Genomic DNA, 72,089 nt, shown 5'->3' with positions numbered 1-72,089 from the left:
CAGTTCAGTTATTAAAATGGAAAAAATGTCACTGGACAAACTGTAAAAGTGTTCTCTTGATAGGCTAATCCAACCACGTTCATACTGTTCATTTACCATTCGCTAATATTTTGAACACACATGTGAGCGATAGCTACCTTTCTTTGGGAAAAACTGAGTGACCAGTTGCCTGCCTCTCCGGTCCCTCTCAGCTTTCAGCTGCCTTTCTTTACGTTTTTGACAGCCACTCTTCATATTTAGCGATCATAGACTGTACGCACTCCACTGCTGGCTGGCTGCTGCACCGCAACACAGCAGCAAGTAGCGTTGCACTGATCAGCACACAGATTTAACGCATTGCGCTTCGACCAGAACTGGACCGTACCATTTCGCAAAAGGGGGAGGGTTAAATGACAATATGTTGAAGAACTCAAGAAATAGACAACCTTGTTCAATTAGCTCATTTTACCAGATGGAATATTGCATTGTTGTTATTTCAAAAGTCTTATTAAAATCATTAAAAGCATATTATCAGCCCCTTAACCCTTTGATGCAAAACATGGGTCAAAAGTGACCCGGCTGAGTTTTTATCTTCTATATCTTTGCAATAAATTAATTCCATCATTCAGTATTCAAGGTATTCCTCAATTAACTTGTTTTTGATCATCATACATCCTTATTTTATTTTTTCCTTTCTTACTTTTTGAATAAAAGCCCTTTTTGTATCACTACCCTTCTAATGCACAACATGGGTCAAAAACGACCTGCATTCATTTTCCAGGTTATTTCATGTACGGCTGAGTGTTTCTATGATATACTTTTGAAATAAATTCATTTTGTCATTTACTTTTCCAAATATGCAGTAAATATCTTGTTTTTGTTTAGCACAAATCATCATTTTTATTTTTCCTTTCTTAAGTTATGAACAAGCACAGCTTTTGTAATTCTACATCAAGTTTACACACATGGGTCAGAACCGACCCGCATGCATTTACTCCAGCGTTTGGTGGGAACTGTGAATTGTGCTTGTGTCAGACGTTTCACAGCTCAGCACGGCGCCCTTTGCCCATCTAATACATGGAAGTAATGTTTTTCAATTGTTCGAACATTACCTTAGAAAAAAATTGATGATGTTTAGGTTCCCTTGAGAGTGAGTAGATTACTTGTCAGAAAGTTACAAGTAATTACTATTAGCTACCGAGCTGCTGACATATTCTACTTTAGTTAGCTAATTTTATTGTAGTTGGCTTCGCTAACTACATAGTTAATAAATAAATAACTGGCCCCATTCACTGCTAAAGTAATTACTTGAAACAAATTATTATTATACTATTAAGACATTTCATTTTAAATCACACTTGGATGACCCATGTGCAGTAATATAAAAAGTATTTTTGTTCATAAAGTAGGAAAGAAAAAATTAAATTAATGATTTGTGGTAATTAAAAACACGATATTTAAAGAATACTTGGAATATTCAATCATAAAATAAATTGATTTCAAAAGATAGAGCAAAGAAAAACTCAGTCAGCATGAAATAACCTGGAAAATGAATGCGGGTTGTTTTTGACCCATGTTGTGCATTAGAAGGGGTGTGCATATGTTTTGCATCAAAGGGTTAAAGGGCCCCATGGCAGTGCTGGGTCCCTAGAATTGTTCTAACCTTTCCCCCCCTGGCGGCGCCCATGAGTATGTACACACTACAAAAGGGCACGGGCTGCCATTTACAAACTCATACAGACAAACTTAATCTCATGCTTTTATTGTTCACGAAGAACACACATTCTCAGATGAGGTCTATACCGTTTCTGGACAGTTTTATACTGTATATGCAAAAGAACGGACACTAAAAAACAACAACAACACTGCTTCAAATTCAGCATGATTCAAACCATTTACACCAGTGTCACATTTTATAGTTTTATTTCTCACGCTTTGTCAAGGCTCACCCACCAGTGAGCATAACATGAACTTGTCATGCCTACAACAGCTGAATGCGGCGATTTCCATGTTGCTCAGCAAAACGCTTCACAAATTTATCAAGATCTAATGCTTTTGTGCGCTTTGATTCAATGCTGAGTACAGCCAAACTTGATGGTCTCTTTTCTGTCATAGTTGACCGCAAATAAGTCTTTATGAGCCTGAGAGATGAAAAACTTCGTTCACAGGATGCACTGCTCACAGGCAAGACAACCGCTATTTTACACAACCTGAACAACTCAAAAAAAAAAATATCTTGGTATGGGTCCAAAAACTGAGTGAACTCAATGAGAGTGGTAGGACTCTCCTGTTCCTGTACTCTCCTCATCTGATGTAACTCATGTTTAAGAGCCTCAATATTTGAATCATAAGCTTCAGCCAATAGCAGAACAGCCTCCTCTCTCAAAAAAGTTGGACTTGATGGATTTAGTGCCTGGACACCCTGCATAATGTTACAATTCGTGTTAGAAAATCTTCTTCCTATTTCTCCAATCATGTTATCCAGAACTGGATAGTACAACCCCGATTCCAAAAAAGTTGGGACAAAGTATAAATTGTAAATAAAAACGGAATGCAATAATTTACAAATCTCAAAAACTGATATTGTATTCACAATAGAACATAGACAACATATCAAATGTCGAAAGTGAGACATTTTGAAATTTCATGCCAAATATTGTCTCATTTGAAATTTCATGACAGCAACACATCTCAAAAAAGTTGGGACAGGGGCAATAAGAGGCTGGAAAAGTTAAAGGTACAAAAAAGGAACAGCTGGAGGACCAAATTGCAACTCATTAGGTCAATTGGCAATAGGTCATTAACATGACTGGGTATAAAAAGAGCATCTTGGAGTGGCAGCGGCTCTCAGAAGTAAAGATGGGAAGAGGATCACCAATCCCCCTAATTCTGCGCCGACAAATAGTGGAGCAATATCAGAAAGGAGTTCGACAGTGTAAAATTGCAAAGAGTTTGAACATATCATCATCTACAGTGCATAATATCATCAAAAGATTCAGAGAATCTGGAAGAATCTCTGTGCGTAAGGGTCAAGGCCGGAAAACCATACTGGGTGCCCATGATCTTCGGGCCCTTAGATGGCACTGCATCACATACAGGCATGCTTCTGTATTGGAAATCACAAAATGGGCTCAGGAATATTTCCAGAGAACATTATCTGTGAACACAATTCACCGTGCCATCCGCCGTTGCCAGCTAAAACTCTGTAGTTCAAAGAAGAAGCCGTATCTAAACATGATCCAGAAGCGCAGACGTCTTCTCTGGGCCAAGGCTCATTTAAAATGGACTGTGGCAAAGTGGAAAACTGTTCTGTGGTCAGACGAATTTAAATTTAAAGTTCTTTATGGAAATCAGGGATGCCGTGTCATTCGGACTAAAGAGGAGAAGGACGACCCAAGTTGTTATCAGCGCTCAGTTCAGAAGCCTGCATCTCTGATGGTATGGGGTTGCATTAGTGCGTGTGGCATGGGCAGCTTACACATCTGGAAAGACACCATCAATGCTGAAAGGTATATCCAGGTTCTAGAGCAACATATGCTCCCATCCAGACGACGTCTCTTTCAGGGAAGACCTTGCATTTTCCAACATGACAATGCCAAACCACATACTGCATCAATTACAGCATCATGGCTGCGTAGAAGAAGGGTCCGGGTACTGAACTGGCCAGCCTGCAGTCCAGATCTTTCACCCATAGAAAACATTTGGCGCATCATAAAACGGAAGATACGACAAAAAAGACCTAAGACAGTTGAGCAACTAGAATCCTACATTAGACAAGAATGGGTTAACATTCCTATCCCTAAACTTGAGCAACTTGTCTCCTCAGTCCCCAGACGTTTACAGACTGTTGTAAAGAGAAAAGGGGATGTCTCAAAGTGGGAAACATGGCCTTGTCCCAACTTTTTTGAGATGTGTTGTTGTCATGAAATGTAAAATCACCTAATTTTTCTCTTTAAATGATACATTTTCTCAGTTTAAACATTTGATATGTCATCTATGTTCTATTCTGAATAAAATATGGAATTTTGAAACTTCCACATCATTGCATTCCGTTTTTATTTACAATTTGTACTTTGTCCCAACTTTTTTGGAATCGGGGTTGTAGTTATCACACTGTAAATTAGAGGAAAGCGGTGTACTTGATGACAATGGCTGTCTTGTAAAGTCTGAAGTGAGAGTCGCAAAAGTACTTGAATTGAGAGAGTGGAGTTGTAAAAATCTTTTACGGTTGCAAAGATAGAATGATTTTAGTAAAAATCAATAATGGTAATTGCGTGCTGATCCACCCCCACCTAACATAGCACAAAATAGAAAGGGTCTACATGGTCCTAATTGGTACTGTTAGAACTAGAAAAAGTTGTAGTTCTATGAGCAACTTAGTTTTGGATGTTAACCCTAACAAATTCCTGGCTGCTGCGCGCTCGCTGCACACAATGCATCTGAGACAACACATCACCTGCTTCTGCTGGCTCCAGTGCTGAAAGTGAAAGCGCCGAACACAAGCTTGACATTTACTTTGTCGTGAGCTCTTTGGGATGTCGCTTCTGATTTTTGTTTCCAGATCACAGGAGCTGCTCCACGAACCAGACGTCGTTCAGATCCTTCTATGTGAATTTGCCTCACAAAATTATCTTTTTCAAAATGTATGGAGCAGACACCAAACCATCCTGTCTGTACAAATTGAGCCCATTTTTTCCCGTAGCATTTTTTAACATAATTACTAGGAGATCAATTGGTCTCCCAGTGGCCAGATTTGGTCTCCTAGTCAATGCCAAACCAGCTTCACTGGGAGACCAAATTTTAAACCAAGTTATGTCTTATCATTTGGTTCAATCAGTTGCAATTAATTAACCAAGTACCATGTAAGTATACATTTAACAAGGAAAACGAAGCTCTATGTTATAAGATATACACACAAGATCATGTTGGTTAAGAAAAACAAAACTAAAATTTGGTTACTGAGATGGCTGATGTCAGAATCCGATGTCATTACTGTGTAACTTTGAGTGTCTTTGGCATAACATTTGTGTTTGGTAATTGCTCTTGATAGCTGTGTAGTCACTATGGTGATTGGTGAACCATTTTGCATCACAGAATATGCCGCAGCGGTGCAGCCGCATGGACTCTGGGGCCTGTGATTGTATTGCCCAGACCAGTTGGTCTCCTAGTGGAAAATCCTTAAAAAATGCTCTGAAGTGTCCTGCCAACTTTGGGCTATAATGGATCAAAATTCCGCTTTTTATTCTTTTTTTTAACAGCTACATTTGAACAGCCTTGAACGACACACCTCTTAGGCGGCATGCTTTGGTTTTAATTTTATTTTGGAATTAAAAAAAATAGTTAAAAACATCTGATACTTTGCAAAGCAGACGAAGCCAGAAATGCCACGAACTTTCAAGCATTGCACATACAGTGGTGCTTGAAAGTTTGTGAACCCTTTAAAATTTTCTATATTTCTGCATAAATATGACAAACATCAGATTTTCACACTAAAAGTAGATAGAGAACCCAGTTAAACAAATGAGACAAAAATATTATACTTGCTCATTTATTTATTGAGGAAAATGATTCAATATTACATATCTGTGAGTGGCAAAAGTATGTGAACCTCTAGGATTAGCAGTTAATTTGAAGGTGAAATTAGAGTCAGATGTTTTCAATCAATGGGATGACAATCAGGTGTGAGTGGGCACTCTGTTTTATTTAAAGAACAGGGATCTATCAAAGTCTGATCTTCACAAATGTTTGTGGAAGTGTATCATGGCACAAACAAAGGAGATTTCTGAGGACCTCAGAAAAAGCATTGATGCTCATCAGGCTGGAAAAGGTCACAAAACCATCTCTAAAGAGTTTGGACTCCACCAATCCACAGTCAGACAGATTGTGTATAAATGGAGGAAATTCAAGACCATTGTTACCCTCCCCAGGAGTGGTCAACCAACAAAGATCACTCCACGAACAAGCCGCGTAATAGTTGGCGAGGTCACAAAGAACCCCAGGGTAACTTCTAAGCAATTGAAGGCCTCGCTCACATTGGCTAATGTTAATGTTCATGAGTCCACTATCAGGAGAACACTGAACAACAATGGTGTGCATGGCAGAGTTGCAAGGAGAAAGCCACTGCTCTCCAAAAAGAACATTGCTGCTCGTCTGCAGTTTGCTAAAGATCACATGGACAAGCCAGAAGGCTATTGGAAAAATGTTTTGTGGACGGATGAGACCAAAATAGAACTTGTTGGTTTAAATGAGAAGCGTTATGTTTGGAGAAAGGAAAACACTGCATTCCAGCATAAGAACCTTATCCCATCTGTGAAACATGGTGGTGGTAGTATCATTTTTTGGGCCTGTTTTGCTGCATCTGGGCCAGGATGGTTTGCCCATCATTGATGGAACAATGAATTCTGAATTATACCAGCGAATTCTAAAGGAAAAATGTCAGGACATCTGCCTGTGTGCAGGACTGATCAACACTTACCGGAAATGTTTAGTTGCAGTTATTGCTGCACAAGGGTTCACACCAGATACTGAAAGCATTATGACATTATTATTATCATTATTATCAGCATTATGACATTATTATCACAGATACAGATCACACTCACAGATGTGTAATATTGGATCATTTTCCTCAATAAATAAATGACCAAGTATAACATTTTTCTCATTTTTAACTGGGTTCTCTTTATCTACCTTTAGGACTTGTGTGAAAATCTGATGATGTTTTAGGTCATATTTATGCAGAAATATAGAAAAGTTTAAAGGGTTATGTTAGGACTGGGACTGTTTTGGCCTCTAGAGGCCGCTGTTATTTCATTTTCTTGTCATGTTTGTTTTGGCCTCTAGAGGCCGCCACTGTTTCTGTGTTTTATGTTTGTTGTTTTCCATATGTCTTGTGCCCCGCCTAGTCCTCATTAGTGTCACCTGTGACCTATTTTAGTTTGTGTATTTATACCCCTGAGTTCAGTCCTCTTGTCATGGAGTCTTTGTGCTGTTATGTTTAGCTCCAGTTTCCTTTGTACCGTGTTCCTTGTCTTTTTGGTTTTGCACTTTGCTTTGCTTTTTGGACCTAGTATTTACTGCGTTTTTGGATCCTCTGAGCATTGGCATTTTTGCCTTTTTTTTGGCTTTTATTTTGTACTTTGGATATTTCTTATTTTTTCCCTTCATCTTCTGAGCTTTTTGGATTTTTGTATATATTGTAAATAAACCTTTTAATACTTTTTTCTACTTCTGCCTCATGCCTCTGCATTTGAGTCATCCCCTGGTGGCCTAGTGGGGGTTTGCTGGATTATCATACCAGCGAACCAGGTTCGAATCCCAGCAAAACCCTAACAGGTTCACAAACTTTCAAGCACCACTGTATGATGTCACTTCCTTTGAATTAACAATAACTTATCAGGACATTCGTGTAATGGCAGACTCAAAGAGCCAAACTTTAACAGCTAAATAGAACATGTTCCTGGTCTTGTATTAAAATACAATTTAGAAAGTAAACTATTTAACATGTCTAGTTTTATAAGTTCTGGGGTGATGTCATTTTCGTGAGACTAGCACTTTAATAAATGTAACAAAGGTAATGCTTAGCGCAACAACACTTTGCTTTAAATAAAAATAGTGTTCTCAGGTCCAATGAGTGCCGTTTTATAAGGAAATGAGCTGTAGGTTTTACTGAGCATCTTGCAGAACCAGCCACAATTTTTCAAGAGGGGGCAATTCCATGTAAATGTCAACCTCACCATGCAAAAATAAAGCAACATATAATACATCAAAACCTCTCCCAGAGATATCACCTAGGCCTGTATTTTACAGATGTGAATAAGTTGAACCAATTTGTAACCAACCTAATATGTCACCGTCAGTCTTTCTTTCTTATAATGTAAAACCCAAGCTAAAATCAACTTTGATCATGCACAATTCTATATTATTGCCACAAGCTACAGAAATGTATGCTAAAATCCACAAAACAGCGAAACAATAGCCATCCAAATATTATTTAAGAACTTTGATAGTTTTAGCTGATGTTTAGAGAGTTTTTCAAAGGGTTATGGTGGTTAAATTGCTGATTTTCTAAACATATGCCATGTCTATTTCAGACGCGTCACATCCATAACGGAATTTCGTCACATCCATAACGCTGACTTTTCCTTCTGAAACTCTGCATGAAATACAAAATATTTTAAACAAAGATTTTTTAATATTCACCTTGGACCCCTCTATCAAATGGATATCTCCGTTTCGACATTAGGTTTACAATTTCACAGAGTTTGATGAAAATGTACAGTCACCCAAGAAAAGTGATACTTTTTCTGTCACATCCATAACGCATCTTTTATTGGCATTTTCTGGCATGCCCTAGATGTACTATGGGAATTGTTCTTGTTCTATCACTTCTCCAGTATGGTACAGCCTTAAAATATGAAACACCTGTTTAAATACTGGGAGACAATAAAACATGCACTGGGTCATTTATTGCCATTTTGAGTTCAAGTGTCACGTCCATAACGCTGGAATTGCTCGAGACTTTGATTGGCACACTTGCTTCTTAATTTTGCAGCAAAACCCAGTAGCCTTCATTATGTTTTTGGTCTGAAAAGTGTCTCTTGCATAAAATGCTGCTTTCTTTACTGACGTACAAACATCTGTTTGTAACATTTTAATTTTGTGCTGTTTGGAAATGTCATAGTTTTTGTCCTGACTCAGTAATGTAGAAGTGAAAAAAAAAATACACAACTATAACGAAGTTTGTACTAAAAGAAAAAAAAAAGCATGCAAGACTTCTGCGCAGTACTGTATATGTAGTGTACACTGTTCTGCAAACACCTCCTTCCCCCATTAAACCACTTCACATGCTACATCAATCTGGAAGCTCTTTAAGAGTCAATATGTTAATGATTCAGACAGTCTTCCAGTTCTTTACATTTTCACACTCCTCCACATACAAAGTAAAAAGTATGTGAACCCTTTGGAATTATCTGGTTTTCTGCATGAATTAGTAATAAGTGATCTGATCTTCATCCAAGTCACAGGTAATGATATACACAATGAGCTTAAGCCAATAACACAAAATTCTACTTTCCATGACTTTATTATACATATGCATTCAACATTCACAGTAGTGGTGGAAAAAGTAAGTGAACCTTTGGATTTAATAACTGGTTGACCCTCCTTTGGCAGCAATGACCTCAACCAGGCGCTTCCTGTAACTGCAGATCAGACCTGCACATTGTGCAGGGGGAATTTTAGCCCATTCTTCCCTGCAGAACTGCCTTAACGCTTCCATATTCTTGGGTTGTCTTCTGTGTATGGTTGTCTTCAAGTCATTCCACAGCATCTCTATGGGATTGAGATCTGGGCTCTGACTAGGCCATTCCAAAAGGTGGATTTTGTTCTTCTGAAACCATTGTGCTGTGGATTTGCTGCAATGTTTGGGGTTATTATCCTGTTGCATCACCCAGCCTCTTCTGAGCTTCAGTTGACAGACAGACACCCTCACATTATCCTGGAGAATTTGTTGATAAATTTGGGAATTCATTTTCCCCTCAATGATGGCAAGCTGTCCAGGCCCTGACGCAGCAAAGCAGGCCCAAATCATGATGTTCCCTCCACCAGACTTTACTGTAGGGATGATGTTTTGATGTTGATATGCAGTGCCCTTTTTACGCCAAATGGAGTTCTGCTTGTTCCTCCCAAATAGTTCAACTTTGGTTTCATCACTCCACAAAACATTTTCCCAGTACCATTGTGGAGTGTCCAAGTGCTCTTTTGCAAAATTCAGGCATGCAGCAATGTTCTTTTTTAACAGCAATGGCTTTCTTCTTGGTGTCCTGCCATGGACTCCTTTCTTGTTCAATGTTTTGCGTATTGCTGAATCATGAACAGAGATGTTAGCTAGTTCTAATGACATCTTCAAGTCTTTCGCTGTCACTCTCCAGTTCTTCTTTACCTCGTTAATGATTTTGCGTTGTGCTCTTGGGGTCATCTTGGTGGTGCACCCACTTCTAGGCAGAGTAGCCACAATACCTAATCATCTCCATTTATAGACAACTTGCCTGACAGTAGACTGATGAATACCTAAAACCTTTGAGATGACTTTGTAACCCTTTCCAGCCTGATGCAAGTTAACAATTCTTGATCTTAGGTCTTCAGATAGCTCTTTTGTGCGAGGCATGATTCCCATCTGGATATGCTTCTGGTCAAAAGTTCAAACTCAAACTTTTCAGGGGGTTTTATCAATCAAAGTAACTCCAGGCCACACCTCTGAACTTGTTTCATTAAATGGAACGCAGGTGTGCTAAATTCTGACTGCAATCACACACACACATCACATTATCTCTAGCCGCTTTATCCTTCTACAGGGTCGCAGGCAAGCTGGAGCCTATCCCAGCTGACTATGGGCGAAAGGCGGGGTACACCCTGGACAAGTCGCCAGGTCATCACAGGGCTGACACATAGACACAGACAACCATTCACACTCACATTCACACCTACGCTCAATTTAGAGTCACCAGTTAACCTAACCTGCATGTCTTTGGACTGTGGGGGAAACCGGAGCACCCGGAGGAAACCCACGCGGACACGGGGAGAACATGCAAACTCCGCACAGAAAGGCCCTCGCCGGCCCCGGGGCTCGAACCCAGGACCTTCTTGCTGTGAGGCGACAGCGCTAACCACTACACCACCGTGCCGCCTTCTGACTGCAATGAGCTTTTTAAAAAAGTCATTAGCTTAGGGTTCACTTACTTTTTCCAACCTTCAGTTTCACACTTTGAATGATTTATTCAATATGGCCAAACATTCTTTGAAAATCGGTGTAGCTTTAGTTATAGGAGACCGTCTTTGTTCATAATTGTGACTTACATGAAGATATGACCATGTTTTATATGGGAATTAGACATAAATATAGAAAATTCCAAGGGGTTCACAAACTTTTTACTTTGACTGTACCTTTCCAACTGGCTGTAGCACCTGCCAATCACGGTATAGTCAGACTACTCATATACTTGAAGTCGGGGTGTGGTGGTGATTGATGCATCCAGGCTGTACACAAGTTTCCCACCTAATTTATCCCAAGAATGCTGATCTCTAAATATAGGCAAATTCAACTAATATTTCTCTATTAGTTCTCTACAATTCTGCAAATATGACAATCCAGGTACTCCAAATATATGAAAAGGTGAACAAGTAAGAAATTAAATATAAGAGAGCCTTTATTATAGTGGCTCAGTCAATGCAAGGCCAACATGTTTTCATCACTTCATCAGTCCGTACAGAAAGATGCCTGAAGGATCACCTTGCCAAGCATAAATATGCCATGAGAATTAAGAAACATGATTTAAAGGATGGGCGGCACGGTGGTGTAGTGGTTAGCGCTGTCGCCTAACAGCAAGAAGGTCCTGGGTTCGAGCCCCGGGGCCGGCGAGGGCCTTTCTGTGCGGAGTTTGCATGTTCTCCCCGTGTCCGCGTGGGTTTCCTCCGGGTGCTCCGGTTTCCCCCACAGTCCAAAGACATGCAGGTTAGGTTAACTGGTGACTCTAAATTGAGCGTAGGTGTGAATGTGAGTGTGAATGGTTGTCTGTGTCTATGTGTCAGCCCTGTGATGACCTGGCGACTTGTCCAGGGTGTACCCCGCCTTTCGCCCGTAGTCAGCTGGGATAGGCTCCAGCTTGCCTGCGACCCTGTAGAAGGATAAAGCGGCTACAGATAGTGTAATGTGATGTGATTTAAAGGATTTTTTTATATTCCTTCCTTGGTTTTTCAACTTCTCAGACATTTGGAGTGCCTGGATTGTCTTCTTGCTTTAGCCGCCCCCCACCCCCCAAGAGGTCCCAGTATATAAATTTTTTTTTTTAAATATTTTTTATGTTTGATTATACAGAGCAACCAATCATATCTCATCTCATCTCATCTCATTATCTCTAGCCGCTTTATCCTGTTCTACAGGGTCGCAGGCAAGCTGGAGCCTATCCCAGCTGACTACGGGCGAAAGGCGGGGTACACCCTGGACAAGTCGCCAGGTCATCACAGGGCTGACACATAGACACAGACAACCATTCACACTCACATTCACACCTACACTCAATTTAGAGTCACCAGTTAACCTAACCTGCATGTCTTTGGACTGTGGGGGAAACCGGAGCACCCGGAGGAAACCCACGCGGACACGGGGAGAACATGCAAACTCCGCACAGAAAGGCCCTTGCCGGCCACGGGGCTCGAACCCGGACCTTCTTGCTGTGAGGCGACAGCGCTAACCACTACACCACCGTGCCACCACCAATCATGTGTTTTTCTCAAAAAATATAAAAATAGTTTTACAGGATTATCAGGACAAGTATTCACCCCAGTTCTTAATTAAAAAAAACTTTTTGAAAGCTTTTTACATTTTAAATAACTCATCAATGACAAACATGCGGTGACAGGTTCGCCCGTCACCGCATTGAGTACTCTTAAATTTTGTTTTCTCAGATTTTGGGTTTACTTTGTGTGTTTTTGGTTGGATGTTGTATTTATTGTTTTGTCTTTTTTTCCTCACTTCAAGTCTGTAACTCAAAGCCAAGAGAAAAATTACATTTTAAGAAACCTTTAAATCCTTCATGCAATAATGATTGGAGATACTATGATGAACCTATGTTACATTTCATCTAGGAAACTGAGACAAGGCCTATTGGCTCAGAAGAAGGCAGAGAGAACAGTTTTGAAGGCCCACTACAGGAGCCCACACCATTACACACAGGTGAGAGCGTGACCCATAAAAGCTTTGTCCTCCATGTGCTGACGCTGAGATTGATCTTCGAGTGTAACATAATGGGCAAGAGTCTTTTTCTGTTTGTGCTTTTTAGACACCTCAGGACAGGAAGCGCTTCAAAACTGATGACTCGCTTTTTGGTGCCTTCCAGGGATTGAGTCTCAATATAAACAGCGTCCGGTCTTTTAAACCTACAGCATCAAGTGCACAGCAGTGTAAAGTCATGTAATAAGGAACCACAATCAATAATGAGCACATACAGTATCCTGCATCTGTTATGGCAACATAATGTGGCACATAATGGGGATAAATGTTTAACCGTATTTTAAACTTAGCTTATTTTGTCATTTTGACTGTCATTTTAATGATTTGTATTTCTTATGTCATGTGATGGTACTTGAAAGTTTGTGAATCCTTTCAAATGTTGTATAAATGTGTCTAAAACATCAGATTTTCACACATGTCCTAAGAGTAGATAACAAAAACCCAGTTAACGAAGTGAGACAAAAATAATATACTTGGTCATTTATTTATTGAGGAAAATGATCCAATATTACATATCTGTGAGTGGCAAAAGTATGTGAAGCTTTGCTTTCAGGATCTGGTGTGACCATCTTGTGCAGCAATAACTAAATGTTTGAGGTAACTGTTGATCAGATCCTGCACATCAGCTTGGAAGAATTTTAGTCCATTCCTCTGTATAGAACAGCTTCAACTCTGGGATGTTGGTGGGTTTCCTCACATGAACTGCTCACACAACATTTCTATTGGATTAAGGTCAGGACTTTGACTTGGCCATTCCAAACCATTATTCTTTGGTAGAATGATTTGTGTACTTAGGGTCATTGTCTTGTTGCATGACCCACTTTCTCTTGAGATTCAGTTCATGGACACATGTTCTGATATTTTCCATTAGAATTTGCTGGAATAACTCAGAATTCATTGTTCCATCAATGATGGCAAGCCATCCTGGCCCAGATGCAGCAAAACGAGCCCAAATGATGATACTATCACCACCATGTTTCACAGATGGTAAAAGGTTCTTCCGCTGGAATGCAGGTGTTTTTCCTTTTTCCAAGCATAATGCTTCTCATTTAAAACAAAAAAGTTCTATTTTGGTCTCTTCTGTCCACAAAATGTTTCCAATAGCCTTCTGGCTTGTCCATGTGATCTTTAGAAAACTGTAGTTGGGTAGAAATGTTCTTTTTTTGGAGAGCAGTGTATGTCCCCTTGCAACCCTGCCATGCACACCGTTGTTGTTCAGTGTTCTGATGGTGGACTCATCTCATTATCTCTAGCCGCTTTATCCTGTTCTACAGGGTCGCAGGCAAGCTGGAGCCTATCCCAGCTGACTACGGGCGAAAGGCGGGTACCCTGGACAAGTCGCCAGGTCATCACAGGGCTGACACAGACAACCATTCACACTCACATTCACACCTACGGTCAATTTAGAGTCACCAGTTAACCTAACCTGCATGTCTTTGGACTGTGGGGGAAACCGGAGCACCCGGAGGAAACCCACGCGGACACGGGGAGAACATGCAAACTCCGCACAGAAAGGCCCTTGCCGGCCCCGGGGCTCGAACCCGGACCTTCTTGCTGTGAGGCGACAGCGCTAACCACTACACCACTGCGCTGGATGGTGGACTCATGAACATTAAAATTAGTGAATGTCAAAGAGGCCACTAGTTGCTTAGAAGTTACCCTGGGTTCCTATATCACCTCACTGACTATACATCTTCCTCTTGAAGTGATCTTACTATTAAAAAAAGTGTGTTTATATCTACAATTCCTCAAAAGTTTTTTCAAGTAATTTTTTTTTCAGGTCATCATGTCTACCTTTGCACATACTAATATCTAAAGGTATAGCCTTAATATGATAATTTGAATGTGAGGAAACCCACCAACATCCCAGAATTTGAAATCCTGTTGTGCTGGTTCATCAATATCACCTGCTTCCTGTGAATAGACTTGGTTCACCATACCGGTATACATATGAGTAGTGGGGAGAGAAGTGAACCCTGTAGAAATAAGTAGGAAATAGCCCAGCTCCATCAGCCTCTCCTGTGGAAATGAGTCAGCTGAAAAACCTCTCTTGATGTCATTTCATCCAGTGTCACAATATTATTTGTACATATTCAAGAAAAGCACCACCCTTTTTCGCACCAATGGTGAAGTTGTGTTCATGTATTCTGTGACTTTCTCTATTATTTGATTGTGTTACATTATGTAATGTATAAATATTGTGTTTATTATTTGTGATTAAATTGGAATAAGAACCAGGGAGAAGGGCAAGTTCATGTATCTAGGGGAATCCGTGGCCTAAAGGTTAGAGAAGCAGCTTTGGAATCAGAAGGTCACCGGTTCATTTCCCTGGACCAGCAGGAATGGCTGAAGTGCCTGACTTAAAGGAACAGTCCACCGTATTTCCATAATGAAATATGCTCTTATCTGAATTGAGACGAGCTGCTCCGTACCTGTCCGAGCTTTGCGCGACCTCCCAGTCAGTCAGACGTGCTGTCACTCCTGTTAGCAATGTAGCTAGGCTCAGTATGGCCAACGGTATTTTTTGGGGCTGTAGTTAGATGCGACCAAACTCTTCCGCGTTTTTCCTGTTTACATAGGTTTATATGAGCAGTGATATGAAACAAGTTCAGTTACACAAATTGAAACGTAGCGATTTTCTATGCTATGGAAAGTCCGCACTATAATGACAGGCGTACTAACACCTTCTGCGCGCTTCGGCAGCGCATTGATATCTGAGCTCCGTATCGATGCGCTGCCGAAGCGCACAGAAGGTGTTAGTACGCCTGTCATTATAGTGTGCACTTTCCATAGCATAGAAAATCGCTACGTTTCAATTTGTGTAACTGAACTTGTTTCATATCACTGCTCATATAAACCTATGTAAACAGGAAAAACGCGGAAGAGTTTGGTCGCATCTAACTACAGCCCCAAAAAATACCGTTGGCCATACTGAGCCTAGCTACATTGCTAACAGGAGTGACAGCGCGTCTGACTGACTGGGAGGTCGCGCAAAGCTCGGACAGGTACGGAGCAGCTCGTCTCAATTCAGATAAGATCATATTTCATTATGGAAATACGGTGGACTGTTCCTTTAAGTCAGACACTTCACCCCAACTGCTCCCCAGGCTGCTCTGGGTATGTTCTGTAGGCAGCATGGTGGTGTAGTGTTAGCACTGTCACCTCACAGAAAGATGGTTCTGGTTTCGAGCCCAGAGGCTGACAGGGGCTTTTCCATGTGGAGTTTGCATGTTCTCCCCTTGTCTGTGTGGGTTTCCCCCACAGTTCAAAGCCATGTGGTTAGATTAACATGGGGCGGCCTTGGGCTGAAGTGCCCTTGAGCAAGGCACCTAACCCTGGGTGCTGTAGCATAGCTGCCCACTGCTCTGGGTATGTGTGTGTGCTCATTGTGTTCATGTATTCTGTGACTTTCTCTATTATTTGATTGTGTTACATTATGTAATGTATAAATATTGTGTTTATTATTTGTGATTAAATTGGAATAAGAACCAGGGAGAAGGGCAAGTTCATGTATCTAGGGGAATCCGTGGCCTAAAGGTTAGAGAAGCAGCTTTGGAATCAAATGTGTGTGCATGTGTGTTTTCATTGCTTCAGATGGGTTAAATGCAGAGGTTAAATTTCACTGTGTGCTTAAGTCTGTGTTTGAGTGTACATGTGACAAAGGCCTCTTGGCTTGTACATTGCGCTGGATAAGAGCGTCTGCTAAAAGCATGTAATGTAATGTAATATATTTGCCTGGACTTTCTGAAGGTGAATTAAATAAGCTACAACTTATTGACATTTGAACCAAGATAATAAAATTGAAAACATTCCTGACCGAACAGGTCTTTGGTAACTAGAGACAGATCTATTCCATTGCTTTTTTCAGTCAGTTGAATCTATCATTTTACTCAAACTTGGCTACATGCAGTATAACAGATGTAAACCCTTCCATGATTTCAACAAGACATGCAAGAAAAGACCACCAAGGTCTTTGCAATTGAAATTTGTTCATTTACAAAAATAAATGATTAAATGCAGTTTCTTAATATAAATACATTACATTTTTATTGTGTACTTAATCATTAGGGGGCGGCACGGTGGTGTAGTGGTTAGCGATGTCGCCTCACAGCAAGAAGGTCCGGGTTCGAGCCCCCTGGCCGGCGAGGGCCTTTCTGTGCGGAGTTTGCATGTTCTCCCCGTGTCCACGTGGGTTTCCTCCGGGTGCTCCGGTTTCCCCCACAGTCCAAAGACATGCAGGTTAGGTTAACTGGTGACTCTAAATTGAGCGTAGGTGTGAATGTGAGTGTGAATGGTTGTCTGTGTCTATGTGTCAGCCCTGTGATGACCTGGCGACTTGTCCAGGGTGTACCCCGCCTTTCGCCCGTAGTCAGCTGGGATGGGCTCCAGCTTGCCTGCGACCCTGTAGAAGGATAAAGCGGCTACAGATAATGAGATGAGAGATGAGATTGTAGAATGAATAAATGTACACTATATGGTCAAAGGTATGTGGACACCTGACCATTACACCCATGTATGTTTGTTGAACAGTCCATTCTAGATTTATTCCCCCTTTCACTGTTATAATAAGCTCCACTCTTCTGGGAAGGCTTTCCCAGGGCATTTGTGTTCATTCAGCTACAAGAGCAGTAATGAGATCAGACACTGATGTTGGGTGAGGAGGTCTGGGGTACAGTCTGTGTTCCAGTTCATCCAAAAGATGTTCAGTGAGTGAGTGGTTGAGGTCAGGGCTCTGTGCAGGACACTCGAGTTCTTCCACTCCAACTTTAACCCACCATGTCTTCATGTTGCTTGTTTTATGCCCAGATGCATTGTCATGATGGAACAGGTTTGGGCTTCTTAGTTTCAGTGAAGCGAAACCTTCATGGTACGGCATACAAAGACTGTTATAAATAAGCTCCATTCTTCTGGGAAGGCTTTCCCAGGGCATTTGTGTTCAGTGCTTTGTGTGTTTTGCGCTTTGTGGCAACAGTTTGGGGAAGAACCACATACTTTTGGCCATTTAGTGTATTATAGAGCCACATCACTCCAGTGCCCTCCAAAAGTATGAGAAAGGCAAGGCCAGTTTCCCTCTTAGCTCATCTGCAAAATGGCTTGCTTTTCTCCTATGGCCAGCTCTCTGGTTTTTATGTTGGTTTGTCCTTTTTTAAACAACAAATGCAGTCTTCCCAGGTAAAACCCAGGCTTAATCCAACAGTAGACACTCAGAGCTATTAATTGTTTAAACAATCTACCAGGATACACCAGGGCAACAAGAAACACCTGTTAGTAGCATGTTCCAATATTTCTGATCACTTAATAAATGGATGGGTTCAAAAGAAAGGTGCCATATTTTAAGATGTTTAACATGCACATCTGCTTGAGTAAAGATTGGGTGCTTGCTGTTGACTCGCGCACCACGATTATCATCTGGGATCATCAATGAACCAAAAGATTATGGTACAGAGGGGGTCTAGATTTTATCCCTGATTTTAGATCTGTCTGACCTCCACCCCTTTCTATGCACTAGCTTTGGAGGCCAGAATAGTATTGCTCTCATAGGGCCACAGATTTAACTGTTCCTCTTACTGGTTGTACCACCTGCTTATTGGGACTACCTGGTATCAGAACTTTTCATTTACTTTGGTAATTCAATACTCTGTTCCCTGAACTATGGACAAAAAAAAAAAATTAGATGTGGGATTTTACTAGAGCCAGTCAGTAGAACCTGCACCATCTGTTTATCTGTTAATATCCACGAAAACATGAAGTCAAAAAAGCCACTGTTGAAATTGTCAGCAAATTAGCTGACAAATTACAGGAAATGAGCATAGGGATCACCTGCACCTCTATCACAAACAACCCACTGTGCCCTGGAAAGTGTCTGGCGGATAATTACTGCCCTTGTGTTGATTATACTGCCTTCAATCCCATAAAACTTGCTGCCTAAACCACACCCATCATCGCAAACCCTTCCATTATCCTCAATCAGATTACACCTAAGCACAGCATTTTAGCACTCTTTCATATCGCTAATGGTTTCTAATTATTCCCTGTTTTCTTAGAGAACCAATACTGTTTTGAGTTTACCTGAAACGGCCAGCAATACATCTGAACTATGTTACTTCAAGGCTATTGTGATGGTTCAACTCTTTCATAATGTCAATCAAGGCTTGATTGCACAGACAATCATAATGTGTGATGTTGCAATGTAATGACATTTTTATTCAGGGTTCCTACAGATATTTTATGTTGAATTTACTACCTTTTTACTACCTTCACAATTTTTTTTACTACCACAGCGACAATTTGGATTTGGACATTTTCTCACAATTTAACAAGGTAATCTTTGAGTGTATGTGTTAGTCCAAGTGAATGTGCTACATATAAGTTAGTGACAACTCTACCCAAAGAGCTGGATTGATGAGACAAGATAGAAAGAAAATCTGAACGTACCGGTAGTGTAACTCTTTCCCTTTGGACGCATAATAGAACCTCCCATTGCTAGGGCTACACATGGAGTAATGCATATTTGCATAAAAGAAAACAAACTTCCACATACAAGTTATAATTTTATTGAACTGTGAAACTGTGGCCCATAACCTCTTAACGGGTACACAGATTTGCACTAAACCTTGTGTGTCAACACTTCACATTAGGTACAAGATCTGATTACATTTTGTCGGCCAACACTTTCAAGATGGCCAACCTTTTGTTTGTGGAATAATCTTTTGAACAGGTGAACAGATTTGCACGAAAAATCTTATTAGGTACATCAACTCATTACATTTAAATCAGGTCAAATGGCAAACACGAACCCACACACACAAAGCGCACGCCCACATGGGTGCACACACACATGACAAAGACAAAACACACATAACCCAAGCCCTATTTTGGCAGTCTCTCAACACATTGCCAAGTTTGCTTAAGATAGTCATTTGCACCAGTCCTGTAGTCGTGAAGGCCCGTGGGCAGAGTCAACACCTTCCTCCCAGAGATCAGTGTTTTAGAGGGTTAATCTTAATCATTTGAACAGTTCAACAGATTTGCTCATCACATTTTGGATGCCTCAAATGGCGCGCGCGCACAACGCACCAGGCGCGCGCACACAAAACGCATGACATGTGCCTCAGTTGTTTGACCTTTTCTTCGATCAACTGTTCAATGAATGCCTCTCGCCGATTGCCATCTACCACCTTTAGCCAGTCTTTAAAATCAGGTTCCTCCAGCCAGAGGTCTGAACATTTGCATTTCCCCATTGTTTAATTCTCGTGCAGATGTCGCCAGTCGGGTCAACAGATAGATTCGACTAGAGCCGTATAAACAAAGTCAGTCTCGTACTAAACAATCTCTGGTATAAATTTATACTGGATTCGACCGTTATTGGAATTCAATGCGCATGCGCCACCAACTCCTCACTGCGGTCCTCCTCGATACATAAAAATAAATTCGCCCAAATGTAGTAATTTATGGATATTATGGCATGCAGGTTAATTAAACGAATTAGAAAACACATAGGCCCAGTTGGATGGGGGTCAAAAAAATTTACTACCACGTCAGATTACGTTTACTACCTTTTACTACTTTTTACTGGCCATAATTTAGCCTATTTTAATTAACTACCTTTTACTACCTTTTAAAACCCCGCGGGAACCCTGTTATTGCATCCATCAATCCTCTGTGATATTTGTGCATTGTTAAGTCTATTAGCCTGTTTAACCGAGGCAGAAATTCTTAGCTTAGGTTTTTTTTTCCCTTCCCCCCCAACTGTAAAGCGACCTTGGGTGTGAGAAAGGCGCTATATAAATTGAACTGATTATATTATTACCCAAAGTCATGTCCATCCATCCTTCCATTATCTATAGACCCCTTTCACATGACGTCACCGCGCCGCGAGATTTTGTTAGGCGCCATATTGGAAGACCAAGTACATGCACTCACAATATAAAACAAAGTACGAGCGAGAGTAAAGTGACACGATGGATGATAATTCTGGTTATGTGAGTACATTACCAGTTGCAGAAAGGGCACGGTATGTGGAGAAACTGGCTGTGATTGATGGGTTTGACCCATATGATAAGACTCGGGGCAAAGGAGAATGGAAACATAAGGAGGACCTGACACCAATTCTGCCGTCTGTTTGCTACCCAGACATTGTAAACTATTTGTTGTTTACACCCAGTGCCTACACTCAGTGTTCGAACTATGCCGATATTTTCGGGGGGCCCCTTTTTTTCCCTTGGGGGTGTGTGTGTGCTTGCGCTTGTCTCGGAGCGCGGATCTCCAAACACATGAGAAGCTTATCTTACGCACATATCACGCGGACTCCACACCTCCACACACGCATCGCGTCTGAAGTCATAACTCATCAGGGGAAATCGTGTCCGCATTGGCATGTTCAAAAAACAACCTCGTGTCAACAATGATACCACACGCAAGAAAAAAAAAAACAGTCAGGCTACTCAACAACCAACCTGGCAGCAGCGAGCAAGCCCCAAACCATCCTAAATTATTATTATTATTAAATTGTAGAAGTCTGGGAGGCTTGCTCCTCATACAGTTATCAACTTGGGGCCAATTTAGCATGTTTTAAATCTGAATTTCTTGCGTTTGCTTACCTCAAAGTGTCCGCAGATCATGCACAGACTTGTCCATTATATCCACAGTTTTTTGCCAAGTCTCACACAGGTTTCTTTCAAGTCTACTGTTGGGCCAATAAATCATAAAACAGCTCAGATTTGTTTGTTTAAGTCGTTTGCCACTCCATTTTATTCTTGTGGGTTCACATACCGCTGCCGTTAATTCCCCCTAATCACGAGTTTGTTGGTCTTCCAAAATAGCGCAGGGTCTGTTTACTTCTGGTTTCGGGTGACGTCAGTGAAAGGGGTCTATACCGCTTATCCATCAGGGTTGCGGGTGAGCTGGAGCCAATCCCAGCTGACTTCGAATAAGAGGCGGGTACACCTTGAGCAGGTTGGCAAACTATCACAGGGCTAACCCAGAGATGGACAACCATTCACACTCGCGTTCACACCTATGGACATCTGCATGTCTTTGAACTGTGGGAAGAAACCCACACAGGCATGAGGACTCTGCACAGAAAGGCCCCAGCTGGCCACAAGGTTCAAACCCAGATCCTTCTTGCTGTGAGGTGACAGTGCTAACCACCACACCCACAAAGTCATTTATTTAGGCCAAAGTATAGGAAGTACTGGGAAAGCCCCATTGCCAGAGAGAATTCTGATGATAACGACCCTATCTAAGCCAAACAGTATTGGCTTAGATAGCCTACATTACAATTTGTTTTTATGAATTTCTTCCTAATGTAATCTTGGCCAATTCCTACCAATCAGGCAGCTTTCCCCTAGCACATGACCGCTACCAACCAGGTAGGGCAAAGGCTATCATTAGGGGCATAGCTAGGATTTTTCAAAGGGGGGGGGGTCACACACTGACTGGCAGCCTGAGTATAAAAAAATACATTGAATACATTTGAGAAAATAACATGGTCTTTGCATCATTCTTTCATCTCATGTTGCGAGCTGTTGAGATGTTGGACAATGATTAGGCCAAATCAGCTTTACCCGGCAGTGTATGGATAGTGGCTCGACATCTTACCCTCGTCAACCGATGCAGATCTCTCTATTCTTGTTGTCTTACTGCTCATCGGCCAAAATGTTTCTAAGTAAAAGGCGTCGTGGATGACGAATGGCAAAGATGTCAACAATCTTGTCAATGTCGATTGCTCTGCCATAGTGTATGTTCATCATCGCCAGTCCCGACTATGAAAAATATGTAACAAAAAATAATTATCATTGCTAGTTATACAACCCCGATTCCAAAAAAGTTGGGACAAAGTACAAATTGTAAATAAAAACGGAATGCAATGATGTGGAAGTTTCAAAATTCCATATTTTATTCAGAATAGAACATAGATCACGTATCAAATGTTTAAACTGAGAAAATGTATCATTTAAAGAGAAAAATTAGGTGATTTTAAATTTCATGACAACAACACATCTCAAAAAAGTTGGGACAAGGCCATGTTTACCACTGTGAGACATCCCCTTTTCTCTTTACAACAGTCTGTAAATGTCTGGGGACTGAGGAGACAAGTTGCTCAAGTTTAGGGATAGGAATGTTAACCCATTCTTGTCTAATGTAGGATTCTAGTTGCTCAACTGTCTTAGGTCTTTTTTGTCGTATCTTCCTTTTTATGATGCGCCAAATGTTTTCTATGGGTGAAAGATCTGGACTGCAGGCTGGCCAGTTCAGTACCCGGACCCTTCTTCTACGCAGCCATGATGCTGTAATTGATGCAGTATGTGGTTTGGCGTTGTCATGTTGGAAAATGCAAGGTCTTCCCTGAAAGAGACGTCGTCTGGATGGGAGCATATGTTTCTCGAGAACCTGGATATACCTTTCAGCATTGATGGTGTCTTTCCAGATGTGTAAGCTGCCCATGCCACACGCACTAATGCAACCCCATACCATCAGAGATGCAGGCTTCTGAACTGAGCGCTGATAACAACTTGGGTCGTCCTTCTCCTCTTTAGTCCGAATGACACGGCGTCCCTGATTTCCATAAAGAACTTCAAATTTTGATTCGTCTGACCACAGAACAGTTTTCCACTTTGCCACAGTCCATTTTAAATGAGCCTTGGCCCAGAGAAGACGTCTGCGCTTCTGGATCATGTTTAGATACGGCTTCTTCTTTGAACTATAGAGTTTTAGCTGGCAACGGCGGATGGCACGGTGAATTGTGTTCACAGATAATGTTCTCTGGAAATATTCCTGAGCCCATTTTGTGATTTCCAATACAGAAGCATGCCTGTATGTGATGCAGTACCGTCTAAGGGCCCGAAGATCATGGACACCCAGTATGGTTTTCCAGTCTTGACCCTTACGCATAGAGATTCTTCCAGATTCTCTGAATCTTTTGATGATATTATGCACTGTAGATGATATGTTCAAACTCTTTGCAATTGTACACTGTCGAACTCCTTTCTGATATTGCTCCACTATTTGTCGGCGCAGAATTAGGGGGATTGGTGATCCTCTTCCCATCTTTACTTCTGAGAGCCGCTGCCACTCCAAGATGCTCTTTTTATACCCAGTCATGTTAATGACCTATTGCCAATTGACCTAATGAGTTGCAATTTGGTCCTCCAGCTGTTCCTTTTTTGTACCTTTAACTTTTCCAGCCTCTTATTGCCCCTGTCCCAACTTTTTTGAGATGTGTTGCTGTCATGAAATTTCAAATGAGCCAATATTTGGCATGAAATTTCAAAATGTCTCACTTTCGACATTTGATATGTTGTCTATGTTCTATTGTGAATACAATATCAGTTTTTGAGATTTGTAAATTATTGCATTCCGTTTTTATTTACAATTTGTCCTTTGTCCCAACTTTTTTGGAATCGGGGTTGTAGGTACTGTAGCTTAGAAACCGGCTCTTCCATTATTGCGGTTTCTTCCATGTTTTCTTGATGCTGTGTTCTAGAAACAGCACAGTAAAACTTAGCTTCGAAGCCACAAAATGCAACTTTGATGGAAAAATATATAATAAATTACTTACCTCTCTTCATGTCGAAAGGAGGAAAGTTTAGCTTGTTTTGACATGGCGAATTATTAACACGAGGAAATACTTGTAATTCGCAACTAAAAAGACTGCAGCTACACTGGCAGCTTGACCATGCTTTCTAGTGCGATCATGTTGCGCTTGCGCAGAACTGGGTTTTCGTGCCCAAACCAGGGCTTTGAACCAGAATTTTTTTCCTGTTGGTTCGTTCCGAACAGAAACGGAATTTTAATGTTTCCGGTTTTGGGTTCCACCATTAAATAGAAGTTCCCGAACCGGTTAGAACAAAAAAATTTCGTTCCCGGAACGGTTAATTACGTTCCCTGTCAGCTGTTTAACAAATGGCTATAAAATGATGTCTCTGTCTCATCCAGCTTAAGCCAAATGTAGGCTAATTCTATTACAACCTTCATTAAATAAGACAAGAAATAATTCAAAACAATTATTATTTCAAATGTTGGCGATTTGGATTCTCAGTATGTCTTCCCATCTACACAAACAGAAAAAGTGCCAAAAATGAAAGAGAATTCGTTTAGTGTGTTACCAAAGGCTAGTCAGGCCCTATAGAGGGCTACCGCATGACGTCACCGCGCCGCGAGATTTTGTTAGGCGCCATATTGGAAGACCAAGTACACATCTATGCAAGTACATACATAAAACAAACTACACCTGAAATGTAGCCAGGGCCGGTTCTGCCCTAATCTGGACCCGGGTGCAACATCGTGCAACCCCCCACCCAAAAAACACCAGTCTAAATCAGGACAACCATCACATAACTATAAACATTTTATATCAACTATTTTAACTAAATGGGCTATAATAAATCAGCCTGCAGGCAGCCACGGCGGGCTGCCTCAGAAAAGTAACCATTTGTCCTACCTTAAAACTCGTTTTGCATTTTCTGCCTCCTTTTTTGTATTTTCGACCCTCCGTTTATTTTCTTTCGTTTTCTGAAAACCCGATTTGTGTCCAGACATTTTGTTCTGCTACCAACGAACTAACTCGTCAGGTCTCGTCTCTCGAGCCCGCAATGAAGAGCAACAATTTATACATTTTTACAAACAGCCAATAGGGAGGTTGCAACGTTCAGGCTCTTCTTTGCTCAGACACTCAGTAATTCACTTATTATCACATGGAGAAGTGATAGTAGTCCACCCTCCCGCTCTCTCCATTCAGTCAGCGAACATCACACAGGAAGTGAACCCCAGCGGGTCATAGAAACTTGCGCAGGAGAAGAATGACTTTTTTTATTTGTAGGCTACGGAAACTTTGAGGAACGAAATAAAAACCGGTATTAACCGGTTACCATTATTTTTAATAAGCGTTTCTGTTCCGGAACATAAAAAATAATAAAGTTTCTGGTTTCGTTTCTGTTCCATGTGAAATAGAAAAAGTTCCCGGTTTTCGTTTTCGTTCCTTGAACCGGTTCAAAGCCCTGGCCCAAACCACAGGAAGTCCATACAAGGTTATAGAAACCCCAATGAGGCTGAGGTGACAATCTAGTTTTAAAAAAATGTTAGACAAATTACAGTGGGTGCTTTTCTAATATTCTTATGTGGCTATTGAAACAATGTATGGTCCGACGGGGGTGGGGTGTGGGGGGGTGGTCACGGGCACCCCAGGACGCCCCCTAGCTACGCAACTGATCATGTGCTTCCTCTGAGGCACATCAAACCAGCTGACCACATATTTTCAAACTGCTGCTCCTGCAACAACAGGGGGCAGCATAAAACACTCAGAGGAAAGCACTACCTGCACCCCTTCTGTAAGCATGAGCTCACAGATACCCATGGTTGGTTAGTGTAGCCCTGATTTTTAGATCTGTCTGACCCCAGCTCCTTTCTACATGCTACCTTTGGAGGCCCGGATTGCACTGCTCTCATAGATAGAGGGGCTGCGGTGTCTGTTACAGATTTACCCATTCCTGTTACTAATCATACCATTGGTTATCAGGACTATCTGCTTTTGGAACTTTTCATTTACTTTGGCAATTCAGTGCTCTGTTTCCCAAACTGTGGGCAAAAAACAAATGACTGTGTAAGGATATTCACCATCCAACCTGTAAAGCTTACCTACTAAAACAGTAATAACAGAGTGACAAACAAACTTGATCAAAATATGTACTCACCCTTTAGAGAGGTCTTTAGTAATGAGAGTTGTGTTTTTTTTTTTTTTTAAAGTAAGAAATAGGATCTGGGCTATTAACATCTCGCTTTAAAACACAAAGACAAAAATCAGAATCTAATACCATAAACAAATCCATGTACATAATCACTAGGCTTTATCTGTTAAAGTAATTTTTCAGTGTAAATTATATCCTTTACATAGATACCAGGGCGGCACGGTGGTGTAGTGGTTAGCGCTGTCGCCTCACAGCAAGAAGGTCCTGGGTTCGAGCCCCGGGGCCGGCGAGGGCCTTTCTGCGTGGAGTTTGCATGTTGTCCGCGTGGGTTTCCTCCGGGTGCTCCGGTTTCCCCCACAGTCCAAAGACATGCAGGTTAGGTTAACTGGTGACTCTAAATTGACCGTAGGTGTGAATGTGAGTGTGAATGGTTGTCTGTGTCTATGTGTCAGCCCTGTGATGACCTGGCGACTTGTCCAGGGTGTACCCCGCCTTTCGCCCGTAGTCAGCTGGGATAGGCTCCAGCTTGCCTGCAACCCTGTAGAAGGATAAAGCGGCTTGAGATAATGAGATGAGATGACATAGATACCAATCTGCTCTCCTTTTGGAGGATCTGCATCATGGTCATATAATATTTCTGTAGTGTCCCATCATTGATCGTCCGCTAGAGGGATAACAAAACATGAGAGATGTTTCCAGCAACAATAAATGCAAAAAATTCGCTGAGCAACTGCTGCAAGACACTTTACCCAATTGACTCTCTTTATAATAAGCTATAGAGTTTTAAAGATGTTAAGACAGTGAAGTTATTCTAAATAAAACCAGCTGCTGTTGTTCTACTCTCACTGCTGCAGTTCAAAAAAAATGGTGAGTAAACTCCCACCATCACATACAGGCACTGTATAGGGCCTGACTGATAAGGGATTTCTGGCACTGATAACAATAAAAAAAAAAAAGTCTGATTTATGATCACCAATATTATCGGCTGATACCAATAAATTTAGTTGGTGTGTTTTAAGGAAGTAAATTACCAAACTGTGATGGACACCAGCCCTCCATGACTCGAACACGTCTGCTCCAGTGTCTCCAAAGAAGAAGCAGAATGCTCAGACACCTTAAAGCAGGGGTTCTCAACCTTTTCTGCTTCGAGGCCCACCTATTCATACTTGTAACAAGTCAGGGCCCATCAAAAAAGATCCCCGATTATTTTGGCTTATCTATTCTATTAGAATCTAATAATCTACTGTAAAGTGTATTAATGGGATGCAACATCACTCCCCGTTACAGATAGGAGCCCAGGAATTAAATAAATGCCATACAAACAAACTTTTTAATTGTAGGTATTGTATTTAAAACTGTATCGATGTGCCAGAAGCCAACATAAAACCATGCATGCAGGATGTTCTCAGTCAAAAGGGATTAATGATCCAGAAGTGGAGTCTGGTCCATTAACACAAGAACTTATTGCCATGTTTGTGTTCAGCAAATAAGCAAGTTATTAAAACCAAGAAGTACACTCAAAAGAAGTGGACATAGAAACCACTCAATGGAACCAGACTCAAAAGGGAACCCATCCTCATTTGGGTGATAACAGATAGCGTGATTATAAATAACTCGCTTCTATAATTGTGTCCTATAGAGTCACAAAGTACAACTGTGTAACCAGAAAAATCATTATAGTTTTAACATGAAGTCTTTTTTTTTTTGAAGTTATAAACTGTTCGTTGATGGAAACTTGAGTGCAAAACTGTTCATGACAACTGCAGTCCTGAAGTTAGCAAGTTAACTGTAGTCCTCAGCCATACAGTAGATGCATTACTGTAAGTGTCCAGAGCATCTTCCAAGTTTTTTTTTTTTCAAAAGCAAAGCAGAGTATTTAAAGTGTTATAAACATGGCTAAAAACAAATGTGAAAGTAATAATGATAATACTTCGCAAAGCCTCTGTGAAAACAGCTTCCGTATCTGTGCGTGCTGATTGTGCTCAAATCATTATCAGGTGTTCTTCATAATGACTGGGTCCCAAGCGCGCGCACAAAGCGGCCGCTCAAGCGCACAAAGGCGTGACAGTCAAGTGTTCACCTGCTGTGTGACCACAACTTTTAGCTCACATGTATTTCGCCATCAAAATGCCTCATTTTCATCGATAACCCATCGCAAAGCATCGCGACCTGTAGTGTGACTGTAGCTTACTGAGGCGGATGTGACGTCAGATGCAACCCAGCAATGGTACCCTAAAAATTAAAAATTAGTTTCAACTTGGGAGGGATTCACGGCCCACTAATGGGCTGCGGCCCAGTGGTTGAGAAACACTGCCTTACAGGACATATGAAGAAATTATCAGAGTTTTATTCATATCCAGCACAGATTTGTATTGTCCTCTCAATGTGATTTTGTAGAAATTCTGTTTCTCATCGACTGCTCCAACCGCCAGGAGCAATTTGGTACAAACAGGAGCATGTTTCTAGCCATGTTTATAACAATTCGGTCCACCATCACCATCCTGTGACACCGAGTTACGTGCTATGAGAACAAACCAGATATGTGAAAGTTGTTTGTCAAAACAAAATTCAAGCTCTTCACACACATGGTAAGACAAATCAAACATTTGTGAGGGCTTCTTTCTGACCACTTACCAGTCCAGTTTGCATGTTCAAGAGTTCAAAGTGTTTGTCATATGCACAATAAGGACATGTCCTCTTGCACAATGAAATTCTTAGTTTGCTGTCCACCATGAATGCCAATTACAAATAAATAAATAGGCGGAAGAAGTAATACAAAGTAAAGGCAATATAGTGCAAAAATAAAAGCAAAGAAAAGCAAAAGCAACAAAAAAAAACCCCACCCAGTATAGTACAAAATAAAGGTAAATGTAGTGCAAAATAGGTAGTGTAGGGTGGCACGGTGGTGTAGTGGTTAGTGCTGTCACCTCACAGCAAGAAGGTCCGGGTTCGAGCCCCGTGGCCGGCGAGGGCCTTTCTGTGCAGTTTGCATGTTCTCCCCATGTCCGCGTGGGTTTCCTCCGGGTGCTCCGGTTTCCCCCACAGTCCAAAGACATGCAGGCTAGGTTAACTGGTGACTCTAAATTGACCGTAGGTGTTAGCAAAAGCAAAGGGGAGTCCCATATACGATTCCTACATTGGGGGAGTGCCTGTTAGAGAGCGCACTTGTCCTGGGCCATCGGCATAGTGAGGTAGGGTGGCCAGTTCCTTTCCTCGCCGCCTTTAACTTCCCCAGTGTTTCCACCAGGTCCCCATTCACTGCTGGGTGGACAGGGAGCGAGCCCCAGATCCCCGTCGAGCCGAGGCTCGAACCAGGGACCGTTCGCTTAGCGGTCAAGCGCTTTAACCACTTGGCCACCTGCGCTCCTGTAGGTGTTAATGTGAGTGTGAATGGTTGTCTGTGTCTATGTGTCAGCCCTGTGATGACCTGGCGACTTGTCCAGGGTGTACCCCGCCTTTCGCCCACAGTCAGCTGGGATAGGCTCCAGCTTGCTTGTGACCCTGTAGAACAGGATAAAGTGGCTAGAGATAATGAGATGAGATGAGAATAGGTAGTGTAATACAAAAATAAGGCAATGATCAGACGTAGCAGCAGAAGGTCAGTAATGTGCGAATGTGCAAACAATGTAACCAGATGTAAACAGTCAAGGAAACAGCAGCAAAATGGCAGTAATGTGTAAACAGCTGTAAACAGTCAAGGACAGTTTACAGGGAGGTAGTCCATGGTTATAGACTCCTGTCAGCTGTTCAGGACGTAGCAGCAGATGGCGGTGGGAAAGAAAGTCTTATAAAATATAAGACTTTCTTTCCCACCGCCATCTGCTGCTACATCCTGAACAGCTGACAAGGCGGTCTTTGGTCTGACAGTCTTATATTTCACACTTCTGTACCTCCGGCCTGAGGGTAGAAGTGTGAACAGTCCATGCTGGGGGTGCGTGGGGTCTTTGAAGATGGAAGCAGCTCTCCTGTGGACTCTGTGGTGGTAGATGCTCTGCAGAGAGGGCAGTGGAGTTTTGGTGATCCTCTCAGCAGTCTTCACCACCCTCTGCAGGCGTTTGTGGTCCATAGCTGTAGCGCTGCCATGCCACACAGTGATGCAATTGGTCAGGATGCTCTCAATCACGCAGCTGTAGAAGTTGCTGAGGATCTTGGGCAACATACCAAACTTCCTCAGTCTCCTCAGAAAGTACAGTCTCTGTTGAGCCTTCCTAACCAGCTGTGTGGTGTTAAGTGTCCATGTGAGGTTCTCAGTGATGTGAACACCCAGGTATTTGAAGCTGCTCACCCGCTCCACCTCAAGCTCCCGGATGAACAGTGGCCGATGAGGTCTCCTCTCCTTCCTCATGTCCACTATCATCTCCTTCGTCTTGTCCATGTTGAGGGTGAGGTTGTTGTCCTCACACCACAACACCAGACTGGTCACCTCCCTCCTGTAGGCCGTTTTGTCACTGCCAGTGATGCATCCTATCACTGTGGCGTTGTCCTTGTGGGAGGTGACATAGTTGTGGGTGAACAGAGTGTAGAGGATGGGGCTGAGGATGCATCCCTGTGGGGTGCCAATGTTTGTGATGATGCTGGATGAAGTCCTATTACCAATCCTGACAGTCTGGGGCCTGCCAGTCAGGAAGTCGAGGAGCCAGTCACAGAGGGTGGGGTGCAAACCGAGTGTAGACAGTTTATGGATGAGTTTGTGGGGGTGACTGTGTTGAAGGCAGAGCTGTAGTCAACAAAGAGCATCCTGATGTAAGAGTCTTTGTTTTCCAGGTGGGAGAGGGCATAATGGAGGGCAGTAGCGATGGCATCTGAGGTGGACCTGTAGACAGACTGCAGGGGGTCCAGGGTTTCCGGTATGCTGTTCTGAATGTGGGCCAGTACCACTCTCTCAAAGCACTTTGAGATGATTGGAGTGAGTGTTATTGGCCTGTAATCATTCAGGCAGGTGGGTGGGCTCTTCTTGGGGAGAGGGATGATGGTTGTGGTCTTGAAGCAGGAGGGAACTGTGCTCTGGCTGAGGGAAAGGCTGAAGATGGTGGTGAAAACATCAGCCAGCTCATTGGCACATACTCTGAGGGCCCGCCCAGGGATGTTGTCTGGTCCTACTGCTTTCCTGGGGTTGATCCTCTTCAGAGCTTTGTGTACCTGGCCTGATGAGACTGTTGGTGAGGGGTGAGGGTGGTCCAGGTGTGTGTGTGTGCCTCCTCTCTGTGCTATAGCTGGAGGTCTCAAAACAGGTGAAGAAAGTGTTGAGGTCATCTGGCAAGCTGTCTGTGGAGCTGATGGTGCTGGTGGTGGTCCTGTAGTCTGTGATGTGCTGCAGGCCTTGCCACATCTGCCCGGGGTCAGCAGTAAAATAGAAGCCATCCAGCTTCTCTCTGTACTGCCTCTTGGCCACTGTAATGGCTTTCCTCAGTCCGTACTTCGCCGCTTTGTACTCCATTTCATTGTCTGATCTAAATGCAAGAGAGAGAGCATGCAGCATGCATCGTACCTGACTGTTTACCCAGGGGTTTTGGTTGGGGAACTTCCTTATCTGTATGGTGGGCACGATGTTGCAGACACGTGCTGATGTACCCAGTCACATACTCAGCATAGTCCTGTATACTGACAGAAGAGTCCTCCAAAGTGGCTGCAGCTTTAAACACATCCCAGTCTGTCCAAGCAAAACAGTCCTGAAGGGTTCTCTCAGTCTCTGGACTCCAGAGTTTGACTTGTTTGGTGACAGGATTTGTTTGTTTTAGTCTTTGTCTGTAGGCTGGATACAGGAACAAAGACAGGTGGTCCGAGTGTCCTAAGTGGGGGCGGGGGGGTGGCCCTGTATGCGCTGCATATGTTGCTGTAAATATGGTCCAGTGTGTTCTTATCATGGGTGGGGATGTCCACATGTTGATAATATTTAAAGAATACAGTCCATAAATTGCACTGAATAAAGTCGCCAGCGACGATAAAAACAGCTTTGGGATGAGCCGTCTCTAGCATGCTGATGTCATTGTGGAGGTTGCTGAGTGCTGCCGTGTAGTTAGCTCACGGGGGAGTAAACGGCAGCCAAAAACACAGCAATGAATTCCCTTGGTAGATAATCGGGGCGGCATTTCAGCAATAACAGCTCCACATCTGGTGAACAGTGCTTATAAACGGTCTGTATATCTCCACACCAAGAGTTGTCAATAAACACACATGGAGGAAACCCACACAGGCATGTTCTCCTCATGCCTGTGTGGGTTTCCTCCAGGTGCTCCAGTCTTCTCGCTTAGTCTAAAGACGTGGATGAGGTCAACTGGCTACTCTAAATTGCTCATAGGTGTGAATGTGAGTGTGAATGGTTCCTTGTCTTTTTGTTAGCCCTGAGATAGACTGGCAACCTCTCCGGAGTGACCCCTGCCTCTCGCCCAAAGTTAGCTGAGTCCAGCTCACCTGCATCCCTCAGGAGGATAAGTGGTATAGAAAATGGATGGATGGATGGTTTTATCTTCAACATATTCCAGAACAATATGGGTGCCCTGGAACATAGTGACAAAGATGGCACCAAATGTCATGGAGCTAGGGTGGTACCTTCAGAAAGCAAAGTTCTCAAATTAAGTAAAAGAGTAAAAACACTCAAGTTAAAGGTGCTGACTGCAAAGTTGAATTCTGGGCAAAATATTCTATTTCTATTGCTGTTGGAGTTTCAAGATGTTTCGCTGCTGCACACACAGTGTATCCTGTGTGTCACTGTTTTGCTGAGATAAAATGTGTCCTGCATTTTACAATTCCGGAGATTGCTGAAGCAAATGAGCAACAATATCATGTGACCACTGTAGGGGGTGTTTGACCTACTTTTAACCAAAACAAGTCAGCATGGGCAATCATGGTGGACTCCATTCTCCTGCCAGCTAAAAGCCAGCAGAAAAGAAAAGGAAAGCCTGCCTAGTGAGTGCAACTGCAAGATAGAGCAAGGTTAGATGACATGTCTTTTTTTCTGGACAGATAATCATTATGGGGCGGCACGGTGGTTAGCGCTGTCGCCTCACAGCAAGAAGGTCCTGGGTTCGAGCCCCGTGGCTGGCGAGGGCCTTTCTGTGCGGAGTTTGCATGTTCTCCCCGTGTCCGCGTGGGTTTCCTCCAGGTGCTCCGGTTTCCCCCACAGTCCAAAGACATGCAGGTTAGGTTAACTGGCGACTCTAAATTGACCGTAGGTGTGAATGTGAGTGTGAATGGTTGTCTGTGTCTATGTGTCAGCCCTGTGATGACCTGGCGACTTGTCCAGGGTGTACCCCGCCTTTCGCCCGTAGTCAGCTGGGATAGGCTCCAGCTTGCCTGCGACCAAGTAGAACAGGATAAAGCGGCTAGAGATAATGAGATGAGATAATCATTAGAGCTAGTGCTTAGCTAGCTTAGCTTTAAAATGCATGGGCTCAACTCCACGGTAGCGAGTATGGAGTTATACGTCTAATGTTTTGATCTTACAGAGAAAGAAACAAAAACACAAAAGCAGTAACAGAGAAAAGATATATTCATCTTTTGTGTCACAGATCTATTTGCGAATGTCAACCACAAATTACATATCTACTACTCAAAACTCTCCGAGGTTGATGTAGAGTCACAATGTTTTCTGCACATCGCCATCTTGGTGTGACGCGGTTCCATGCTTATGCTAATTAATTAAAGCTCCTCGCATTCGGCTGTTTCTGTAGGGCCATACTGTTTACCTCGAGAGGTAGGAAAACGGTCCCAAAATGGAGAAAAGCGACCCTCAGCACATCAAAATGATCACATCTCATCTGCATGATATTGTTCTTGTAAGACAGGAAAATGCCATGCACAATAAAAAATAAAATTTCGGATATCTTTGCAGTCAGCACCTTTAAGTTAAAAAAGTGCCTTTTTTTAATTAGTTTTTTTTTTTCAGCTGCATCATGCAAGATATCTAAATTGCATACATTTTGTAGCTAGGCTACATGTTAAAGATATTGCTATACTGTATTTTTTTCAAAAATTTTATTTTATATCTTTATCATCAGCAGCATTAAATAGACCTGAATGTTAATACTTTTTGTTTGTAAATCCATATAAAAATTATGGGAGAAAATTTTATCCTTTTTTAAATCTCATGGTCAATCCTTCCATTATCCGTAACCGCTTATCCTGTGCAGGGTCGTGAGCAAGCTGGAGTCTATCCCAGCTGACTACGGGCAAAAGGCAGGGTACACCCTGGACAAGTCAGCAGGTCATCGCAGGGCTGATACACAGAGACAAACAACCATTCATGCCTCCATACAATTTAGAGCCAGCAATTAGCATTACCTGCATGTCTTTGGACTGTGGGGGAAACCAGCGCACCCAGAGGAAACCCATGCAGCCAGGGGGAGAAGAACATACAAACTCCACACAGAAAGGCCCCTGTTGGCCACTGGACTTGAACCCAGGACCTTCTTAGTGTGAGGCGACAGTGCTGACCACTACATCACCATGGTCAAGCCTTTTACTTTTTAATATGATAGTTATTTGGAAATGGGGCGGCACGGTGGTGTAGTGGTTAGCGCTGTCGCCTCACAGCAAGAAGGTCCTGGGTTCGAGCCCCAGGGCCGGCGAGGGCCTTTCTGTGTGGAGTTTGCATGTTCTCCCCGTGTCCGCGTGGGTTTCCTCCGGGTGCTCCGGTTTCCCCCACAGTCCAAAGACATGCAGGTTAGGTTAACTGGTGACTCTAAATTGAGCGTAGGTGTGAATGTGAGTGTGAATGGTTGTCTGTGTCTATGTGTCAGCCCTGTGATGACCTGGCGACTTGTCCAGGGTGTACCCCGCCTTTCGCCCGTAGTCAGCTGGGATAGGCTCCAGCTTGCCTGCGACCCTGTAGAAGGATAAAGCGGCTAGAGATAATGAGAGAGAGAGTTATTTGGAAATTATATGTTAAAACAAATCTAAAATATCTGAATATGGTTTTCAATAATTTTTTGCATGAAAGGTTTAAAGTGTAGATCAAATCAGAAACATTTTATAGGTAGGGTTTAAAAAAATGACTAACTTTTGATACTGAATTACACTGAGAACAAACACTTTATAAAAAAACAAAAAGAGGCACACGATTTTATTGTCCTTTGTTCCTACACTGTGGCACACAAGCTGAGCATCAGAAACACACATGCGCGCACGCACTGGCTTCACCTGAGTGTCAGCAGAGACAGAGATAAAAGTAACCACTGACAAGCAGATTACACTCCACCCTGTGGATTTACTGCTTCCTTTTGCGCATGAAGATGGAGAGGTCAGGTAGCTCATTTCTGCACGAAAAGTCTCTTATTCTACAACATTAAAGAAATAGTTTAGCCTACATACCAAAAACAACAGCTACTACAAGCAGGCTATATAAAACTGTTAGAATGGATAGCTCAAGTGGACAAGCAGGCAGTGAGAACTGTCCTCCAAATGGAGACTCAAGAGTTCGTGGCAGGTTCTCCTTCTCTTCTTGGCGGTCTTCCTCTCTGTCCTCAGCACACAGAGCTGGGGCTGGAGGTGGAGGGGATCTGAGTCGGAGGCTACTAAATCTAGTCCGTAATTACCACGAGAGAACTGCTTCTATATCTGACTTGAACACCAAACCCCCTGAGGAGACAGTGGGGGGTGACGGCCTGACCACAACCGTTCTGTCTGCAGGGACTTCATTAACTCTTAATATGGAGGAGAACGAGTCCAGTGACCAGGCCACTTACCTCCACAAGCAGCTGAGCGCCATGTTACAACCCAGAGTCAACAAGCATTCCCTGCGCATGTTTGGCAGCACCCAAGGAGTCGCAGCCGAGCAGGAGAGAGTCCGTTCTTTTGGAGTCTGGATTATACATCCATACAGTGACTTTAGGTAAGTAACTCAGGCATGCTATGTATTTACAAATAAATAGTTGGATTACTCAGATTTTGTTTTGGTATGTATTATTTGGGGCGGCACGGTGGTGTAGTGGTTAGCGCTGTCGCCTCACAGCAAGAAGGTCCTGGGTTCGAGCCCCGGGGCCGGCGAGGGCCTTTCTGTGTGGAGTTTGCATGTTCTCCCCGTGTCCGCGTGGGTTTCCTCCGGGTGCTCCGGTTTCCCCCACAGTCCAAAGACATGCAGGTTAGGTTAACTGGTGACTCTAAATTGAGCGTAGGTGTGAATGTGAGTGTGAATGGTTGTCTGTGTCTATGTGTCAGCCCTGTGATGACCTGGCGACTTGTCCAGGGTGTACCCCGCCTTTCACCCGTAGTCAGCTGGGATAGGCTCCAGCTCGCCTGCGACCCTGTAGAAGGATAAAGCGGCTAGAGATAATGAGATGAGATGTATTATTTGGAGACAGCAACTAGATAAGAGGCTGGCACGATGGTGCAGTAGTTAACCTCACAGTAAGAAGGGTCTGGGTACAAACCTGCTGGTCGACTGGGGCCTTTCTATGTAGAGTTTGCATGTTCTCCTCATGCCTGTGTGGGTTTCCTTCGGGTGTTTTGGTTTCCTCCCACATGCAGATTTGGTGAACTGGCCACTCTAAATTGCCCACAGCTGTAAACATGTGCATGAATGGCTGTCTATCTCTCTGTGTTAGCCCTGCGACAGATGGATGACCTGTCCAGAGTGAACCCTGCTTCTTGTGCACAGTCAGCTGGGATTGGCTCCAGTCATCTCGCAACCCCCAATGGATTCATGGCATAGAAAATGAATTAATGAACCAGATAAGCTGTATAATATTTTAAGCAAAGCTGAACTCATTGGTCACTTTATTGGGAACACCTGTCAATGAAGTCATTCATGCAGTTATCCAAAAAACAATCATGCAGATGAGCTACATGATGTCAAGAGCTTCAGTTAGTGATCACATCAAACTGGATTTAAAAAAAGGTGCTCTTTGTGACTTTGATTGTGGTCGTTGGTTTTTGGTGCCTGTCATGCTGGTTTGAGTATTACAGAAATGATTTCTTGGGACTTTCACACACAGTGTCTCAAGTTCATACAATATTGTGCAAAAAACAAAAGCAAGTGGCAATTCTGGCGGCACGGTGGTGTAGTGGTTAGCGCTGTCGCCTCACAGCAAGAAGGTCCTGGGTTCGAGCCCCGGGGCCGGCGAGGGCCTTTCTGTGCGGAGTTTGCATGTTCTCCCCGTGTCCGCATGGGTTTCCTCCGGGTGCTCCGGTTTCCCCCACAGTCCAAAGACATGCAGGTTAGGTTAACTGGTGACTCTAAATTGAGCGTAGGTGTGAATGTGAGTGTGAATGGTTGCCTGTGTCTATGTGTCAGCCCTGTGATGACCTGGCGACTTGTCCAGGGTGTACCCCGCCTTTCGCCCGTAGTCAGCTGGGATGGGCTCCAGCTTGCCTGCGACCCTGTAGAAGGATAAAGCGGCTAGAGATAATGAGATGAGAAGTGGCAATTCTGCAACAGGTGAAACTTCAGAGGAGAATGGCCAGAAGGCTATGATAACTTAAATTACATGACATTAAAGCCATTTAGCAGACGCTCTTATCCAGAGTGACATACAACATACCCAGAGCAGCCTGGGGTGCGGTCGGGGGTTAGGTGCCTTGCTCAAGGGCACTTCAACCATTCCTGCTGATCCAGGGAACAGAACCACCAAACTTTTGGTCCCAGAGCCGCTTCTCTAACCCTTAGGCCATCAGACGTCCCCCACACACTTTACAATTCTTTACAATCATGCTGAGCAGAAAAGCACTGAATGTATCAGATTAGCTACAACAGGCACAAGACCACATCGGGTCCCAGTCCTGTGAAACTGGACAGTTGGGGAAAGCAATTATGTGAAGTATACCTGGCCATTTCTGAAGCCTTATAATTGGAATTATATAATATTGAAACTTGGGGACAGGATGCACAAGAAAGAATCAGAGAACCTACAGCTGAGGATTTCTCTGTCATGAAAAGCAGAACCCTTATCCGTCCAAGGAACTCTTTTTTTTTTTTTACCTCATCTCATTATCTCTAGCCGCTTTATCCTGTTCTACAGGGTCGCAGGCAAGCTGGAGCCTATCCCAGCTGACTACGGGCGAAAGGCGGGGTACACCCTGGACAAGTCGCCAGGTCATCACAGGGCTGACACATAGACACAGACAACCATTCACACTCACATTCACACCTACGCTCAATTTAGAGTCACCAGTTAACCTAACCTGCATGTCTTTGGACTGTGGGGGAAACCGGAGCACCCGGAGGAAACCCACGCGGACACGGGGAGAACATGCAAACTCTACACAGAAAGGCCCTCGCCAACCACGGGGCTCGAACCCGGACCTTCTTGCTGTGAGGCAACAGCGCTAACCACTACACCACCGTGCCGCCATCATCATGGGTGTTACAATTAAAAACAAAATATTACTTTACATGTACATCATGGTATAATGTCATACTTTTCAAGGTGCATACACAATCCATTTTTCCCAGCGTTCTGTACATTTCTCCAACTGAAGTCTTAAAACAAAGGTAAGTCTCTCCATACAGTAAATTTCTTTAATGATCCCGTACCACTGATCCAATGTTGGAGGATCAAGTTGCAACCATTTTCTGGTTATAGCTTTCCTACTACTTGCCAAAAGTATCTTCAATAGGTATTTATCCTTCTGTAGAACTGTTTCTGGTATTTTACCTAGATATAAGGTAACAAAAGAGAAGTCTAAATCCACCCCTATTATTTTATTTATCTCGGTAGCCACCTCCCTCCAGTATGACTGGATTTTCGGACAGGCCCAAAAAACATGGAAATGATTAGCCATAGAGGTTCCACATTCAGTGCGTTTACATGCACATAGAGAAAATCGAATTTCTGCTGTAGCTCGACTGAAATCGAAGTTCTAAATGCCATGGAAACACCTTAGCTCGGCTGAAATCGAACCGAACTGGATTTCTCGTAATCGAGCTACGCGACCTAGATTATGCGATTGTAGCCGAGCTACTTAGTGCATGTAAACCCTATCGAGCTACGTAGTCGAGCTACTTACTTCAGCACTGCCCCTTCCGGAAGTGACGAGCGACGAGACCACAAGCGGGAAACACAACAGCCTCGGTTGGCATGACAACAGTAGTAGAAACGTGCACTTCTGGAGCAATGAGGAGATCGAGTTCATGCTCATTCAGCTTAAGGAGTTGAATATATATATATTCAACTCCTTTATATATTATATAAAGGAGTTATATATATATATATATAAATAAATAAAGGGGGGGCGGCACGGTGGTGTAGTGGTTAGCGCTGTCGCCTCACAGCAAGAAGGTCCTGGGTTCGAGCCCCGGGGCCGGCGAGGGCCTTTCTGTGTGGAGTTTGCATGTTCTCCCCGTGTCCGCGTGGGTTTCCTCCGGGTGCTCCGGTTTCCCCCACAGTCCAAAGACATGCAGGTTAGGTTAACTGGTGACTCTAAATTGACCGTAGGTGTGAATGTGAGTGTGAATGGTTGTCTGTGTCTATGTGTCAGCCCTGTGATGACCTGGCGACTTGTCCAGGGTGTACCCCGCCTTTCGCCCATAGTCAGCTGGGATAGGCTCCAGCTTGCCTGCGACCCTGTAGAACAGGATAAAGCGGCTAGAGATAATGAGATGAGATATATATAAAGGAATAAATATATATAAATAAATGAATAAATATATTCCATATGAATATATATGAATAAATATATATAAATATATTATATAAAGGAGTTGAATATATAATATATTATATATTCTTGTCTCCAACAGAAGCCTCTGCTCTGTGTGCCCGTTTGCAGTGCTGTTAATTGAGGAGTTATAAAAAATCTCACTACATTCTTCCAGCAGAACTCATTCAACGATCTCGAGTTTGCGGTGGTCGCTTGTGTCTCACATATTTCCTTCCAGATCTCTTCTGATATTTGTGTTTCTGACTCCCTCTCCCATTTTTGTTTAATTGATAGTGTTTTAGAGGCTTGTATACTTCCATATATTCTTGAGACCAACTTTTTATTGTCTTTTTTTTTTGGTATGCATCATGAAATATAGAAATAAGATTGTATTCCCTCTCCTCTTTGATTCATAATTTTTATTATAATAGTCTCTGACTTGCAGATATCTATGGAAGTCCTGCTTTTCCAGTCCAAATGTATCTGAAATTAATTCATAGCTCTGAAATTTACTGTTTGAGGTGAGGGAACAAAAAGAAGTGATACCTCTCCCAACCCACTGTTTAAAGCCCCCGTCCAAACTAGCAGGTTCAAATTCTGGATCATATGCTGCCCAATTCAAGACCCTAGCCTGTTTCTCTATTTGCAACTTCCTCAAAACCTTAAACCATAGCTTAAGAGTAAATAAAGTCCATTGATTCAAGCTGTTATAATATTTTTCAGCTTGGCTTTTATTTCCTATTATAGATTGTATTGGAATGTTTATCTGCTTAATTTCCAAGTATTTCCATTTGGATTCATAATTTGGAGCACACCAGTATACCAAGGGTTTCAATTGCGCAGCATAATAATAATCCTATAAGCATGGTAAAGCTCTTCCTCCCTTCTCTTTTTTTCAGCTGCAGTGTCTTGAACTGAACCCTAGGTCTTCTACTGTTCCAAACGAACCTTGAGATCCAGGCATTCCACTCATCAAATTGTTTTTGGGGTACCTCCAAAGGCAATGACTGGAAGAGATAAAGAAGCCGTGGCAACACATTCATTTTAATTATTTCTATTCTATTACTCATATCTAGTGGGAGGAGGGTCCATCTAGAGATGTCCGATTTGATCTCTTTATTAATGAGGCCATAGTTGTTTTCAAAAAGTTTTGACATATCTCGCCCAAATATTTTAATTTGGGCGAGTCCCATTTGAAATTGTATTTCCCTTTTGTATCTGGGTGAGGAGTATAATTAAATGTGAGGGTTTGCGTTTTTTGAATATTTAGCTTATATCCAGAATATGAATTATATTTATTTAGCAGAGACATCAATTTAGGGATGCCTGAGTCTGGGCTCGTGATAAAAAGCAGAACATCATCTGCAAACATACATGTCTTATATTCTTCTCCTCTAATTGTAATCCCCTTTATCTCGGAGTCCTCTCTAATTGCTTGAGCCAAGGGTTCAATAAATAATGCGAATAGGGTCGGACTCAGGGGACAGCCCTGGCGTGTCCCTCTTTCTAAATAAATAGTTTGCGACAGGTGTCCATTAATTCTAATCCTAGCTGTTGGCAAGAAGTATAACGCTCTAATACACTGACAGTCAATGAAAATGTCCAGGTGACATTTATGAAAATGATTTTATTCATAAGCTATGAAATCATGTACTAGAAGCTTACAGATCAATATACTGACATTTAACTCATCTCATCTCATTATCTCTAGCCGCTTTATCCTTCTACAGGGTCGCAGGCAAGCTGGAGCCTATCCCAGCTGACTATGGGCGAAAGGCGGGGTACACCCTGGACAAGTCGCCAGGTCATCACAGGGCTGACACATAGACACAGACAACCATTCACACTCACATCTACAGTCAATTTAGAGTCACCAGTTAACCTAACCTGCATGTCTTTGGACTGTGGGGGAAACCGGAGCACCCGGAGGAAACCCACGCGGACACGGGGAGAACATGCAAACTCCACACAGAAAGGCCCTCGCCAGCCCCGGGGCTCGAACCCAGGACCTTCTTGCTGTGAGGCGAGAGCGCTAACCACTACACCACCGTGCTGCCCGACATTTAACTCGAGATGAATAAACAAAAAATCACAATTGTTGTGAGCTTTGAGAATGTACAGTCCGAACAAAATGGATACCCTGTAATTGGAAAGTTGCAGCTTCAGTACCGAGTATTGTCCCCACCAACAGCAATACAAGCCGTCATTCTGCGACGCATACTGCGTATCAAACGGCGAATCCTGTCTTGTGGAATGGCCTGCCACTCCTCTTGAAGAGCCTGGATCAGTTGACCTCTGTTCATGGGACGAGAAACACGGTTCTGGATCTGAACACCAAGGTGATCCCATAAATGCTCAATGGGATTGAGATCAGGTGAATACGCAGGCCATGGCAGGGTTTGGACATTCAATCGACGCCCAACTTCTGAAAAACTTAGGCCGGCTTGCACCATGCCGAGGGCCCGCCATCTGTCATCTGGATTTAACCGTGGCATCTTGGACATAAGGAATACAAAAGTCGGCTTTTTCATGGCCTTAATAAAGGCTATCCAACCCATCCTTTCAACCGTGTACAAATTTTTGTTTTTCTCCAAAACAGCACTTTGAGCTGATTCCTAAAGACCACTCCCTGAAGACTATTGAAAAATGTTTGGATTGAGGAGAACTCATTAATGACTTCTGTGCACGCTATTCAATAGAAACATCTCAAAACAAACATTTCCCCAACTCCGTATTGCATAATATGTTGAATTATTGACCTGGACTTTTTCATTGACTGCCAGTGTACATTTAATAAAGCCATCTTTGAAGCCGGCGGCACGGTGGTGTAGTGGTTAGCGCTGTCGCCTCACAGCAAGAAGGTCCTGGGTTCGAGCCCCGGGGCCGGCGAGGGCCTTTCTGTGCGGAGTTTGCATGTTCTCCCCGTGTCCGCGTGGGTTTCCTCCGGGTGCTCCGGTTTCCCCCACAGTCCAAAGACATGCAGGTTAGGTTAACTGGTGACTCTAAATTGACCGTAGGTGTGAATGTGAGTGTGAATGGTTGTCTGTGTCTATGTGTCAGCCCTGTGATGACCTGGCGACTTGTCCAGGGTGTACCCCGCCTTTCGCCCATAGTCAGCTGGGATAGGCTCCAGCTTGCCTGTGACCCTGTAGAAGGATAAAGCGGCTAGAGGAGATGAGATGAGATGTTTTATACCATTCGGACGGATATCCGTCTGAGCCCGGAACCTTGTTTGCTTTCAATCTTGAGGTGGCCTTATTCAGTTCTTCTGCTGTTATCTCAGCAATAATTTCTTTATTCTGTTGTTCTCCTATAGATGGTAGGTCTAGTGAACTTAGGAAAGTCTCTATTGTTGTGATATCTGCCATGGTCGGTTGGGTATACAGGTCTTTATAATATAGTTCAAAAGCATGTTGGATATCCTCTGATTTACTGCATACCTTTTGTGTCTTGGGGTTCCTAATCTTATAAATTGTATTCTTTCCCCGTTGTTTTTGTATCCTCCAGGAAAGTAGTTTCATCACCCTAGACCTTGTCTCATAATACCTTTGTTTGGTAAATTTGAGTTGTTTTTCAATTTCCTCATCATATATACCATTTATATCTTGTTTAATTTTGTTTATTCTATTTAGTATCTGAGGATCTTTTTGTTCAGTGTGTCTATTTTCTAATGATTTCATTTCCTCTTGTAGTTCAATAAGTCTTCTCTGTTTTTCCTTTTTCCGAGAGGCTGTGAGGGCAATAATTTTACCTCGAACGACTGCCTTCGCTGCGTCCCATAAAGTATTTGGAGACACCTCTCCATTATCATTATTTTGTAAATATGTTTCAAATTGGGGCGGCACGGTGGTGTAGTGGTTAGCGCTGTCGCCTCACAGCAAGAAGGTCCTGGGTTCGAGCCCCGGGGCCGGTGAGGGCCTTTCTGTGTGGAGTTTGCATGTTCTCCCCGTGTCCGCGTGGGTTTCCTCCGGGTGCTCCGGTTTCCCCCACAGTCCAAAGACATGCAGGTTAGGTTAACTGGTGACTCTAAATTGAGCGTAGGTGTGAATGTGAATGGTTGTCTGTGTCTATGTGTCAGCCCTGCAATGACCTGGCGACTTGTCCAGGGTGTACCCCGCCTTTCGCCCGTAGTCAGCTGGGATAGCCTCCAGCTTGCCTGCGACCCTGTAGAACAGGATAAAGCGGCTAGAGATAATGAGATGAGATGAGTTAAATGTCAGTATATTGATCTGTAAGCTTCTAGTACATGATTTCATAGCTTATGAATAAAATCATTTTCATAAATGTCACCTGGACATTTTCATTGACTGTCAGTGTATTAGAGCGTTATACTTCTTGCCAACAGCTAGGATTAGAATTAATGGACACCTGTCGCAAACTATTTATTTAGAAAGAGGGACACGCCAGGGCTGTGTGGTGGTGCGTCTAGGCGGTGCGTCTTTGGGAGGCTTTGGGCCAAGTGCCCGGTGGCAGCGCTATATTCCGAAGTCCATGTCCGCGACCGGTGGGCCGACTTCTGATTTTATTAGCTTCGTTACGAACTCCGATAGATTGGACACCTCTGGTACGCTGTATATACGGAGATTGTTCCGGCATGAGTGTGCTTCTAGCTCGGTTAGCTTAGCCTGCAAAGCCTCCTGGTTCTCTAGTGCCTGGGTGAGAGCTTCCTTCGCTGCCGTGTCCCATTCTTCAATGTTAGATATGCGCTGTTCGGCCTCCGCCACTCTTGCTATAGTAGCCTGTAGCTCACCTGTAGCTTCCTGGAGTTTCTGGTTGATTTCTCCTCTAAACTCATTCAAGTCCTTCATGTCGTTGCGAAAGGAAAGTCGGAATTCACTCATTTCACTTTTAAGATCCAGCCTGAGTGCACGAATCTCGTTGTAGATGGCCTGCATGACGGGGCTGACTACCTCCTCGTTAGCTTCGCCATTGTTCTCATAGCTTTCCTCCTCGCTGTATGTTCCTTCGACGGTCTCTCCTTTATCACGTCTTGAGCCTTGCTTACATTTAGTCGTTTTTTGTTTATCTTAAAGTTCTTCAAAGGGGATAAATATCCAACCGGTTGGGAACAGGGTTTTTAGGCTGCCATTCGCTTCAGCGCCACCGGAAGTCCCATCCAAGGAACTCTTGAGGAACTTTTTTCTACAATTACGCATGTGTGAATGCCATTGAAACAAATTGATAATACTGTATGTATACATGACTTGATTTCAATTATGTATTGAAGGATAATGAAAGAATATGTAGTGTTTTGGTCAATTTACTGTATACAGCTTAGTTGCATTGGTCTCTCATTATACAGTATTTTGTAGATATGATTATAAGCAAAACTTCATGACAGAAGGTCAAAAAAATCAGTAAATAGAAGTTGTTTTTCTTTTTAAATTAAACTCTGTTGAGAACAAAGAATTTGCAGACTATAGTCACCTTTCTATCCTGAGGTTGCAGTACATGGACAGAGATGAGTGTTGGGTTTGTCAGGTTGATGGTCCGGTGGTATTAGCGTTGTAGGAAGTATAAGTACAGATAACCGGATAAAGGGGATTGGAGATAGAGAGAAAAGTGCACTGGACTAACGCTCCACTTATACTGCAGCAAGTCTTTAAAACTATATGGCCTTTCAATTTCATAAAATCTGTGAAATTTTGTTCCCTCTGAAATGTGGTCATTGCAATATGTTTATTTCTGCAATATCTCAAACCCCCACATACACACAAAAAAAAATAAAATAAAAAAATGTAAAAAAAAAAAAACCCAGGCCATTCTGTGGCTGGGAAGTTATTAAACTTTGTTTGGGCGGGGGAATATAGAAATGGGTTCTGGCCAGCCGTCCGGCTGGCCGTCCAGTCACATTTTAGTTTCCGGGCCATATCTTTAAAACTACTGAAGATAGAATAGAATAGAATAAATCTTTACTGTCCACCAAGGTGGAAAATTATCTTTGGCTCACCATCACATATAACATGCAAACAACACACATTTCGACAACACAACTTGACAAACCAGTTCCCCCAGGATTTCACGGGCCTTTTTTCTGATTGTTGCAGGCTAAAATGTCTGATGTTGCGGGGGGGGGGGGGGGGGGGGGGGGGTGTTTCAAAAAATTGCAATGAAAGTTTTGGCTTTTTTTAGGTTTTTGTTGCGATTACATTGCGGGAGGAAGTGAATGCTGCGAGAAATTGTTGCGATTTTCTCTTTTTGTGATTAAAATTGAGTGATATGTTAAATATTAAGTTATTACTGAAAAACTATTGATTAAAAAAACAAAGACACTGAGAAATGGTCCTATAAACAACTTTACCATCTCATTATCTCTAGCCGCTTTATCCTGTTCTACAGGGTCGCAGGCAAGCTGGAGCCTATCCCAGCTGACTACGGGCGAAAGGCAGGGTACACCCTGGACAAGTCGCCAGGTCATCACAGGGCTGACACATAGACACAGACAACCATTCACACTCACACCTACGGTCAATTTAGAGTCACCAGTTAACCTAACCTGCATGTCTTTGGGACTGTGGGGGAAACCGGAGCACCCGGAGGAAACCCACGCGGACAACATGCAAACTCCGCACAGAAAGGCCCTCGCTGGCCACGGGGCTCGAACCCAGACCTTCTTACTGTGAGGCGACAGCGCTAACCACTACACCACCATGCCGCCCACAACTTTGCCAATATAAAAGATTACTAGGGACTACAAAAATGCAGAAAAATAGGCTTTACTTATCCAAATGCACCTGTTGTTCAAAAGTTAAAGTGCATAGAACCTCACAGCACAACATGAAGTTACCTTAAAATATAATATAAATGCCTCAGCTTTCATGTAAGAAAAAAAGTGTGTGCAGTCAGTCTCTCCTGAAGACTAAATTAAACAATAATTATAAACTAATAAAATAAATGGCTCAGACTTCATAGAAGAAAAAAACAATTTGAACAGAATCTCACAGTATGATGCTGAAGCTGCCTAAACAATGGAAAATAAAATACCATTTTGGCAAAAAATGTTGGCATCCATTAATTTATTGTATTAAGTAAAAAAAATAAAGTGCACACAGTGCTTCACTGTAAACATAACACACTTTCAGTAACAGAATTTAAGCCTATATAAACCCTGACTCGCACATGCTGCTTCTCTTGAACGGAAACATGGAAGTAAGGCGGAAGGTAGTTTGTCGACATCACGTCAAGACGATGCCAACGATTGGTCAAATTTGCGGGAAAGTTGCGGTGATTGGATATAATTGCAACACCGCCCTGAATTCGCGGGGATTGGTTGAATTTGCGTTGAAGTTGCAAATCGCAACATCGCGAAATCCTGGAGGGTCTGACAAACAGCAACACAGACAACAAACACGAAAGGTTGTTGTGCAAAATTAAAATAAAATAAAAAACAAATAGCAGTTATCAGTGTCTGTAGATCACTCACTTTGTTGAGTTAAGAATGCTAATGGCATTTCCATCAGTCCAACGTAACGGAATTTTGTGTCGCGCCTGGTCGCACGACACAAAATTCTGTTACGTTGGACTGATGGAAATCCTTGCGCGTGCAGTGAAGTGCAGCCAGCAGCAGATAATGGCGTGCAGCCAACTGGCTTTACGTGTGCAGCTTTCTGATTTACTGTTTTCTTCTCATACTTATACTTCCTGTGTTTCATGGACTGTAACGGCATTTGCTTATTTAGTAATTTTAATACAGAATTTACTTTGATGAAATTATAATCAGGACACTCCAACGCCCCCCCCCCCCCCCCCCCCCCCCCCCCCCCCCCAAAAAAAAAAAAAACTCATCGGATCTGCACGATTCACACAAGTCCCCCGGACAGCTGTGAAAAAGGCAGCATCCGCCAAAATGCGCGCCGTTTGCATCCATGAAATTTGTATCCCACAATCCCTTGCGCGAATGGGGAAAGCCCACCACATGATGCATGACATTGAATTGGGTCATGGTGAAGCAAGAAAAAATAGCAGAGAATTTAAGTCCACATGGCCCGAAATTAATTAATTGTTCTATTTTTTAAAAAAACTTAATAAAATTGGAAGTCTGTGATTCAAACTCAGTAGCTTTTGGTCCACTAAACAAAAATAATTGGGTGTCAGGGAAAATTCTTTTTATGACCTAAACTTGAAAAATCTGAAAGGCGGTCTACCTTTAAGGTTTCAAACAATTCAAACATTTGCATTTCAAAGACATTTGCATGATACTTGAAGCATTTGCATTTATCAGGGTTTTTTTCTGTTTTGTTTTTTCAGTACCAGTATTACTTGCATGCCTGGTACATTGTCCCTGGATGTTCTGCAGTCAAGACAGACAGACAGACAGGACAGACAGACAGACAGACAGTTGTGCAAATCAACATCTATCTATCAGCTAAAAGTCTATGTTTGTTCTATTAAAACTATTCTGTGATTTTAGAATAACAAAATACATAGTTGGTCACTTGCAGTGGTGTCGTCAGGAATTCATTATCTGTGCGAATAAATTGCAAAGTGCCACATATGCTTGCATTTTGGGTATTGAGGTATTTCACCTGACGTCACAGGGTCACGTGACGCCCCGGTGTCCGCCATTTTGGACGGCAAGCTAGCTAATGTCAACAACAGTAGCTGGTATGTTACTGTAGCAATGTTTACGTTCAGTCATTTGGATGACTGTTAAAACCTTTCAGTCTCAAGTTTTTCCTTTACTGGATTTACTAGTTTACTGAGGCAGCCGGCCCTGGAGCGCTAGCTAGCCAGCCAGCCGGCCCCGGAGCGCTAGCTAGCCAGCCAGCCGGCCCCGGAGCGCTCGCTAGCCAGCCAGCCGGCCCCGGAGCGCTCGCTAGCCAGCCAGCCGGCCCGGAGCGCTCGCTAGCCAGCCAGCCGGCCCCGGAGCGCTCGCTAGCCAGCCAGCCGGCCCCGGAGCGCTCGCTAGCCAGCCAGCCGTCCCCGGAGCGCTCGCTAGCCAGCCAGCCGTCCCCGGAGCGCTCGCTAGCCAGCCAGCCGGCCCCGGAGCGCTCGCTAGCCAGCCAGCCGGCCCCGGAGCGCTAGCCAGCCAGCCGGCCCCGGAGCGCTAGCTAGCTAGCGCCAGCCAGCCCGCCCCGGAGCGCGCTCAGTAAACTAGTAAATACAGTAAAGGAAAAACTTATAACGGGCCATGTCTCAACAGACTAAGAAGTTATTTCAGTGACATTTAATAACATTTTGTTTATCCTGAGGACCGAAAGTAAATGAAAATGTGAACAAATCTTAGCTGTCAGTGAACAATCCTGGTGGAAGCAGGTAAACGTCGTTCTCTAAGCCTGCTAACCTCAGTTTTTGCAAATACCTCTCCCTCTGCTCGCCCTGTAAATGCCCTACGTCGCTGGATAGTGAAGGTGTTTTCTGCATCTCCCTCCTTTTTCTTTTATGTTTTTTCGTTTGTCGCCTTCCTCGCATTCAAACTGATTCGAGCCGTGACATCCAAAATGGTAGCATCACATGACTTGGTCACGTGAGTGAAATACCTCAATTGATAGGACAGTAATAAAAGCAGTGATGGCATCAGTTTATTATTTAATCATGTAAGGCACCATCTAACACCAATCTTGTCAAAATAATATTTCCATCAACTATCTGACAGTTTCACTGAAAAATTATAAAAAATAACATGCTAGTAATTGGGGAAATTACATTTTAATCTTAAGAAATCAAGTTTATCCTAATTTTCTCCTCTTGCAATAAGCCCTCTAGTACTTCTTCAGTTATTATGACAATATATATGCACAATATGTGCATTTTTCCTGTACTTTCATGGGTCTTCTTTGAGCTTTTTCCCATTTTCCAAAACTAATCCAGTAGGTTGGTTGAGATGAATTCCCCCCTGTGGAATGCCATTTTAATCTAAATTAAGCAACTAAATATTCATATGATATAAATGAGTCACCTGTGATGACCTGGGGACTTGTCCAGGGTGTACGGTACCCTGCCTTTCGCCCGTAGTCAGCTGGGATAGGCTCCAGCTTGCCCGCGACCCTGCAGAACAGGATAAAGCGGCTAGAGATAATGAGATGAGATAAATGAGTCAAAAAATAAATAATACTAACTCATTAGTCTAAGTATTATTATTTAGTCATACTCCGTTTCAGAATAACTTACATTTTAGTTTGCCTTTATTTAATAATAAAAAGAATAGGTTTTATTTAAAAAAATGATTTCATAATGTCCTTTTTCATTTTATAATGATACATTAAATTAATACTGCGACCCCCCCCAAAAAAAATGCCAGATTTATTTCATTGTCTTGTAATCTGTGAATTAGCACATTATGTGGTTAAACCTATTCAGTGACTAGCTAATCCTTTGCTATTGATTATTTTGCCTGGAACAGAAAGAGCATTCCTAGTGCAAGACTAGCTAGTGTTCACGCAGATGGAACCAGATGGAAGATCTCCGTGAACAATGAAATGTGATGGGTTTTTTTTTTTAATAGATAATCAATGAACCAAATAAACAGACAATATTTAATAGCTGATCTCCAGAGGCTCTGGTTTACTGATCAGAGGATCAAGGGTTTGAACCCCAGCACTGCCAAGCTGCACCACCAAGCAGTTGTTGGACCCTTGGGCGAGACCCGTAATGGCTCAACCTATACTGACCCCACATGCATCCATTATATGTAGCCACTTATCCTGTACAGGGTCATAGGCAAGCTGGAGCCTATCCCAGCTGACTATGGGCAAGAGGCGGGGTACACCCTGGACAAGTTGCCAGGTCATCACAGGGCTTGACCCCACATAGAAGTGGGGAAAAGTTGTAAGAAGAATATGAGATTATCAGTTGTAATAAAAATACAGAAATTGGAATGAAACATCTGTCACTATCATCAGCAGTCATGTTACAGACTGAAATTAACAAAGTGGATTATTTAGTTTATCATACTGTGACAGCAGGGACATAGTCAAGTGTCAGCTGTGGATGGAGAGGAGGTGGACTGAATCAGACACACCGTTGACCAAGGGTAATTGGTGGTCAGTAATTTCAGCCTAATGTTGGGCTAGGCCATCTGTATTTTTCAGTTAGATAGGATAGGTTATATCGAGTGACACAGGACACTTAAACAAAGGAAGAGATGACCCAAATATTAGTACCAAATAGCTATAGAACTCCTGTTCCATGGGGCTCATCCCATGGCATTCCCATGGCTAGGCATTTGAGGTGGGATATGACACTAAACCATCTCATGGCCTGTTTCTGTTGGCTGGATATTTGCAGCAATGTTAGCAAGTGGTATGTGGCATGTTGCAAATGTCAGCTGGTGAATCTGCCAGCCACCCCAAAAGCACTATTGCACCCCTATTGCACTATTGTTCAAAAGAATTTCTTTGGACCTTGTCAGGCCATTACAATGGAAAGCATAAGGACATCACTTTGTACTAGTTTTAGTGGACCATGCAATGCAGTACCAGGAAGCAGTGGCACTTTGCAACATCTTAGAGCACAGTGTTATGGAGGCACTCTTCAATGCTATCTCCCAAGTCGGGATCCCAAAAGAGATCCTGACTGACCAGGACACTTATTGGGTCCAACGAGGTGTTTAAATTTGTCACATACTCAATGCCACACATTGATGAACTACTCAGTTGGTTAGGTGTGGCTAAAATATAGGAAATATATGTATAATACAGTGGGGCAAAAAAGTATTTAGTCAGTCACCAATTGTGCAAGTTCTCCCACTTAAAAAGATGAGAGAGGCCTGTAATTTTCATCATAGGTATACCTCAACTATGAGAGACAAAATGAGAAAAAAAATCCAGAAAATCACATTGTCTGGTTTTTAAAGAATTTATTTGCAAATTATGGTGGAAAATAAGTATTTGGTCAATAACAAAAGTTCATCTCAATACTTTCTTATATACCCTTTGTTGGCAATGACAGAGGTGAAACGTTTTCTGTAAGTCTTCACAAGGTTTTCACACACTGTTGCTGGTATTTTGGCCCATTCCTCCATGCAGATCTCCTCTAGAGCAGTGATGTTTTGGGGCTGTCGCTGGGCAACACGGACTTTCAACTCCCTCCAAAGATTTTCTATGGGGATGAGATCTGGAGACTGGCTAGGCCACTCCAGGACCTTGAAATGCTTCTTACGAAGCCACTCCTTCGTTGCCCGGGCGGTGTGTTTGGGATCATTGTCATGCTGAAAGACCCAGCCACGTTTCATCTTCAATGCCCTTGCTGATGGAAGGAGATTTTCACTCAAAATCTCACGATACATGGCCCCATTCATTCTTTCCTTTACACGGATCAGTCGTCCTGGTCCCTTTGCAGAAAAACAGCCCCAAAGCATGATGTTTCCACCCCCATGCTTCACAGTAGGTATGGTGTTCTTTGGATGCAACTCAGCATTCTTTCTCCTCCAAACACGACAAGTTGAGTTTTTACCAAAAAGTTTTATTTTGGTTTCATCTGACCATATGACATTCTCCCAATCCTCTTCTGGATCATCCAAATGCTCTCTAGCAAACTTCAGATGGGCCTGGACATGTCCTGGCTTAAGCAGGGGGACACGTCTGGCACTGCAGGATTTGAGTCCCTGGCGGCGTAGTGTGTTACTGATGGTAGCCTTTGTTACTTTGGTCCCAGCTCTCTGCAGGTCATTCACTAGGTCCCCCCGTGTGGTTCTGGGATTTTTGCTCACCGTTCTTGTGATCATTTTGACCCCACAGGGTGAGATCTTGCGTGGAGCCCCAGATCGAGGGAGATTATCAGTGGTCTTGTATGCCTTTCATTTTCTAATAATTGCTCCCACAGTTGATTTCTTCACACCAAGCTGCTTACCTATTGCAGATTCAGTCTTCCCAGCCTGGTGCAGGTCTACAATTTTGTTTCTGGTGTCCTTTGACAGCTCTTTGGTCTTGGCCATAGTGGAGTTTGGAGTGTGACTGTTTGAGGTTGTGGACAGGTGTCTTTTATACTGATAACGAGTTCAAACAGGTGCCATTAATACAGGTAACGAGTGGGGGACAGAGGATCCTCTTTAGCTGGGCATACACTGTGCGATTTTTGGCCCGATTTTGACACGATTTTCACTTGTGCGACTATTTTGGAGATCGGGCCGAGTTTTGGCTCAATCGTGCATCTCGGATCGTGTAGTATACATGGGGTAACGACAAGCGATTAACACCTCACGACCTCCTCCCGATCGATCGGATGAAAATCAAACCTGTTTGAAATCCTGGTCGCCCATCGTGAGGCTATCGCACTGTTGAAGCAGTGTCACGAGCCGATTTACCTCAACCTGTCACACTACACATGCGCGAACACAGATACGGAAGAGAAAACAAACACTGAGCAGCACTTCCGGTCTCCTCTTCTTCTTCTTTTTCACGTTGCAGTTCCGGATACAAGAATCCGACGAGTCGTGTATGGAAGTACAGTGTGAGCAGTCAGATCACATCCGAGCATTGGATCGTATAGTGTGAGAACAGGAATCGTAAGCTGCGTGCTGTTTACCCCTGCGATTCACTCGTACAGTGTGAGCAGCAGCTGAATACCGCGATTGAAAAAAATCGCACAGTATATGCCCAGCTTTAAAGAAGAAGTTACAGGTCTGTGAGAGCCAGAAATCTTGCTTGTTTGTAGGTGACCAAATACTTATTTTACCGAGGAATTTACCAATTAATTAATTAAAAATCCTACAATGTGATTTCCTGGATTCTTTCCCCCCATTCTGTCTCTCATAGTTGAAGTGTACCTATTATGAAAATTACAGGCCTCTCTCATCTTTTTAAGTGGGAGAACTTGCACAATTGGTGGCTGACTAAATATTGCCCCACTGTATATGAAATATAGGGTTTCCATGATTTGCAAATCTTCACATTCTGTTTTTATTTATACTTTAAACAGTGTCCCAACTTTTTTGGAATTTGGATTGTATGTTTGAAAGGTTGTCTGTGCACCTTTTAATATTTTAAATTGACTATTATGGAGGGGCGGCACGGTGGTGTAGTGGTTAGCGCTGTTGCCTCACAGCAAGAAGGTCCGGGTTCGAGCCCCGTGGCCGGCGAGGGCCTTTCTGTGCGGAGTTTGCATGTTCTCCCGGTGTCCGCATGGGTTTCCTCCGGGTGCTCTGGTTTCCCCCACAGTCCAAAGACATGCAGGTTAGGTTAACTGGTGACTCTAAATTGACCGTAGGTGTGAATGTGAGTGTGAATGGTTGTCCATGTCTATGTGTCAGCCCTGTGATGACCTGGCGACTTGTCCAGGGTGTACCCCGCCTTTCGCCTGTAGTCAGCTGGGATAGGCTCCAGCTTGCCTGCGACCCTGTAGAACAGGATAAAGTGGTTACAGATAATGAGATGAGACTATTATGGATTGTACTCACACACTTTCTAATGAAGTATTCCAATTAGTTGTGGTTCTGTCATTTTCTCTTTTAATAGTCCTCAGATAGCCACTATGAAGACATGGTTACACACTAGCAGAAGTCTTTTGCGAAAATGTGTCCAAAGATAAACCTTTCCAGTGACAATATCTGTGAGATAACAGTGTGAGGATGGTTTTTGTTGTTGTTTTCTTTTTTTTTTAATTATGCCATTTTCATTACAGGTGTTCTGTTTTTTTATGTTAAGGTTCTACTGGGACTTGGTAATGCTCTTTCTGATGATGAGCAATCTGGTCATCCTGCCATGGTGCATCACATTCTTTGAGGATCAGAACACACTGCCATGGATCATGTTCAACATGGTCTCAGATACTCTGTTTCTGACTGACCTAATCCTAAACTTCCGCACAGGAATCTCAGAGGACGATAACTCCCATATCATCCTAGACCCAAAGGTGATCCGACATCGATACTTGCAGGGCTGGTTCCTTGTGGATTTCATCTCCTCCATCCCGGTGGATTATATTTTCCTTGCTGTGGACCTGGAGGCTCGGCTTGAGTCAGCAGAAGTGTATCGCACTGCGAGAGCATTAAGAATTGTCCGTTTCACTAAGATCCTCAGTCTGCTTAGATTACTTCGTCTATCCAGACTTATCCGCTACATTCACCAGTGGGAAGAGGTAAGCAGTGAGAAAGTTTTTTTGAAACAGGTGGTAAACTAAAAGGAAGAAAGGGCCAAAGTGTATACAGCAATTAATTTGGCAAGGTTAATAAGGACATGGTCCTGAGTACACGGAGACAAGTGTATTGTATAGTCAACAGAAAAATATTATAGTTACATGTGGTCATACAGCATGAATATCAAGTTGAGGGTCCATTTTAGGATGCAAATGATGCCTTTTAATACTACTCAGAGGAAAGTTCAACCATTATTTAACCCTCATTTGACTGCATTCTTTTAGATCTTTCACATGACATATGACTTGGCAAGTGCCGTGGTTCGAATAGTTAACTTGATTGGGATGATGCTTCTACTATGTCACTGGGATGGCTGTCTTCAGTTCATGGTGCCCATGCTTCAAGATTTCCCCCAGGACTGCTGGGTCACTAAAACCAACATGGTGGTGAGGAAGTTGAACTTTTACACAATTTTCTCCAAACCTGGTCACAAATTCTCAGGCATTAGCTAGCTTTCCCCCATCACATGATGGTCACCAACCATGGGAAGGGTGAGGGCTCGGATGTGCTTCCACTGAGACATCTGAAGCCAAACATCAGGTTTGTGCTGCTGCTCATGCCAGCATACCAAGAAACGTGCTAAATGTCTTCTTCCACTGGCAGTGTCTTGCAAAAGTATTCATCCCTCTTGGTGTTTGTCCTGTTTTGTCACATTACACGCTGGAATTAAAATGTTTTTTGTGGATTAGCACCATTTGATTTACACAACATCCCTCCCACTTTAATGGTGCAAATTGTTATATATTGTGACAAAGAATAAGTAAGATGAAAAACAGAAATCCGGAGTGTGGAGTATGCACCTCCTTTCATATGAAACCTCTAAATAAGAGCTAGTCCAACCAGTTAACATCATAAGTCACATAATTAGTTGATTTAAGATCCACCTGTGTGCAATCAAAGTGTCACATGATTTGTCACATCTCATCTCATCTCATTATCTCTAGCCACTTTATCCTTCTACAGGGTCGCAGGCAAGCTGGAGCCTATCCCAGCTGACTACGGGCGAAAGGCAGGGTACACCCTGGACAAGTCGCCAGGTCATCACAGGGCTGACACATAGACACAGACAACCATTCACACTCACATTCACACCTACGGTCAATTTAGAGTCACCAGTTAACCTAACCTGCATGTCTTTGGGGGAAACCGGAGCACCTGGAGGAAACCCACACAGACACGGGGAGAACATGCAAACTCCACACAGAAAGGCCCTCGCCGGCCCCGGGGCTCGAACCCAGGACCTTCTTGCTGTGAGGCGACAGCGCTAACCACTACACCACCGTGCCGCCCATGATTTGTCACATGATGTCTGGAAATCAACCTGCTCTGGAAGGACCCTGACTCTGCTACACTACTAAGCAAGCAACATGAAAACCAAGGAGCACTCCAAACAGGTCAGAGACAAAGTTGTGGAGAAGTCTAGATCAGGACTGGGTTATAAAAAAATATCTCAAACTTTGAACATCCCAGGGAGCACCATTAAACCCATTATTGCAAAATGGAAAGAATATGTCACCACTACAAACCTGACAAGAAGGCTGCCCACCAAAACTCACAGACCGAGCAAGGAGGTCATTAATCAGAGATGCAGCAAAAACACCAACGATGACACTAAAGGAGCTGCAAAGATCCACAGCGGTGATGGGAGTACGGTATCTGCCCATAGGACCACTTTAAGGGTCCGTGTATCATCCGATCATTCAAGTATTCCATTCAATCTGGAAAACGAAAAACAAAAAAAAACACTCAATATTTAGTTTTCCTGTTTTTCTGTATGACCAAAAAATGAGGGATTGGTGTTTGTTTTCCTTTTTCCAACTCAAAACAGAACAAATAATAAACAGGGAAACCAAAACGAAATAATAACTCTAATTTATGATTATTGATTTTCTCTATTCCCCACGCTACATTAGCCTTCCCATGATCCTCAGCGACAGTCCATCATCATCTCTGCGTCTATGAAACAGAAAAATTGCATGTGCATGTATATATCAAGTAATTCATCCTATTCATTTAATATATTAAACTGATGATCTCTTAATTATTATTATTATCTCAATATAATAGTAATCTGTACTCGAGTTGAGGGGGGATGGGGGGGATGCCATCCCCCCGGAATAAAAAATGGTCAAAATCATCCCCCCTCTAAAACAGGCATCCCCCCTCCCTTCCCTTGAGCAATTTTATCAATAAATGTGGACATTACTTCTATTTAACATTGGAATTAGAAATGCCATTCCACGCAGCTCTGCTGAAACTGAGCATACAGTAAGCTACCGCGAGAGAGGGCGCGCGCAAGCGAAGCGTTTGAGGAGGTGACATTCAGTTGGGGTTCCGTTATTTTTGATTTCATTCGGCGTCAGTGACAGCAGCGGATTGCAGCATCATGGCCAAGCGGAGTGGACAGCAAGACCTAAGCAAGTTCGGATTTAAGATCGCAAGAAAAAACATTTCAGGAGGTAAGTCAAGAGTTACGAATATCAGTCCCACTTTCTGTGAGCCCGCTATCATGCTGTAAAGTTCCCGATATGGAGCCTAATTTGTGGGCGGTGGATAACAACACAGCTATCATAATGAATGTTAGTTTGGAGTCTAGCCAGCTATCGATAGCTTACTCAGGTTCATGTTAGCTTTGATTTCTTGTATAAGGCCATTAATTTAATCAGCCTGGACGTTCGTTTGTTATTCTTCAGGCAACAAAAAGTGTTATTCAAGACAGGAAGGCTAAAATTAACGACACTAGCAGTTTTGAAGGCTTCATTGCCTCATTAGAGAGCCGGTCACAACATGTAAGGCAGAGCAGGATTGGTGTAGGACTCGACAAAGTGTCTGCTAAAATGCAGCTTTCTTTTTCTTCGTCATAGGCTCTTCTTCTGTCTCCTCAATGGGCCTTTTCCCCTTTCCAAAGAAACTTTCCAAAGATGCCTGCTTTTAACTCATTTTGCTAGCTTGTATCCAGTATGTATCAAAGTGCTGTATGTATCGAAGCAAAGTATCAAAGTATCCAAGGCAGCTCCTTGGTAACCGTCAACGTTAAGGTGTCACGTGACCTAGATAACAGCGGGAATCAACGTTACAGAAAGAATCCGGTCATTTTTCAAAGCTCGAATCCTCGTTCAGATAATAAATAAATCAGAAATAACATTATAATTATATTTAATTAAATTATCTTATCCACTGCTCTTTATTCCAGATGACAGTCAGCAGCAACTGCAACACAGTGCGGCAGGAGCTGGAGGACCCGGAGTGTGAGACAATACAGGAGCAAGCAGGAGAATGACGAGCTGAAGATTTACAATTTACTGTTGCTTGTTTTAGCTTATTGGTTCCCTACCTACCTCTGTATTTAACTCAATGTTCCCAATGTTCAGCTTTGAATAAAAATTCTATTGACTTGATATGAAAAGATTCAGTTGTTCATTTACATTGCCTGCTGAGGTTTTAATAAATTATTTACCAAACGATTTAAAAGGAGCCTACCATGACTAGTGCAATTTGAAGTGTAACTTCATAGTCATGGTAGGCTCCTTTTAAATCGTTCGGTAAATAATTTATTAAAACCTCAGCAGGCAATGTAAATGAACAACTGAATCTTTTCATATCAAGTCAATAGAATGTGTTGCCTGAAGAATAACAAACGAACGTCCAGGCTGATTAAATTAATGGCCTTATACAAGAAATCAAAGCTAACATGAACCTGAGTAAGCTATCGATAGCTGGCTAGACTCCAAACTAACATTCATTATGATAGCTGTGTTGTTATCCGCCGCCCACAAATTAGGCTCCATATCGGGAACTTTACAGCGTGATAGTGGGCTCACAGAAAGTGGGACTGATATTCGTAACTCTTGACTTACCTCCTGAAATGTTTTTTCTTGCGATCTTAAATCCGAACTTGCTTAGGTCTTGCTGTCCACTCCGCTTGGCCATGATGCTGCAATCCGCTGCTGTCACTGACGCCGAATGAAATCAAAAATAACGGAACCCCAACTGAATGTCACCTCCTCAAACGCTTCGCTTGCGCGCGCCCTCTCTCGCGGTAGCTTACTGTGTGCTCAGTTTCAGCAGAGCTACGTGGAATGGCATTTCTAATTCCAATGTTAAATAGAAGTAATGTCCACATTTATTGATAAAATTGCTCAAGGGAAGGGAGGGGGGATGCCCGTTTTAGAGGGGGGATGATTTTGACCATTTTTTATTCCGGGGGGATGGCATCCCCCCATCCCCCCTCAACTCGAGTACAGATTACTATTATATTGAGATAATAATAATTAAGAGATCATCAGCTTAATATATTAAATGAATAGGATGAATTACTTGATATATACATGCACATGCAATTTTTCTGTTTCATAGACGCAGAGATGATGATGGACTGTCGCTGAGGATCATGGGAAGGCTAATGGAGCGTGGGGAATAGAGAAAATCAATAATCATAAATTAGAGTTATTATTTCGTTTTGGTTTCCCTGTTTATTATTTGTTCTGTTTTGAGTTGGAAAAAGGAAAACAAACACCAATCCCTCATTTTTTGGTCATACAGAAAAACAGGAAAACTAAATATTGAGTGTTTTTTTTGTTTTTCGTTTTCCAGATTGAATGGAATACTTGAATGATCGGATGATACACGGACCTTTAAGCTGTCCATTCCATAGAGTGGGGCTTTATGGAAGAGTGGCCAGGAAAAAAAAATTGCTTAAAGAAAAAAAAAAAAGAAAACACGTTTGGAGTTTGCTCAACAGCATGTGGCAGACTCTCCAAACACATGGAAGAAGATTCTGTGGTCAGATGAGAATTGTGGCGCAAACCAACACTTCTCATCACCCTGAGAACACCATTCCTACAGTGAAGCATGGCGGTGGCAGCATCATGCTGTGGGAAATGTTTTTCATCTACAGGGACAAGAAATAATAATAAGTTAAATTTATATAGCGCCTTTCAAGAAACCCAAGGATGCTTTACAATAATAGACAAAGAAAAAAAATAAATAAATATAATAAAAAAATTAAAAATAAAAAGTCCACCAAGTAGGGGTCAGGATGTAATTCCCGTGGTGTAGCAGCCACAGTCCCACCAAAAGGCGCACGAAAACGAGTCCCACATCTCCAGCACTGCCGCCGCGACGCCGTCAGCAGCATCGCTCGAACTCCACGGCGTGGATCCACAAAGCGAGCAGAGAATCTTCGCCATGCAGAGCGCTGGTGTGTCCCAAACCGCCTGCACAGCCGCCGCGACACCACCAAGCAACATCGCTCGGAACACCACGCCAAGCACGAAAGCACAGAGCGCTGGACAACCACGATGTAAAATGAGCAACGAGCTCACTGCAGTCCACAGCTGGGAGCGCAGGCATCGCCCATGGCGAACCAAGGCCTGGAGGGAACCAACGCCCAAAACTGGGTCCGGAGCTACACCACAACCGGTGGAGAAAACACTCAAACAAACATCAAACTACACAAACACACAGAAAAAAAAATAGAAAAAGAAATAAAATAAAACAAAAAAAACAACAACAACAAAAAAGCTCCGGTGAGAAGCGGCAGCCAGACGGCAGCCAGCATGACGTACTCTCAACCGGAAATGGAAACAAACAAACAAACAAAAAAAGAGAGCTGGTCAGGACTGAAGGAAAGATGGATGACACTAAATACAGGGCAATTCTGGAGGAAAACCTGTTTGAGTCGGCTAGAGGTTTGAGACTGGGACGAAGGTTCACATTCCAGCAGGACAATGGCCCTAAACATACTGCTAAAGCAGTAAAGGGAAACATTTAAATGTCTTGGAATGGCCTAATCAAAGCCCAGACCTCAATCCAATTGAGAATCTGTGGCATAACTTGAAGATTGCTGGACACCAACTCAACCCGTCTAACAGAAGGAGTTGGAGCAGTTTTGCCTTGAGGAATTGGCAAAAATTCCAGTGGCTAGATGTGCTAAGCTCATAGAGACACACCCCAAAAGACTTGCAGTGGTAATTGCAGCAAAAGGTGGCTCTGCAAAGTATTGACTTTGGGGGTGAATACCTATGCACACTGCAGATTTCTGTTTTTTCATCTTAATTATTGTTTGTGTCACAATAATTTAAAAAAAATTTAAATAAATAAAAAAAATCACCTTTAAAGTGGTAGGCACGTTGTGTAAATCAAATGGTGCTAAGCCACCCAAAATCCATTTTAATTCCAGCATGTAATGTGACAAAACTGGACAAACACCAAGAATAGTGGCAAGTCACTGTACATCAGCTCACAGATACCAACAATTGGTTTGTGTTGCTCTGATTGACAGGGGCTTTTTATTATATGACCCTGATGTTCACACTGAAGATCACTATCTGGTGTTACCTAGAAGAGGATGAGTTCCCATTTGAGTCTGGTTTCTCTCACGGCTTCTTCTGCATATCCACCTAAGGAGTTTTTCCTTGCCACTATCACCTCTGGCTTGTTCGTTACAGAAATGGATCTAAAGCAATTACAGATTTTTGTAACCCTTAGCAAAAAGTAGTATACTTAAAGTTCATTTTATTAAGTATGCTTCAGTATGAGTATAAGTATAGCAAGTATACTACAGACCATGTACTTTTAGTGTACTAGAAAGTATACAAATTTAATACTTTTTCGGACTAAATTGGAACATTTCAAGTTTATAAAAGTATACTTTAAAGTTCATTTTAAGTTTGCAAAAGTACACTTTAAAGTATACAACAAGTACACTCATCTATATACTATCAATGTACTTGGTATATCCCTCTTGCATGCTTAAAGTATACCACAAGTACACTTATCAATATACTTCTTTTTTTGGGCTTTTTTCACCTTTATTGGATAGGACAGTGTAGAGACAGGAAATGAGCAGGAGAGGGATCAGGAAATTACCTTGGGTTGGAATCGAACCCAGGTCCCCGGATTTATGGTATGGCGCTTTAGTTGACTGAGCCACAACACCCCTTAGTTACATACTTCAAGTCCCTGTTTTTAGTTTATTATTGTATACTTTAAGTATACTGTTATAAACGTTGGTTATTTCACTCGTTTACTTGTTATACTTTAAGTTTGCTTGGCATATTACTTGTAGCTTACTATTTATATACTGGAAATATACTCCTTAATATATTCTTAAAGTTTACTCATACTGTATGTACACAAGAGTGTGATGCATTTACAAAATCACAAGACAGAATGTTGAAAACAAGTTTGATATATTTTCAAACATTTCAAAAACAAAGACCTATGAAATCAAGTCCTTCCTTACTGGAGAAATTGATCAATAAAGTCAAGTCAAAAGTTTTTCTGTTTTTGTGTATGATTTTAAGGTACATAAAGATAATGCAATTGAGCACACATACTATATACTGTAAAGTTTTAAACTCCAGCATTATATTATATTAATATATAAATTAAATGTTAAGCATGAGTCAATGACTTGACCTTATTATGCACTTGGAGCAAGATATACTAAGTATTAGTACTTTGTGGCAGAAAAACGTGAAAAGTATACTAAAGTATACGTTTTAGTATTAAAGTATAAGTCTTAGTATTAATGTACTTAGTCTTAGACTTTTATTTATACTTTTCAGTATAAGCCAAGTATACTTCACTATACTATTCTTAAGTATATAAAATATAGTTTATAAAAAGTCAACTTCAAGTATACTTCTGCAGTTTTAGTAAAAAAATAAGTATACTCATAGTACACTTGAATAAACTTCTTTTTGCTAAGGGAAAGCTGGTTTGTAACAATGTCCATTGTTAAAAGTGCTATATAAATAAAATGGAATCGAATTGAATGATCTGAACTTGAATCTTGAATGCTTTTCTGTTGTGCCACTTGGGAGCCCCATGTGTTTGCCATATTGGGGAGGTTCTTTATTATAAATATAGTGTACAGTTACGAACTAATCCATTTTATTTTGTATCTTACCAATCATTATCTTCACTTTTTAAAACTTTTTTTCATTGTCATTATTTTCTGTTGTCAGAATGCCACTTGGCAGGAGCAGTACTCATATGCTCTCTTCATGGCCATGAGCCATATGCTGTGTATTGGATATGGTGCCCAAGCTCCTGAGAGAATGACTGATGTCTGGCTCACCATGATGAGTATGATTGTTGGTGCTACTTGTTACGCCATGTTCCTGGGCCACGCAACCAACCTTGTGCAGTCACTGGATGCCTCCCATCGCCAGTACAAGGAAAAGGTGCTGCTGCATATTTCTCTTTTTAGCTGGTTACTTATTTGGTTAAAGTGAAAAACTGTGAGTAACAAACAAAATATTATATCAACCATTGTGCATTTTCCAAAGTAGATGCTGTTTTATCTTATTCCACCTTGTAGTCAGACTGTGAAATTGTAACTAATCTTAATGTTATACCAAATGCATGAATAGACCTCAGATAGAAAATGAGCATCGATGAAGCTATGCCTACTTGGATTAAAACACTAGTAATTTATTTAAACTCATATTTATGAACTCGTATTAAAGGCATTATTTTATTACCTACAGTATACTGTCTGTTAAATTTCCTCTCTTTTTATTATTTTCATGTTTCTTGTAAACTGTTGTCTTTCACAGTATAAGCAAGTGGAGCAATACATGTCCTTCCATAAGTTTCCTGCTGAATTGCGACAAAGAATTCATGACTATTATGAGCACCGTTTCCAGGGAAAGATGTTTGATGAGGACAACATTCTGGGAGAACTGAGTGATCCCCTTAAAGAGGTCATAATGTATAAATTATATTACACAAAAAAACAATATTGTTGGTTGTACCTGTCCAGTTTAAGCACAACACCTGAAATCTGACCATTTTTTAAAAATCCTGACACTTTTCAGGTGTTGATAGACCCTGTCTGAGGATATACATTTCAACACTTGTAAAAGTAATTCAAAAATGGTATTCCATCATTCACCTTCAGTAACTTCTTGATCCTGGTCAGGGTCACAGTTGATATGAAGCCAATCCCAAGAACACAGGGTGTGAGGGGGAGGAATACACCCTGGATGGGACTCCAGTCTATCACAGGGAACAATACACACACACACACACATTTGCATCTTACATTTTAGCATTCATCAGACCCCTGTATCCAGAGCAGCTTACAGAAGAGCTTTGTAGTATCTATTGTCATCCTTATTACCATAAGGATGACAATAGATACTACAAAGCTCTTCTGTAAGCTGTTCAATAAGTCAAGGACTAATGGCCCTTTTCCACTACCCTTTTTCAGCTCGCTTCAGCTCGCTTCAGCCCGACACGGCTTGCGTTTCGACTACCAAAAACCAGCACGACTCAGCTCGCTTCAGCCCTGCTTAGCCCCTAAAACTCGCACCGTTTTGGAGTGGGGCTGAAGCGAGCCAAAGCGAGCCGAGTGAGGCTGGGGGCGTGAGCAGACACTCCCCTGTGCACTGATTGGTGAGGAGGAGTGTCCTCACATGCCCACACACGCCCCGCGAGCACGCTGGGATCTGTAAACACCGTAAACCTGGAAGGAGAAGAATTACGAATTACGAGAATTTCTGAAGCCTTATGCGCCTCGCCTCATCTATACGCTCTTGCCAGTATCTGTCCGCGTTGTCGGTGACAACAAGCCACAGCACCAAGACCAGCAACACTAACGACTCCATGTCCTCCATGTTTATTGTTTACTATCCGGGTCGTGAGACTACCGCTTAAAAGATCACTGATGTCACTGTTTGCGCTGCTTAACGACATCACCTGACGTCCACCCACTTTCGCTAACTCCACCCAATGTGTCCACCCACTTCCAGCCAGCACGGTTCAGCGCGGTTGTAGTCGAAATGCAACTCCAACAGCCCCACTCAGCCCGACTCAGCACGGCACGGCTCAGCCGCGTTTGTAGTGGAAAAGCGGCAAAAGCATACCATCATGCTAAAACACTGTTGGGAAGATTAGTACAGTATGAAAAGAAAGCCAAAGACAAGGATTTCAAAAATAAATACATAAACGGTGCTAATTCAAGTGCTTTCCTGAAGAGGTCGGGTATTCATTTGAAGATTGCCAGTGACTCAGCTATTTGGACAGCCAGGGGAAGTTCATTCCTTCAACTGGGTTGCAGGACGGAAAAGATTTGAGGCATGCATTCCTTGTACCGAGAGCTGGTGGGCCCACTCGAGCTGTGTTAGAGGAAGAGGGATTGTGATGTGTGTAGAGCAGGGGGTGATAAGTCCTTGAAGGTACGTGGGCAGCTACAGGAAGCCAGCAGAGGGAGGATAGCAATGGGGTGGTGTGGGAGAACTATGGACGGTGGTTGAAAACAAGCCTTGCACCTGTATTTTGGATCTGTTGCAGGGGTCAGATGGTGCAAAGAGGCAGATCTGCCATGAGTGAGTTGCAGTACCCCAGTAGCAAAATGAAAAAAGGGAATGAACAAGTGGCCTCTGTGGATAGAAATGGCTGGATGCTCCTGAAACCTGCATAACCGAGCCAGTTTAGCAATATGACCCGAGAAGGATGGATCCCAGGACCATCCCAAGTTGGAATCAAGATTTTATATTGCCATATCTTGGGATACTGGTACTATGAGGCGTCAGTGCTACCTACTGGATTACCATGCCACCCAGTCTGGGATAAAGCAATGCAGAATGTTGTGTGTTCATAAAACTGTATTTCTTTTTATGCCTTAAAATATAAAGAAACACAGCCTGCTTAAATAAATATGTTCTTTTAAATGTACATTACAAAAGACTACTTAATACTGACCTGATTCCAATTTACATTCTCTTTTCATAATAGGATATAGTGAGCTACAATTGCCGTGAACTGGTAGCAAACATGCCATTGTTTGGGAATGGTGATCCACACTTTGTCACTGTGCTCCTGACTAAGTTGCGGTGTGAGGTCTTCTTGCCAGGTGATGTCATTATTCGTGAGGGTACAATGGGCCGTAAAATGTACTTCATCCAGCACGGCTGTGTCACTGTCGTCACTCGAAACAAGAAGGAAAAGAAGCTCATTGATGGCTGCTACTTTGGGGGTGATGATTGATTTCTTTTGTTTTGGGCGCATGTTTTCCCTTACGATCATTGTGTTCTTTGTAGCTTCTTTAAGGTTTACATTTTGAGCCTTCTTTCTTTACTTACGTATAAGCAATTGTATTTTGTCTTAAATATTTTGCTATCTTTCCATCACATGTGCTAATTACAGTGGTGCTTGAAAGTTTGTGAACCCTTTAGAATTTTCTATATTTCTGCATAAATATGACCTAAAACGTCATCAGATTTTCACACAAGTCCTAAAAGTAGATAAAGAGAACCCAGTTAAACAAATGAGACAAAAATATTATACTTGGCCATTTATTTATTGAGGAAAATGATCCAATGTGAGTGGTAAAAGTATGTGAACCTTTGCTTTCAGTATCTGGTGTGACCCCCTTGTGCAGCAATAACTGCGACTAAACATTTCCGGTAAGTGTTGATCAGTCCTGCACACTGGCTTGGAGGAATTTTAACCCGTTCCTCCATACAGAACAGCTTCAACTCTGGGATGTTGGGTTTCCTCACATGAACTGTCACAGTCCTGTCCAGTCCATCCATGCCTTAGGCAGCTGGGCCATAGAAGGTTCACGCTGCACGCTGCATGCTGCACGCTACACGTTCACGTGAAGAACCGGACCCTGGGCCATTAAACTTCATGCTTGGATGTTCACGTGTTGCGTCTGTTCTACTTTGACCGAGTAACCAACAATATGGACTCTTCGGATGACGACGATTGCCTCATTCTGCTTTTACTGAGACAGAGGAAGAGAAAAAGGAACAGAATTTGGAGCCGAGAACACTTCCTTCTGAGAGAAACCCGTGGTGAATTTCACCGAACATTCTATAATCTGCTTGACAATCCCGATGAAGAACTATTTTTCAATTATACCATTCAATTATATTTTTTCTGAAGTTTTCCCCTGAAAGCATAGAGTTATCTCCCTAGACCCGTTCTGATTGGCTGGCGTGGCGGTGACCGCATGCATTGACTGGAATTTCCATCTTCACGCCTAGAAAAAAGTGTGCATGTTCATTTCACGCTTCACGCGTGAAGTGTGCAGCGTGCAGCGTGCAACGTGAACGCCGTTCTATGGCCCAGAGCAAGTCATGCTACGTTTGTCCACTTTTCTTTACACGCGTGTAGCGTGTAGTGTGCAGCATGCAGCGTGCAGCGTGAACCTTCTATGGCCCAGCTGCCTCAGATTGTGGGACTTCCAGGCCGGATCCAGGACAGGAATTCAGTCCTGCCTTGCTGAAGGCCATTTCCTGAAGTGGCACTCCTACACCTGCTACCACTCCTCTCCCATCAGCCAGGGCTTTTTAAGAACTATTTGGAGCTACTCCATTTGCCACACTGTCACTTGTAGACTTTCCTTGCCTCAGCTCATTGGTATTGTGTCTTCTTAATTCCCCCTGCCTGAATTTCTCCTTGTTTTTTGTCAAGTTTTTCTGTCCAGTGTTCTTTGTCCCTGTTTTTGCCTGCCTGTTCTTTTGAATTGTGTCTTTTGCTACCTCTGCCTGGATTTCCCTTGTCCCTGTGTTCATCAGTATTTGTGAAGATTTTTCTGTCCTATTTTTTGTCCCTGATCATGTCTACCTACTCCTGTGTTTTTGACCTCCTGGCCTGTTTTTTGACTGCCGATCTTTGCCTGAGCCCTACTGTACCTTTGCCTTTCTGCCATCTACTTCATTACAGAAGTTTTCTCATTACACTGCCTGTTTCCTGAGTCTGCTCTTGGGTCCTCACTTCACCTCAGCTCGCCATTCCTGACATGAACTGCTCGCTTCAGGTCCTTCCACAACATTTCGATTGGATTAAGGTTAGGACTTTGACTTGGCCATTCCAAAACATTTAACTTTATTCTTCTTTAACCATTCTTTGGTAGAACGACTTGTGTGCTCAGGGTCGTTGTCTTGCTGCATGACCCACCTTCTCTTGAGATTCAGTTCATGGACAGATGTCCTGATATTTTCATTTAGAATTTGCTGGTATAATTCAGAATTCATTGTTCCATCAATGATGGCAAGCCGTCCTGGCCCAGATGCAGCAAAACGGGCCTAAATCATGATACTACCACCACCATGTTTAACAGATGGGATAAGGTTCTTATGCTGGAATGCAGTGTTTTCCTTTCTCCAAACATAATGCTTCTCATTTAAACCAACCAGTTCTATTTTGGTCTCATCTGTCCACAAAACATTTTTCCAGTAGACTTCTGGCTTGTCCACGTGATCTTTAGCAAACTGCAGATGAGCAGCAATGCTCTTTTTGGAGAGCAGTAGCTTTCTCCTTGCAACCCTGCCATGCACACCATTGTTGTTCAGTCTCTCGATTACGTTCATTATGTCTTATATTAGATATGGTTAGTTTTTTCTTTTTTATCAGACATCTAGTTTTAGGGGGCGGCACGGTGGTGTAGTGGTTAGCGCTGCCGCCTCACAGCAAGAAGGTCCTGGGTTCGAGCCCCGGGGCCGGCGAGGGCCTTTCTGTGTGGAGTTTGCATGTTCTCCCCGTGTCCGTGTGGGTTTCCTCCGGGTGCTCCGGTTTCCCCCACAGTCCAAAGACATGCAGGTTAGGTTAACTGGTGACTCTAAATTGACCGTAGGTGTGAATGTGAGTGTGAATGTTTGTCTGTGTATATGTGTCAGCCCTGTGATGACCTGGCGACTTGTCCAGGGTGTACCCCGCCTTTCGCCCGTAGTCAGCTGGGATAGGCTCCAGCTTGCCTGCGACCCTGTAGAAGGATAAAGCGGCTAGAGATAATGAGATGAGATGAGATCTAGTTTTAGGTTTGTTTACCTGACATGTTTTGACGTACGTAACTGTCGTTTTCCTCAGAGTGTCACCGGATGTTGTTGGTGACGCATCTTATCAGCTGATGTTTCCGAAGGCGTGACCTTCCTGTCTGGTTTGACAGGTCGGTCACGTCTTCTGCTGTCCGTTCGTCCCCTGCAAGATGGCACTCCAGGTATGGGAGAGCATGTATGCTCCCTCATCCCGGTTGATGGTCCTCGGGCTTCGCTTTCGGATCTCCATGGCCTCCCTGATCCAGCGCTGATGTTTGTTATCTTCTGTGCGGATGACTCTGGCATTCCCCCAGTCCATCACATTATGGACTGGGGGAATGCCAGAGTCATCCGCACAGAAGATAACAAACATCAGAGCTGGATCAGAGAGGCCATGGAGATCCGAAAGCGAAGCCCGAGGACCATCAACCGGGATGAGGGAGCATACATGCTCTCCCATACCTGGAGTGCCATCTTGCAGGGGACGAACGGACAGCAGAAGACGTGACCGACCTGTCAAACCAGACAGGAAGGTCACGCCTTCGGAAACATCAGCTGATAAGATGCGTCACCAACAACATCCGGTGACACTCTGAGGAAGACGACAGTTACGTACGTCGAAACATGTCAGGTAAACAAACCTAAAACTAGATGTCTGATAAAAAAGAAAAAACTAACCATATTGTTGTTCAGTGTTCTCCTGATAGTGGACTCATGAACATTAACATTAGCCAATGTGAGAGAGGCCTTCAGTTGCTTAGAAGTTACCCTGGGGTCTTTTGTGACCTCGCCGACTATTACATGCCTTGCTCTTGGAGTGATCTTTGTTGGTTGACCACTCCTGGGGAGGGTAACAATGGTCTTGAATTTCCTCCATTTGTACACAATCTGTCTGACTGTGGATTGGTGGAGTCCAAACTCTTTAGAGATGGTTTTGTGACCTTTTCCAGCCTGATGAGCATCAACAACGCTTTTTCTGAGGTCCTCAGAAATCTCCTTTGTTCGTGCCATGATACACTTCCACAAACATGTGTTGTGAAGATCAGACTTTGATAGATCCCTGTTCTTTAAATAAAACAGGGTGCCCACTCACACCTGATTGTCATCCCATTGATTGAAAACACCTGACCCTAATTTCACCTTCAAATTAACTGCTAATCCTAGAGGTTCACATACTTTTGCCACTCACAGATATGTACTCCATCCATCCATTATCTGTAACTGCTTATCCTGTGCAGGGTTACAGGCAAGCTGGAGCCTTGACTCCAGCTATCCTGCAACCCTGTACAGGATAAGCGGTTACAGATAATGGATGGATGGATGGATGGATTACATACTATCCCAGCTGACTATGGGTGAGAAGCGGGGTACACCCTGGACAAGTCACCAGGTCATTGCAGGGCTAACACATAGAGAGACAAACAAGCATTCACACTCTCATTCACACCTACAGTCAATTTAGAGCCACCAATTAGCCTAACCTGCATATCTTTGGACTGTGGGGGAAACTGGAGCACCCGGAGGAAACCCACACAGATATGGGGAGAACATGCAAACTCCACACAGAAAGGCCCTCGTCGGCTGCTGGGCTCGAACCTAGGACCTTCTTGCTGTGAGGTGACAGTGCTAATCACTACACCACCGTGCCACCCCCAGATATGTAATATTGGATCATCTCATCTCATTATCTCTAGCCGCTTTATCCTTCTACAGGGTCGCAGGCAAGCTGGAGCCTATCCCAGCTGACTACGGGCGAAAGGCGGGGTACACCCTGGACAAGTCACCAGGTCATTGCAGGGCTAACACATAGAGAGACAAACAAGCATTCACACTCTCATTCACACCTACAGTCAATTTAGAGCCACCAATTAGCCTAACCTGCATATCTTTGGACTGTGGGGGAAACTGGAGCACCCAGAGGAAACCCACGCAGATATGGGGAGAACATGCAAACTCCACACAGAAAGGCCCTCGCCGGCCACGGGGCTCGAACCTGGACCTTCTTGCTGTGAGGCGACAGCGCTAACCACTACACCACCGTGCCGCCCCTCAATAAATAAATGACCAAGTATAATATTTTTGTATCATTTGTTTAACTGTATTCTCTTATCTACTTTTAGGACTTGTGTGAAAATCTGATGTTGTTTTAGGTCATATCTATGCAGAAATATAGAAAATTCGAAAGGGTTCACAAACTTTCAAGCACCACTGTATTTTAAACAACTATTAAAAGTGAACAGCTTGTTGAAGAGTCTGTTCCTTTTCCTAGAGATTTGTTTGCTGACCAGTGGGCGACGCACTGCCAGCGTGCAGGCCGATACATACTGCAGACTCTATTCTCTCAGTGTGGACAGCTTTAACGAGGTGTTGGAAGAGCACCCCATCATGAGGAGGGCCTTTGAGAATGCCGCCATAGACCATCTTGACCACATAGAGAATAACACTGCATATAATGCCACGCCTTCAGGAACGACCACAGAGGAACTGACGACAGAGGAAAAAGACAGTGACATAATGGCTTGTTAATTATTCCTTTTTGTTATCCACCTTGATGAGTGTCACCACCCTCATTGGACACCAGTATATCTTGAACCAAAAAGGACTTGCTCAAAGGACTTTCCTGGCCTGAGTGGTTTAGCTGATGAGGAAATTTTTTAAAAGCCTGGTATCAAAATACAAACATTATGTGCATATAGTAGTCAGATAGCAAGTGCATTTATTGCTGGCATTTAAACTGATGCACATAGGCAGTTAGGAATTAAAATTCACTTTACCTTTTCATTCCGAAAACAAATGCTGACATAGTGTAAACCAAGCAAATGTGGTATTCACCTCACAAAGTTACAGGCAGGTGAACATTTGAAGGAGTAGGTTCCCTTAGCAAAAAGAAGTTTATTCAAGTGTACTATGAGTATACTTATTTTTTTACTAAAACTGCAGAAGTATACTTGAAGTTGACTTTTTATAAACTATTTTATATACTTAAGAATAGTATAGTGAAGTATACTTGGCTTATACTGAAAAGTATAAATAAAAGTCTAAGACTAAGTACATTAATACTAAGACTTATACTTTAATACTAAAACGTATACTTTAGTATACTTTTCACGTTTTTCTGCCACAAAGTACTAATACTTAGTATATCTTGCTCCAAGTGCATAATAAGGTCAAGTCATTGACTCATGCTTAACATTTAATTTATATATTAA

General features: G+C 42.8%; 1 protein-coding gene across 1 annotated transcript; it reads left to right on the top strand.

Annotated features, from left to right (window-relative positions):
• The first annotated feature begins 35,807 nt into the window (after positions 1 to 35,807).
• hcn3 (hyperpolarization activated cyclic nucleotide-gated potassium channel 3) lies at positions 35,808 to 71,406 on the top strand. The gene is made up of 7 exons (XM_060903958.1): positions 35,808 to 36,283; positions 54,612 to 55,044; positions 55,327 to 55,488; positions 63,076 to 63,294; positions 63,670 to 63,816; positions 65,852 to 66,092; positions 71,150 to 71,406. The coding sequence occupies exons 1-7, from the start codon at positions 35,808 to 35,810 to the stop codon at positions 71,404 to 71,406; spliced, it is 1,935 nt and encodes a 644-aa protein (XP_060759941.1).
• Positions 71,407 to 72,089: the final 683 nt, after the last annotated feature.

The sequence above is a fragment of the Neoarius graeffei genome, chromosome 22 (assembly GCF_027579695.1).
Source record: "Neoarius graeffei isolate fNeoGra1 chromosome 22, fNeoGra1.pri, whole genome shotgun sequence".
NCBI classification, from domain to species: domain Eukaryota; kingdom Metazoa; phylum Chordata; class Actinopteri; order Siluriformes; family Ariidae; genus Neoarius; species Neoarius graeffei.
Note: the sequence above shows the minus strand (reverse complement) of the source record. Positions and strands in the feature narration are given on the sequence as shown.

What these genes read in the sequence shown, in the direction of transcription:
- hcn3 (XM_060903958.1), top strand. Translation starts at nt 35,808, where the DNA reads ATGGATAGCTCAAGTGGACAAGCAGGCAGTGAGAACTGTCCTCCAAAT. An exon ending in TCACTAAAACCAACATGGTG is followed by an intron (nt 55,489 to 63,075) that starts GTGAGGAAGTTG and finishes TTCTGTTGTCAG; the next exon opens with AATGCCACTTGGCAGGAGCA. An exon ending in TGATGGCTGCTACTTTGGGG is followed by an intron (nt 66,093 to 71,149) that starts GTGATGATTGAT and finishes TCCTTTTCCTAG; the next exon opens with AGATTTGTTTGCTGACCAGT.